The 72,089-nt window shown below is 41.6% G+C and overlaps 1 protein-coding gene across 1 annotated transcript; it reads right to left on the bottom strand.

Moving 5' to 3' along the window:
- Window positions 1-24,853: 24,853 nt before the first annotated feature.
- Window positions 24,854-65,798, bottom strand: ADAMTS5 (ADAM metallopeptidase with thrombospondin type 1 motif 5). The gene is made up of 8 exons (XM_086462732.1): window positions 64,815-65,798; window positions 53,177-53,309; window positions 38,311-38,478; window positions 32,028-32,311; window positions 30,617-30,800; window positions 29,991-30,166; window positions 28,960-29,135; window positions 24,854-25,430 (listed from the first exon to the last, which is right to left on the bottom strand). The coding sequence occupies exons 1-8, from the start codon at window positions 65,796-65,798 to the stop codon at window positions 24,854-24,856; spliced, it is 2,682 nt and encodes an 893-aa protein (XP_086318858.1).
- Window positions 65,799-72,089: the final 6,291 nt, after the last annotated feature.

Below are 72,089 nucleotides of genomic sequence, written 5' to 3'. Positions count from 1 at the left end.
AGCTGCTCCCTCATTCCTTCTCAACAGGACAGGGGGAAGAAAATAAGATAGAAAAGCTCGTGGGTTGAGATAAAGACAGGCAGATCACTTACTTGTCAGTTACTGTCATGGGCAAAACAGACTTGACTTGGGAAAAATTAATTTAATGTATTGGCAAATAAAATAGTTGGATGGTGAGAAAAAAAGACAAAACTTAAACAACCCTCCCCTATTTTTTTCCTAGTCTCTATCTCACTCTTTAATTCCCATCCCTCTGCCTCCCCTGCCAAGTGGCACAGAGGGGATGGGGAATGGGGGGTTGTGGTCAGTCCATAAGAGCTCCTCACTGCTGCTTCTTCCTCCTCGCACTCTTTCACTTCTCCAGTGTGGGTCTTTCCCACGGGCTGCAGTCCTTCAGGGTAAGCCTGCTCCAGCGTGGGTCTTCCATGCCTGCAGTTCCTTCAGGGCTTACGCACCTGCTCCACCACAGTCTTCCATGAGCTGCAGGTGAATCTCTGCTCTGGTGCCTGCATCACCTCCTCCCCCTCCTCCCCTTCTCCCCTCAGGGCTCGCAGGGCTGTGCCTCACCCTTTCCCCTCACCCGCCACTGCCAGGCAGTGCTTTGCCCTCCCTACCCCCGGCACCCCGCCGCCCCTGCCAGCCCCAGACACCCATGCCCCATACAGGTACTCAGATTAAAAATGCTGCAGAAAGGCAATGCAGAATGATATCCTGTAGTTTTCACTTTCCAGCTCGTTGTCTTTTTGCCTGACTTTACTGTCACTGTCACCTGCTGCCCTTCCCCTTTGCCTTTGCCCTCTGAGAAGTCTCCTTCTAACCTGGGGTGCTAGGGAGGGGGCAGCAGGAGCAGGGAGAAAGATCACTACAGTGGTGTCGTGTTTGCAGCTATCACAGAAACTTATTATCCTTAGCTTTCCTCATCTGCCTATTCACAGTGTAAGATTTCCCCAAGCCAGGCAAAAATTTAACACCAGGCTCTCTGTTCAGGAATTAAATGCTTGGCAGAATAGATCAAATAGCTTGGACTGATGATACCCCAGTTTTGGCTGTCCCTTGCTGGCCCTTCCTCTGCTGCTCACCGAGGAGGGCAGATCAGGTGAGGAGGTCTCTCACTGCCCTCTGCTTCCCACTGTGCACATGCTGCCTTCTGCCGCCAAGGGCCTGGGTCAGACTGGCAGCCATCAGCAAGAAGAGTGTGAGCGCGGGGGCCTCCCTTTGCTGCTCCTTCCAGTTTTTGGAAGGTTTTAAATCGCTGTCATAGGTCACTGCAGTGTCACGCTTGCTATCTTCTCGGCCGATCTGGAGCAGCTCATGTGAGCCACTCCTCTGGCATATAACCACGCTTGCACAACTCCATGTCAATACTATTAATACATTTTGCCCACGTGAGCCACCCTCGTTGCAGCAATGTAACACGTAGCTCAATCACATAATGTTAACAAAGAGAACTGGAGCAGACACGTAGGCCCCAATCCTGGAAATATTTATAGTTAGGCTTAACTTCTAGCATCTCAGTAACCCCTTGAGTGTTCATAGGGTTGAGACTTAATAAAATGTTGGCTAAAATATTCTGTTTACAAATGGTATCAAGAGGAAGCATGTGCAATGGCTTATACAAGAAATTAAGTTTTGAAAACAAAACACCCATCCATCCTCTTTGTCGGTTTATACCATAGACACTATAAAAGAGCGCGGCAAGGAATAAAGAGACACCAGTAAACCAGTACCCAGATTTGCATTTTCACTGTTGTTACTGGTCTGGAAAAACATCATTCCTGCTTAAGACCAAATACCGAAAAGCCAGTCAACAAAACTTTCTTTTTTAACTTCTGTTTAGCATTGCTAAATTTCTCCTCGTAGGTTTAATACACAAACCCTTAGGCAAATCCTTCGCTGTCGTGGTGTAAGCAGGCTCTTTGATTTCCAGTGTGTATAAAGCTAAGCATGTGAACACATGTTTGCAAGAGATACCTGGGACCCCTGTTGATGCGCTGCTTTCACTATGCCACAAAGTCTTTTTTCCGTAGCGTAGCACAAAGTACATTACTGTTTTGGGTGGTAAAGAACTAAAACAGGGGAGCATGGGATGTTCATAAAACCTTGCCATTCAGTCTTTTTTCCATACGTGTCATGGGGAAGTCACAGCATATTTGACTGAATGGTTCAGATTGCCAAATGCGTGCTTTAAAGTTAAAAGCTATACTTAAGGCAAAAATACAGGTTTGGGTGTATGACTGAGGTTGATCAAGGAATAAAATCACAGGGTTTGAAATGTTTTGAGTCTTCTAGGAATATGTGGGCCTAAGAAGAGAGGGAAGGGGTAAAGTAGGCATGGGGAAAGCTTCTCCTGATATTATTATATCTACCGATTAATCTCAGTATTTTGACTCATTCTCTGATTGTGGAGTTCCACCTTCTGTTTATTTAGAGGATTATAAATTTTAATTCGAAATATATTTAAATATATGAAATTGAATTTCTGTCTGCAACTGAGATGTTGCAGACAGAAAAATGCATCATAATTCCGCTTGGAATCAGTTTTTTTAGCAGCGCAATAAATTTTCTTGCCTGCACAAATTCAGCCATCATTTCTGATTGTAAGCTGGGCATAACTGGAAGGCAGGCATCGTGTACCCTTACCCACTGGCCATGCCCTCTCCTGTTGTGAAAGAGGCCTCGGTCTGATGCCTGGTTTGGCTGCTGGCTCCTTAGGATCTGCGGAGTGTACAGCTGAGGCAACCCCAAATTCTTTGGTTTGCAGTTGCCTCTGCCTGCCTCAGCTGCACACTGAAGCCTGGGCAGAGGGACATCTGCCTGCCCCTTGTGAAATGTGAGTGGGTGAAGAGGCACGAGACGTCCTCCAGCCGCTCGTGGCCGATCCAGGCTGTTTTGGGCTCGGCAGAGCTGCTGGCTGAAGTCATGTGGCCGCTGATGGGCTGCTTTTCAGTGGCACGTTGACAAGAGCAGGGCGGTGATGGGCTGATCCAGGGGCAGCCCAGGATGATGCCGGGGGAGTTAACGAGGAACATGGAGACTTTCTGGGCTTCTGAGGCTGACATCCCAAGGGGAAGCATGGTCTGATTACATATTATGTGGCTTCAAAGGCACAAACAAAACCAGCTAGGGAAACCCCTTCCCTGACACCTATGACATCCCATAGGAGGGCTCCCTCAGAGCCCAGACTTGTTCTTACACTGACATGGCAGAATAGCGCAATTCCTAATCAGCTGGAAAGAAGAAAATCAGTGTTATTCTGTGGTGCTTCTCTCACCACCATTTTTTTTTCTTATTTAAAAATCTCACAGGTTGTTGCTCAGTAACATTTATGAACTGGGTGTAGTATGAAAAGCCTAGCTACAGTGCAAATATGCACAGCCGTTGCACATAACACACCTTTTAAAACCAAAACATCATCAGGTATTTTAGCAAACAGAGAGGTAAAAAAATTCCACTTTATAAAACCATAGATTTATATATATCTAGTGATGCCAACTAAGCTGTTGTTACTTTATATGGTAAATACACGAGCTAAAATAGGTTGTGCAAAGAAATTGCTAATAAGACAAAAAAAAGTGAAACCAAATTTAACTGAGGAGGCCCTGCCGGCTTTATTAATTTGGATTTCAAAGCTCTCCAAGCAAAATGGTCTCTTTTTACCCTTTCAAAAGAATTCAAACTCAAACATAGTATCGGAAACAAGCTGAAAAATTATAAACACTCAAGCTGTGACATAAGACACTAAAAGCTCAGAAACTGTAAGAAGTGACAGCATTAACTCATGCTGTTTGCTTCAGGGAGGGCAGAAAAGGAAAAGTCAATTAAGGTGAGGACATCCACTGCTAAAACTGCCAGCATTTCTTGCTTTATGTTAATCTCTGTGGCCCAAATCCCACAGTATTTTTCACATATCGGTGGACAGCTGTGCCTGAACAGAAGCCCATTGAGTTCATGTCATTTGAACATCTCTTCTGCATTCAAGGGCTTTGGTCTGTGTGGCTGGAAGTCTCTTCTTAGCTTCTGTCTACAGCAGCGTCCCAGCACACACCCACCACTTTCTTAGCACAGTGCAATTCTTCCTGACTACTGCAACTCTGCAAAGAACTATGGAAATGCGTTGTGCGGTATTTTAACTCCCGTTAGGTCATTTGATTGTACAGTTATGTTGCAAGAAGTACCAAAAGCTCTAGCTGTGAGCAATGTAAGTGGTGGTTGTCCACAAGCCAGACATTTAATTATTAGTGCCAATGAAAAGAGACCAGTTTATTGATGTTGGAGGCTGCTGCATCCATAGCCTATGTGGCCTCTCACGGGTACAGTTTCATGATAAGGCCTGCTGTAGGTGCACATGGGTAGACCTGCTTTCCAGCAGGAGGGATGGAGACAAAAGGCACAATGGCTGTAAAACTGAACTTGATGAATTTCTGACCTTTATTACACATATCTATTTCCTACCGCAGCAGAGGAAGGGATATACTGGTGGAGGAAGTACCTTCCAGGCTCGTGCCCCTAAAATGCTACAAACCATACATGCACAAACTCTGAGCCTGGGCTTATTTCAACATCCAAACAAGCTTGTGAGCAGTGTTTGATTATCCAAGAGTAGGGGAATGCAAACCTTCTGACACCTCCAACAAGCCTCCAACAATCACTTGGCCTAGGAAGCGGTGCCTGGGGAACATTTCCACACAGAGATAAGTTTAATTGCAGACCTCAGCATTTTGCTGGGGAAGCTGCCTTGTCCAAAATTTTGCAGTGTGTGCATATGTCATTTCAAGCGTAACAGCTAACAAAAAAGGATCAGCTGGTGCGCTAGACTTCAAGGCCAAATGTGTAACTATCTACAATAAATGCTGTTCTGCACATGAGTAATTCCTTTGGCTCTGTCTGTGCTGTCTCTGGGACCGTGAGTCAGGGAGCACGGTACAAACCTTGTCCTGCTCTTCGTGGGACTACATTGCTGGCAAGGGGATATTCAAAGCCCAGCTACCTCCAAGCCCTGTACTCTCCCTATTGCATGTGAAATTAGGCTTTGCTATGGGAAGTAGCTTGTTTGTCCTGAGGTAGAATGGGGTAAGCAGTAGAAAGGCCTCTCATCTTAAGGGAAAAGGAATCCCTGCTGAAAGCATTACCTACTTCACTACGTTGAATGTGTCCTTGCCTAAGATGAAACCAGTTGATCACCAACCTTTTCAAAAGGACATTGTCATCTAATCCTGTTTTAGACCATCTGTGGAAAAGGCAGGGGTTTATGTCTAGATTTGGTTATAAGTTACCATGTACCAGGTACCGTGGGTGTAATATTTCATGTATGCTTTTAGTTCTGTGGCATCAGTTTAGGTGTAAGTTGGATTTTTGGATGCTTGTGGTTATTTCTTAATTTTTGACCTATGATCTGTTTTTAGACCTAGCAAGGAATACAGAATAAAGACAGAATATAAAAAAATAATTTCATGAGTTTACTGTTGGTCTTATGTTAGGAGTCAGAAGAAAGAAATTTGGTGACATAGGGTGTGACTGGGATACATATATAATTATCTTATAAAATAGCATGAACATTGACCAAAGTTGGGAAAAAAAACAGTGTTTCTAAACAGGAAAATATTTTGCTGCTAGGGATTTGAGGATTTGTGTGCTAAGAAAGGGCTGGGAGATTTCTTTATGCAGCATGGAAACACTCCCAGTAATTCATCCTCACATTGAGTTTCTTTGTCATCTGACTACTGCCACTCAGCTGTGTATGGTCTTCATGCTACTGTGGCTGTGGGGAGGGCTGGAAGCATTCTGGTGCTGGAAGAAGACTGAAATCTCATAATGAAGGGCACATACTTTTTTAAAAAATCCCCTGAAAAAGAATTTAAGAAAAATGCAGAAGACTTGAGCTGATACCTAGGTGTCTACTGCCCGTCAAGCTAGTTTGCAGTTATCATGAACTGAACAGTGTAAGGAGAAGGTGAAATTTGATTCATTTTATGAGGGTGCACCTACACCCCGCACCAAAGGAGCTTGTAGGAACTGCAGTGTCTGTCCTGTTTCAAAGAGCCACTGCAGGCGAGGCTCCTCTGACCCCTTTTCCCCTCAGTTCTCAAGGTAAGTACGAGATTGCTACAGGCCCTTCCTATCCCCAACACCTCCACAGCAGCCTTGCACCACGCAAGAGCCCTGCATGTCTGTTTTCTCACCCAGCTGCCGAACATCAGCCTGCCTCTACGGTGTCGTTACACCCGCTGTCACCACTCGTACCTCCTTGCCTTCCTTTTGCTGATCCTGCCAGGTTGGCCCCAGGAATAGTGCCCACGCTCCTGCACCCCCCCACTAGCACAGCCTGAAACCAGCGCCGCCCGCTTCATCTCTGCCCTTTCGTTCTTTAGAGAGCTCATACGCACTAGAAAGCACAATCTTACGGAGACCTGTAACCTAGGATAAACCTTGCAAACACTCTAGAAACAAGTATAAGGAACTAGTAACACATGGCTTCCTAGCCACGTGAATGACAACAAATGTGTCTGATTCGGTTAAGCTGTCCTGTAGTATTAGGACCACCCAAAAGATGGCACTAAACAACCTTTAGTCACACACACACACACACACACACACACACACACACACAAAATTTGCTAATAATACTCAAAGAAACACTTCACTAGCTTAATTCTGTAATTTTGTGTGCAAAAGTAGAAGTCATCTTAGATAATTCTACGTTAGCCCAACAGGAAAACTGAGGACAAACACTTTATATAAGCAGATAAACTTTGTACTGTAAATATTACTTTTCTAGACCCACATGAAAGCATTCATATTTTTGTAAACATGACAATGTGACATTTGGTGAGCAGTGCAAATGTGTTAAAATCACTCGGGAGTTAGGCATTACACTTCAAATATTTGTTTCTTTAGAAGCTACTGATGCCATTGCTGTACATTGACCTTTGTAAATCTGTGGTTATTGGGCCAAAAGTATTTATGTGGGTGCAATGTGGAGTCATTCCACCAATGCCCACAGAGCTACAGGCATGACAAGGTTAGCAAGGGGAAGATCCAGCCTTTTGTCACTACCTTTTTTTAATAGGTAGGGCTGATTATTTTTTAAATCAGCTTAGTTTTCTGAGATGGGAAGAACAAGACACATTGCTACTAGTCACCTTCCATTGTATGATGGAATGGTTGAAGGAGGAAAAAATCCCTTTCATATTTATAACCTTTGAAAACTCAGTAATGGGATCTAATTTATAATAAACACTAAAGATCAGAGTGTTTACAAAAAGTGCTGGAGGAGGAACCCTCACATCCTCTAGGAGTAATTTTTTACTATGACTTCAGTTTCATGATTTTAATCAAATACAACCTGTTAATAATAAAAGATACAAATGGAAGAACACCACTTTTGCTTAGAGCAGAAATCATTTGGGTACCAAAAGGAGTTAAGAGATCCAATGCCTTCCACAAATGTTTGATTCCCCTGTATTATGAGGCTTCATTTCTGAATGTGGTTGCCTGTAAACCTACAGCTAAAGTAGAAGGATAAAAAGAAACTTCCCAGGAACCAGGAGAGATACAGTGGGAATCAAGCAGTGTAAAGCCCACCCGGATACAAAAACTTCTTTCACTACTTTCTCCAAAGCTTGTCCCCTCAACGAGCCTAGTATTTTTCTCACTTCTGCCTTTCTTACTGCTACAGCCAGCATGGATGCATATGGAGTGTTGAGCTCTCCATAGCTCTATGCACTCATGAAACCAAAGGCATTTAAATCAACTGTATCAGCTCAGAAAAGGGAGGCAAGGTTTTACATTTACGGACTTTTTTTTTTTTTTCTCCTTTTTTTGGTAGCTCAGGTAAGGCATTTGGCTCATATAATAATCTGGTTATAACACAGTTAAATTATAACCACTATTTAGTAATAATAAAAAAAAGAAACTTGGATGTTGGGTTTTTCTTCAGGGAATGAGCTTGAGCATATTCAAGAGGATTTAGTAGCACCTGCAGAAAAACTGTGCACAGAAATGGTAGCAGCAGCTGGCTTGATTACTTTTATTCACCATGAGGTAAAGAAGCCAAAAAAGAAGAGATAGTGGAAGTATACACACAATGAATGGGCGAGGAGCTGGCTTCTCTTTTGTGCTTGTAGCACAACAACGAAATCAACCCACTGAGAGATTCTGCACTACGCCAGGAGATTTCAAGCCACCATATATTTGGTCCTCATTGTCACAGCCTGTAGAAGCTAAAGGCTTAGAAATATTAGATGTGTAATAGGGATGCTGAGTTGTAACAACCAGTAATAATATATAATTCAACATTTGACTTTAAAAGCTCTGTAGTAACACAAAATTTTAATATCGCGTATCAAGCCCAAGTGAAATAAATAGTTTTGCATCTCTCCAAGGCCTTCTTAATTTGATTTTGAACAACTTCATATTAGTAAAAAAATCTGCAAATAAGTCTTAGGATAAGAATTAGATCATCATACAGGAATATATTTTGGGTGGGTGAAGGGGAGCAAAGCATTTTTTTGACAATCATTGCAATATGGATGACCTTCACATTCTGAGGGGTTTTGAATTCACTGCAGATATTTTCTATACCAAAGAGGAGGTATAGCTTCTTATACAAGCTTAAAGAGAAATTTGCAATGAAGTAAGAGCTGGAGGATGTAAGGGGGCCAGAGTGTGAACTGGAACATTATTAATTCTCACAATAGTAGCTCAGTGAAAAAAAAATGCTGCAGAACAAACCTGCCTTCATCCAGTCAATTTTTGGAAAGAATTATAGCCATTTGGAACCGAGTTTTTACTTGAAAAACTCTTTGGAAACAGGATACAGCTCACAAGCACTTTTGAGCCCTGGAATGAGATTCATCTCGCTCAGCTTCAGACATCTGCACTGTAGCTGTCTACATCTGAACTCTATGTCCCTTTGTCACTGGAAAGAAATACACATTTGTAATGTGCAATTCATCTAACCTATTATGGATGTCTACTGTAGGGTGAAATCAATAGCATGTGTGAAGTACCCATTTTCTCTCTCTTGAATCTAAAAGGCACCTACAAAGACTGTTTCAGATGCAGATTTGGAAGTCCACGAGAGGAAACCCCTCCCCACTGTCAAAATATTTTGTTTTAAATTTTTGAAAGACTATGAAACAGTTGCTACAGTTTTATGTATTTAGACTTAAAAAAAATAGTAAGAGGAACAGTGTAATATGCTTTTGGCAGACAGAGCATGCCACTGGAATAATTTATGACAGCAGTGTTTGTCTTCATAGACCAACTTGCATAGAAGTCAACCGTTGTACCATAAAGCAGTCTGTAGAGCAGTCTGAGGCTGGGGATTTGTCTGGTCAAAGGTGGAAGCTTTCTCCACATCTAATCACCTAGACCAATGGAGAGAAACAACAGCCTGTGGGGCACTGATCCTCTTATCTTAAGGTCAATGGCAAAAGCCACAAGCCCTTTCAAGTGCCTCCTTTTCTCTGTCAATTAGCAAAGGTGCCTGGGTTGACTAATTAAAGGCGCTGCAAGAGTCGTAGGCAGGACCAGTGCTCCTGTTTGCGCTGGGGAACTGCTCCTATGGATGCAGCTGCAAGAGGGGACTTGAATGAAAAAAAGAACTGAGAACATTAACCTGATGCCGAAAGCAGCTGTGAAAAATCCTGGTGAAAGAGGAACAGTTGTTTTATATCGCTGTTTTGGAGCCTAGAAGCCCACAGTATGTTCCTGGCTGTGCTTCTGCTCACCGTGTGACTTAAAACAGGGTAATTATGACTTTTATGTCTTCCAGTTTCTTCAGCTGGGAAACAAGGGTAAGGATATCTTCTGGTGCCTCTTTGTCACCACTTCATTTGACCTGTGTAAGCATAGGCAAATTCTGAAATGTTGCAGCTCAACTTCACCATTAAGGGAAACTGGGGGATCTTTGATTAGGATTATGCTTCAAATGGTGACACTTCGTTTCAGGTAGCTTAGTCCTGGAGCAACCCAGCATAACTTGTTTGGGAGCAAATCCAAGTAATGAATTAATCAGTGAATCTCTGGAGACACAAATTTCATTTTAGTTTGCGGCGTCATATGCATAAGCTTTGCCTTTTACTCTCATTTCTTTTCATCTCCTGTTGCTGCAATGCATGCTGGCTCAAGTTTGGGAACTGGAGACAAAAGCAGGGAGTGTGTTAGTGCACAGCCTTCCTCCTTTTTGGAACTACTGTGCAGAGAGGGCTTGTGTAACTCCACCGTTAGCCACAAAATTCACTTGCACACTAAGAACATGCGTGATGGGGCCACTTGGTGACTCCTGCCATTAAGCTAAGCAGTGGGAAGGGATTTTTAAATACTCTGAAGTCTTATTGCAATAGCTGTTTTTGTTTATTGTATAAAAGAAGATAAAAGGCCTAACATAGCTGTATAATACATCACTTGCATGGAGAGAGTGAAAATCATTTTGAAGGTGAAAATCTGCATAAGGCAAGTACTTCATGGGGACAAAATCAGTGAGAACTGCATTAACACAGAGTCCTAGGCAATGCGGTCCGGTTGCTGAGCTTGGAAGCAAAACCATAGTGATATGAGCCTCACAACTTTGGATCAGAACTGTGTCTCTGCTGTTACTCTTCCTTCCCCTCTATTTTTCATCATTTCAGGCTATGTGCTTTTGGGTGCTTACACTGTCTACACTGTATTTCTGCAATTTGTTTGCAAAATATCTTGTAGGCTGAAGCTACTGTGGTGGAAATTATTAATGGCCACCATGTGTGCAATGCCTAATTAGTACTGGAACTCGAGCCTTATCTTCTCACATGAAGCCAAAAATCTCAAAGTGACTTGTATCATGATGGTTGTGTTGTATTTTAATAACTTCCAAATTCAGTCTATAAGAGAAATCCTGCTTTACAAGTGGCTGTTCATCTCATTGTTATCACGATTCTTAATTAATTCATTTTTTTTTAATATTCTTGTACATTTGTATTTATTTACTATACAGGGGTTTGGAAGAACAGCACATTAAACCATTTGCTCAAGTGGTCTATTACTGTGTTTTCTCACAATAAGAGAGCATGAAATCATCCAACTATCTGCTGGAAAACGTACCAATTATTTTCAGAGTAGGTAAAAGGTCACAGTCGACAGGGCAAGGGAAAGACAAGCAAGCTCCACATAACTGTGCATTGGAATTACGCCTCGGGAGGGAAAATAATATTTAAAAATACAGTCCATAAAAACAATTGTAAACTTTTCTAAAAGCGTTACCATGTTGTCAAGCAGGAAATTTAAGAATTTTTTTGTGCCAAGACCAGAAAGGCCTGTTCATAGAAGCAGAGCTTTGGTACTAGCAGAGAATAAGAACATTTTATTTTCAGATTCATAACTTTGATCATCATGCAGGAAATACACCAGACTTAAGGAACCCTGCCACTGACCTGGATGGCAGAATAAAATGGAGAGAGAAGGGGAAATAACTCACCAATTTTTTAATTACTATTATGCCAAGACTTTTAAGAGAGTTTGAATCCCGAACGTGCATTCTAAGAAAGGAAAACATTTTCTTTCATTGAACAGCCCTGGGGGGTGGTAACTTTTTCTCCCCACCACCACCTGAGAGCTTTTTTTCTTTTTTTCTTGCACGTACGTGTAAAAATACAAAGTCATTTGTAAGAAGTTCACTTAATTCCTCACTCTCAGCTCACATTTGTTACAGATTTTGTTTGGCTTCCAGTTTGCCAGAAGGGAAGGGAAGAGTGTGCTCCAGCCAGGGAATGCTGCTGTCCACTGAAAAATGTGTTTGGATGGAGGAGCTCTTTTTCATGGATGGATTGTGGCTTTTGGCAGCAGAGGTGGCAGGAAGCAGTTGCCATAACTACTATACCATTAAAAAAAAAAAAATGGCTTTAAGTAAAGAGAGACATTTTTGAAATTATGCTTTTATTAACAATCCTGGTAGAATCAAGCAGTTCAATATGGGTGACAGGATACTGAATGTGGTCTCTCAGGTGTATGCTAAGGATATGATTTTAGGGCTATATTCAGGCATTGGCTTGTAAGGTACATAGGGGAGGAAAATATGTAGACAGCCAGAGAACCGAACATAATCTGCCTTGCGTGGGATTTCAGGGCTTGGCTAGAATCACGCTATGGTGTTAAATAGACTAAAAAAATAATAATATATGTTTTTCAAAAAATGTAAGGATGGGATTTACAAATTCACTGAAATGATTTAGAAACATGAGTTACATTTTAAGTCAACATTAAGGACTCTGTCTTAAGTGTAGACACAATTTAATATTTATCTATATTCAAGTGACAGATACTATTCTGACAAAAAGCCCAGATATAGTTGGTTAACACTGAATGTTAGTGGAGTAGACCCAGGGATGGTTTATATTGGGTCAAACCCAGCCGGAGGTTTTTCATCCTCAACATTACACCACGCATTATTGTCACTGGCAAATTGCTTTGGCACTTTTTTTGTGTGCTGCTGGAATCAGAAAACATTTCACACTGCTAAACCTCTGTCTATTGCCATATGGATACCACCGTAGTTTTTGTGGTCCTCTAGCTACTTTCCTGTAGTGTTTTGAGACATCTCAAAAGACAAAGCTATTTATTTACTCATGGGACCTTTACTGAACTAGTCAGGTGAACTGGAGTCATACCCCTGCTCAAATGCTAGCTCCCAGGCAGGCTTTATCCCTTCATTCTCGCAAATCTCTGGGGTCAGTGCCTATGAGACTGCCCCCCAACAAGCCTTTGCAACCCATGGTCATGGTGCATCTTCAGCTGCGACCTTTACTCTGGTCCCACAGAGAGGAAAAGTGCTCCATGATCCAGTTTTGCTCAGCCAGTGGCTTTCTCTTGTGTAACAACTCCAAGACTCCTTGAGGTATTTGTTAATTAAGCTTAAGTCTAAATCCCTTGTCTGTGAGGTGCATTTCCTATGGTACATATTACTGGCTTGAGCGTGTGTATCAAAGTCACTTTCTAGTCTACCTACTAACCCTTTACTTTAAAAGTAAGTGTTACTTTAGGAAGTACATTAGGAATGACTAATTCACTCCCACCCCTTTGTAAGTTGTAATGTATATTACAGCTACAATTGCTTTCATGCAAGATTAGGAACTTCCTGGCATATCTAATTAAATTAATCATCTACGCCTTTATTTCAAGGTTTAAAAAGGCTTAAAATGACAAACCCATCTTGCCTGCAATCTTCAGGTTTTTTAGTAACAGTATCCACATTCTTGTAAATAATTGGTCTATGAAGTCTTCAGCTACTGCTTCTAATGGAAATCCGTATTTATCCTTATGGAATAAAAGTTTTTTGTTTCTTAAATTTATCTGATAAATTTAATCTTGTGTGAAATTATCCTAAACTGTCCGAGCTCCCTTCTTAGTAGCTTATTGCCCCTCACTGTATCTAACTGAAAAGTAAAGCATTTTTTTCCTGTATCGCTACTTCATTCTCTTATTTTAGCTGTTCTGCTTTTTATTTTAAAGTTTATTCCAATATATGGATTTCTGCAAGATCTAAATTAGCTCTCTGAGTTTTCCAAAGTTTTTGGATGCTGCCTGGTTATGGCTTACATCCAGATTCAAGATAGAAGAGATATTGTTCATAGATACTGGTCGTTCTTGGAGCTTTTCCCCCTCTTTTTTCTTTTGTAGTTGTAAATGAGAAGTAACTACATCTCTTAATTTTTTTTGCCAATGTCTTTTTTTTTTTTGCCAATGTCTTTTTTTTTTTTTTTTCCTTAATCTACTAGGTCTTTTACATATTTCTAGAAGCCTGACTAGCTCTGAAACAAACCAGGTGATGATTTAAATAAACATTATGAGTGTGGACAAAGAAAATGGCTCCTGGGGTAGAAGGTGCAGGCTCTGGGGAACAAGACCCTGAGACTGGAGCCACACTGGAAAGGCCTTTGGCAGGCTGAGGCAGGGAGAGACCTTTTGGAGGCAAAGTTGTTCCACAGTAACCTCATAACTTGTCTTAGGTTCTGGCTTTGTCTCTGCCGTGCCTTAAGAAACTATTTTGGGGAAAAAAAACATGGCCAAAAATACACAATGAACTCATCCCAAAATAATAATTATTTTGATGGCAAGGGAAACAAAACATCCTTTGGTTCTTTCTCTTCTCCTCTGAAGGAAAAGTCCTTCATATATACTACTTCACCGTTTCGTTGTAACCCGGTGAAGGGCTAGCCTTTTGGTGGTGATTTCCTGCATACATGAAGAGGCTGAGGTTTACACAGAGAAGTCCTGCAACTTCCCTTCTCCCTTTGAAGTGAAGCTGAAGAGCATTACAGCGCGCCAGTATGGCCAAGAGCCTGACTGTGTATTTTGGCATTTGAATGCCAGACTGGCTGGTAATTTCCCCTTAAATCCTTTCATAGCTCAAATTCCTGTCGAAAGAACCTACATCTCCATGACCGCTGGTTTACCATATGGAGTCTGTCTCCACTGTCCGCAGCCACTCTGCCATTCGGTTTACCCCTCAGATGCAATGCCATTTCACGTGCTTTTACTCAGTTGTGTGCAGCATGTATTTAAAATGAAATATTGGCCGAAACCCCTCTGGATGGCTGTCAGATCTTAGCATGCCACATAAATATCAGTGTGAAAACATTCCTCCCAGCCCACACAGAATGCATTTAGCACTGTTTTTTCTGGACAAAACCAGCCCTAGTATAGTGAGGCCTTCAGCAAAGGACCACTTCCAGTGGGCAGGGCCCTGTCTTAAATTGACCACTTTAAAGTGCTCTAAAAGTTTCCAGTATAATTTTCGTTACCCTTTAGTTAGAGACCACCTTTACTAGGTAACTAAGCTTGTTTGCCAACCCGTTGGGTAGCTGCCATCTGGGCAATTGCCTAGGTGGCCTGCTGCCAGCTTTCAACTATTTCAAGATGTGAGTTACCTGATGCTCTCAGGCACTACGGGACCGTAGCGATGTCCGCTACGCCGGTGCCTTCCTGCTTACCAAGCAGATGTTTCCCTGTGGTACCTTCAGGGCTTTATGGCTGCACGGGGTCAGTTTCCAATGGGCCTCTCTGCTGGATTGCCAGTCAAGGGCAATTTGCACAGTTTTTTTTTTTTGCAAGGATGTGTAATTTATGTGCACTGACAGATGCGTATGGCCCTTCTGTGGTTACTGGCACAGCTTGAGCAGAATTTGCATTGGCAAATCTCACCAGGGCATGTGGCCTTCAATCATTAGAGCAGATAAACAAAATCACCAAACGGGCATGAGAACACCCAGATCCCATCATCAATGTAAAGCTTAAAAGGAGTGCCTCGGTGCCTCCAGAGCAAAAATGTAAAATCCATTTTGACTGTGCTCTCTCAAAATAACACCACAAATGTGTAAGGCAGAAAAAAGGTGACTAGCAGAGCTGGCACTATAAAAAGAATTAATTTCTGATGCACACCTGAGCGAAGTGCTCAGACGAGCTAGAGATGGGCATGTCCTTGCACGTACGCAGGGTCTGAAAGTTCAGCTGGCTTCACCCCGTGAGACAGTCCAACAGTCGATGCCAGCAGGACACTTGCGCGGTGCTGCCGGGGTCACCCCGCGACCCTCCTCTTCTCCTGGCCGCTGCAAGGGCAGGGGACGCTGTCCTTTAGTGCCCATCTGGCAGCAGTCCTGACTTACTGGGAAGCGTTGCTGCTAACGTGAGTCTGGTTCGCAGAACTCAGGCTTATGCAGTCAGAGATGTGCAGGAGGGTTTGGCTTTAATTCTACAGATTCCAGGTCCTGTAGGTAAAGTCTTACTGAGCCAGAGGAATAGATAGAAGAAGTAAAATACAGACACAACAGTGAACCAAATTACAGATAAGCAAAAATACATGCTTACGAGCTTTCTGTGGCAAAATGTATTAAAGCTAATAAAGATTACAGAATGCAACACTTCTTACCCCTTGGTCCTTCTGAGGCACCCCTCTGTCTCCCATACCTAAATGCACATGCATTCTCCAGAATTTCATTGGACTAGCTCGTCTTACTGTATTTGTCAGCAACATTTGGAGCAGTGAGGCTATGGTGGCAATGGCCACAATGGCTGTTTTAATAAGCTCAACCTTAAGTTGCATGACTTCTACGACAAAGCTTTCTTGAGCGCTTTCACTCAGACATACGTTTCCAAGAATAATCAAGGGAAAGCAAAGGGATTGCCGCCCTGCTCCTCCAAGCATGGAAAATAATAATTTTTCCTTGGCTTTTGTTAAGTTATTTTTCCCACGCATTTATTCTTCAACCCTGTCCTTGGGTCAGCTTAGAATGCTGAGTGGTCTAAGTATGATGGATTTATTACTTTAAACTTCACAGATCACAGCATAAGGAGAGTGAGGTAACAGTGTAAGCAACGTGGAAAGACTTGAACATTTTCTAGTTTAATTATTGGATATATTTTGAGGTTTCCAAAACTTACATTTTTTTAAAAGGATCAGCTTGGCTAGAGGACTGAAATTGGATCGAATCCATCTTGCATCCCCACCTAAAAATGAGATTTGGGTCTACAAGATCCGAGTCTTGAGAACAGAAGTCTCCCTCCTCACATGTAATTACGTATAGTTTCTGAAGAGGTGAAAAGTCACATTATGAAGAGATGGAAAATACATTAAGAAAGAATGAGTTCATCTTCCTGATACAGAACAGTCCCTGCACAGTAATGGGATTATGACAGCTTTGGACATTTGAGGAAGCCTGTACTGCTGTCTCTGCTCTGTTTGATTTGTATACAAATGGATTTCCGTTCCCAGTAACGTCTTTCTCTGAGCTACTGCAAACTCTAAAATGGGAAACAAAAATAGAATTCTGGGAAGATGGGACCTGCCATAATCGCTCAATGCCATTGCAGCTTGCTATACAGACAAAAATACAGAGGAGGTACTGACGTACCTCTGAGGTGGTAACGCTTGTGGAATTCTCTAAGAAACAAAAAATATCTAAAAGTAGAGGACAAAGTTGTGGCATAGTTTGCGTGTCTGCAATTTCTACCTGCAGGAGGAGACAAGGAGTTGGTGGAGGTTTCCAGCATCCTGGCTGAGGAAAGATGCAGGGAAGGATGAAAACCCGTTAGTCATTTTTACTGGAGTGCAGCAGGTGACTCATCTCCCTAAACCCTTTAGGCAGGGTAAATGGTAAAACTGCCTCCTAGCACAGGTATTTCACTGCACCCTTCACTGATGTTGACCACTGTATCCTTTCTGATGGGCAGGCATCATCTTATAACCACCTAGTGTAAATGTGCAAGCAAGATTTTCTGAAACATCTTTATATACACATAAACTATGTAATAGCAATATTACAAATATGTAATACTGTGCACATATATAGACATATACTATAATATAGTACATATATATATATATACACCAAGCACTAGCAGGACAGCTGTCCTGTAGTGTGGTTCAAGCAGATTTGTAAGTAGTGTAATGGATTATTAGACAAATTTTTCTGAAGACCTTGGGCCTCTCTATAGGTACTGGCAGCTCTGTAAAACTTCACTGCCAGTTTGACCCACCTAGGAAGAAAAGTTATTCCTAGGCATGTAGAAATTGTTTCTGTAAATAAGAATCAATTTCATTTACAATTTGTAAAACAAAATAAAGCAAAACCTCCACATTAAAAAAAGGCAAAATCTGAAATTCATAAAAATTCCAGCAATCAATAGATTAGACATGCACATGGGGTAAGATTTAGACAGGATGAGTTTGCTTTCACTTTTGGAAAGAAAGCATTGTTTTGGGCAACAAGCAAAACTCCAGCTTAGTGTTGTGGAATGAGAAAAGATAAGCAAGAAATCATCATGAAATATGAATTGTAATGCATAATAATATGGTTCTACGAGACAAGTAAATCTTGGTAATAATAGATCTTAAGACCCACACTTCAACTGGAGTGTGTATACAACTCTGCCTCACCAGCCCAGTCCCCCAGTTACTGCTCTTTCCTGTGACACATACGCTGTGCCACCACTTCTGCACATGTCGTACACTGCCATTGCCCGTTCTGGCAGGTTTTTACTACTCTTACGATTGGTTTGTGCAGCTAATTGTGAATCTCATTCTGATTATCTAATCCACTAATTCTGCAGGATGTTGCTTTTGGACAGATCCCATGGATTTCCTGGGGCTCTGGGGAGCTCAGGAGATCACCGGCATATACCGTCTTTATGAACTGCAGCAAATAGGAACTTTGCCTAAGGCTCTGAAGGGCACCGAATGCCACTTTCTGCTCTTCCCTGTTACATTTCATGACTCACCAAAACACTTTGACAGAACTCGACCCCACCACAACTAAAGTGACGTGTGTGTACGTATAGAAATAATATTGATGCCTTAATGTAGGGATCAGTTCAATCTCTTTTCGCTCACCTGCCTCTAGTAGGGCACAAATGGCAAACAGTAGCCCACAAATATACCATATAGAGCAAATATTTTGGACCTATGATAGAGTTTATATTTATTACTTTTACTGAAATCACAGAATCAAATGTTTTAAGATTACAACTGGTAAATTATACATATGTAATAGTTTACAAAACAAATTATTGGCCTTCAATGTGTCATAGTACAGTGTAGACCTTGTACAATTCAGCTCAAATTAATTTGTGTTTTGCATAACATATTATTTATGAAGTCAACTGGCTGACATAGTAGTGCTCTAAAAATGTTAACTCTTCAATTAGACACATACTAGGATGAAGAAAAGTTTTGTGACACATCTTGGGTTTTCAAAGGGTACTGGTATTTCAGCCAAGTTATCTGTAATGCACAAAGTGACACTTCCCAGAATACACTGACACCAACAGAGTGTATAAAGAGGCACATGAAACAAACTAAGCAAAACCAAACGTTGTGCTTTCCTGTTAGTCTTCCCTACAATACCTCTCTTGTTTTATCTTATCTGATGCTAGGCAGATGACCTGGCAATAGAAAGTAAATGGATATATTGCTATACAGGAGTATTACGCTGCTCCAACTTACTTGAATTCAGTGTATTATTTCCTGTATCTGACGGGATTTTAAGAATGCATATATACTTGACTCTCAATGAGTAAGTTTCATATGCTAAACTATCTGAAAATTTCACAGTTCATATGATAAATTGTGTAAACCAGTTCCTATAAATTAAAAGACAAATTATGCTGTCACTTAAAGTGGTATAAGTGTGAAGCAGCTCCTGCAAAGTCAAATGATATGTAATGAAGTTACTCTGAATTTATACAGGTATAACTTAAAACCGGGGTAATTATTTTGCCATGTAAGTGGGAGTAATGGAGACCCAAATACTCATTTGTGTATATATGTACATGTATGTGTTTAGATATACACAAGTATACACATGCACACACAAAATTACGCATTTGCATTTAGCCACAGCTAAGTTCTACGTGTACCCATGTATGGGTTTCAACATGAACTGTGCAAGGCTGATGCACATGGAAATGATTTTAGAGTCCTTACAGTGACCGTGAGCCTCCACAGCCAACTTTCAGGGCAAACGACATTGTGAGTTTTGTTTTTGACCTGCAACGCTGCAGTGTGCAGAGCAGCGGGACAGTATCGAGACGTTTGGTACAGTGTGGCTGGAGAGAAGCTCTTACACCACTCACATGGAAGACTGATAATACGTTTGGGGCATTTCAAATTTTATACGCTATCACTGAAACCTTGCACATGTAATAAAATCTTCTAAACGCCAAAGGTACATTTTGTAGTGCCAGCTGAGGACCTGACAATTTCTTTTATGTTAAGAGTCATTACTGGTAAAATGGGGTAACCCAGAAATATCTACATTTGCAACCTTACTCGAAAGAAGAACTAGCTTTACTATACAAGCTAGTATCAGCATACCCATGCTAAAAAACCCTTTTAGAAATCTTACCAATGACAAGTATGAATGCAGTGATGCACTCTGGCAACAATATAATCACTTAATTAAAAAAAAGGAACAAACGCCTCCAAACCAGCAACTTTTTCCTGAAAATGGCAGCCCATGCTCAGAGAATCTAATTTTGGCTCTTGGCATAGGCTCCATCTTCCTCAGTGACAAAGGACAGCACAGCATTCATTAGCACAAGGAGAGACACCCACCTGAACATATTGCTGAATTGCTCACAATTATTAACACTTCATCCTTACAAATCCTGTTTAAAGCCACCCCTAAAGATTGTCAAAGTCAAGGCTTATAGTAATTTCCTGGCATTTTGGAGTGGGTCTTAACTGAGGAGGCACCACCCACTGGCCATCGCAATTTCACCTAAAGCCGTGTGGCTGGCTCTGGGTCCTCGGGAGTGCCTGGATGGCAGCAGGCACTGGGCAGAGAGGCTGAGCTGGAATTCAGCTTGTGTGAATGTGGGCACTGATAAGCAAGGTAACTTCCAACAGTCCGAAGTAGATTATTTGCAGTGTGTAGTACTGCTCTTATGGTGAAGTGGCTACAGAAGTAATTTGTATTGTGAAATAAGTGACTGTGGAAAAGCTGTAGGTTTGTCTGTATTGCATTTTTTTCCTTCGCTGGGCCAATAAAAATTCCCTTGAGTTCAACAGCAGTTGGACTGGATGAAAAGTGGAAGCAAACAGATACTGTTATTTTCAAGGGAACACTGGGAACGCATGCTTTGCTGGCTTTTTTGTGTCTAACTCTGCCTGATGTGGTGCAAAGAGCTAGAATACAATGAAGTAAAACATTGCAAAGTCTTCCAAATTGGGCTTTTGACTTTTTATAGCCATATATACATATTTATATATGCATATAAAAGGTGGAAAGATTGAAAAAGTAGCTTTTTTTAATGGCTCAGTCTTCATAAACCAAATCATACATTGTTTCAGCTGTATTTTGAAAGAGGCATGGAAGAGTTTCTCTGTAGAAACTTAAACATAAGAAGCTGCATGAGAGAAGGCTCATTTGCCACCCTGACAACTCAGAGAAACTTCATTCACACATAGAGGACTCCCATCTACCACAAGCCAGCACTTGCTCCCACTGAAGCAAAGGTTAAGTCTCCTACCAGCTTCGGTGGTAACTCACTGAGGCTTGCAGCAGGAACCGCACGTGCCTGTGCAAAGCCACTCCTTCAGGAGCTGGTCTGGGGTGGTTTTTTTTGGTCCACAGACCTTTACGACTTGTTAGGTGAGAGGTTTTCAAAGTGAAGTGTAACAAGGAGCTTTGAGCATGAGGTGTCACAAAATTAAAAATCTACAACTTCTCTAAGAAAAAGATGGCAGCAGAAAAAGAATATACATCTATACAGTGTGCACACATGTATACACATATACTCCTGTTTCATGCAGAAAGCTTCCTAAATAAAAACATACAAAAAATAACCAGTGCCATACATTATGTAAACCCACAAGGCATACTTTCAACATAAATTTGAAGCATAAATTAAAAGAAAGCGAAAAGGAGAGAAACAGATACGATAGCAAAACATTTTAAATATAGAATTTGCACAATTGGTATTTTTGTTAAATAAGAATAAATAAATTCATTACATCCGTTCACATACCAGTTGTAAAAACAATAAATTATTTTATTTTTTTCAGTGCTGTGTTGCTTTTTTTTTTTTTTTTTTTTTTTTTACAATTGTGATTAATCCACAAGATTATTCCCTCTCCCCCTTGTGATAAAACTGTTTCCACAGGAGGGCAGCTACATTTTATTTCTTGCATACAGCCAAACCAAAGATGATAGGCTTTTTCCTAGCGAGAATGTCTTATTTGAGAAGCAGATGCTCTAAAAATCACTGATGCTTAGGGGTCCAGCTCCACCCAAGGGCACTGGAGATGTGTCCCAAAAAGTCAGCAGTGAATTTAACACTGAAGATTGCCGATTTCGATGCAAAGAGCAATACTCCAGTTTCTATCCCCTAGGTGCGTTTTATGAACCCTGTTTGGCAATGCTCAGTAATAATGTAAACAATGACATAACAGTGTGAGAGACAAGGAATTTCGTTGAGAACAGAAGCTGAAATGACACAGTCCCATACCTTGCACCAACTTTTCATTCATCAGCTGCATGAACTAGCTATGGCTGACAAAAGCAAGGTTTGGAATCGGAGTCTGATTACACAGAAAAGCTAAAAAGCAAGCGTCAACTAGAGCAGGCTGACCTAGTTTGTCTGACACTTTCAGGGTTGCTTCCTTGGTCTGTCTCCTTTGCCCTCTCACCATATCAAGGCAACTGCTTTTTTTTGTACGTTAATCTGCTTCATTACTACACCAGCGAAAAGGGAAAAATCACTATAGTGGTTTGTTCTCGTACTTATTTATTTTTTATAAATAAACTCTACGAAAAAGATACTCTTGATCTAAGGAAGCTTTAAATTTATACCCGCGTATGGTATTACTCTTCTGGAGCCTGAACAGCATCCAAAAACTTTACTCATCCTGTTGAATATATAATAAATTATTACTGTGATGCAAACACAAATACTTGCACATTCTGTCTCTATTATGATAAAACACAGGAAAAACAAATGTCACTTAATACAGCAGCTGTATGCAGAGACAAATGTTAAGTCTATGCTGAGACACATTAAGTCTCTTTATTTTTCCTCTCATGATGGTTTCTATTTGTTATGAACTTTTTTGAGAGGTTCCAGAACATGTGTAATACATATATAAGTATAAAAAATAGATACTTGAAAGGAAAATAAGACACTTCAAAGTGATCTTATGTTAATAGGTAGAGAAGGCATAAATCTTCACTTTCCAGAACACTGCAAATATTCAGAGCCTTGATCTCAGTTCTTAGGGTGGGATCAGAGATTAAGTGGGGAATTTTCCTCAAGATCCAAAGTTTTGCATAGGACTACTCCTAAAAAGCAGGCCACACCATTTCTGAAAGCTGAAGATGACTAGTAACATTCGTTGGTAATTCCTTTTGACAGAGGAGGCAGCCCTGCCCCTACTACTGTTTATTTAGAACAGGGTACAAAAACAGATACTTCTCCAGGTTTCACACTTGCAGATGTAGCAATTCTATGCTGTTTCGAAATCATCACATGCTTTCTAAGAGTTCATACAAACATGCCACAGTTGCAAAAACATGTTTGTGTCAGCCTGGAGTGAGACCTGCCCTTCTTGCTATGCACGCCAACAAGTTCTCTCTACTGATTTCATGACTGGGATTTTCAGAAAGGCCTGGGGTATTTCAGTGCTCGAGTACCACTGACTTACAGCTGTGAGGCTTGTCTGAAAATCCTCCTGCAGTCTCATACTCTCCTGTGTGGATGAGCGAAGGAATAAAAGACAGATGGGATTCTATTTGCATCAGCATATTATAACCATTTCTTTTGGTACCTGTCATCCTAGGGCTTAATTCAAAGCCAGCTGATATAAAAGGAAGCAATTTTAACAGGGCTGCTGTCAGGCCACCACCTGCGTAAGGTGAAATGCCCGTCCTCGGTCAACAGAACTTCTACCAGACAATAATGGGATTCAGAAGTTGCTGCCAATGACAACTATTACCAGCTACTGCCTGTACTGTGGAAACAGTCTTATTGATATTGGGCAAGTCCTCCACATCCTGATGTGGTTAGACTTCCTGGTGACCCCTCTTCCTCCCAAATGTGGTAGATATACAAAACACGAATGCCTTCTATAGCTTTAAAAAACCCCAAAACACACACAAAACAATCAAAAAAGACAAATAGTTACAAACTTTTGCTGGTAAGATGAATACCAGAGTTAGACACGATGGACAAAACAGTGATAAAATACTAACTGCTTGCTGTGTTTTTTGACCTTTATAGCCTCTTCAGAAGATGTAGGTACATTACACATTGTTAGATTCAAGGTGGAAGCCATAGAGAAAATAACAGAGAAAGCAGTTGAACACAGCCTCAGAATATCTGAGTTAGAAGACACTTGATTATCTTACCTGTAATTTTTGGTTCTCTAACTACTTTCTACAAAATACAGTATGCCTCTGTTTTATGGAAAGAAGCTAGCAGCTATCGTTCATCAATAACAAGGACCCCGAGCTGGAACTAGTGGAAGGTTTACAAGCAAAGTGTGCACAAATTCCTTCTAGCAGCCAAATCCTCCTTCTGTGTGTGTCTGATACACACGTGGTGAGGAGTCGCTGATGGTGCTGGTATTTGAGCAACACACACGTGGGGATCCCTGGTCTGCAAGCTGCTGCAATGCTCCTTCTGAGATTCTTCATGGAAACACAGTATTTGTCATAGAATAATGATCTGCTGTCAGGAAATTCCTAGCACGAAAATGATTCCTTTTGTCAAAACCAAAAGGTACTACTTTTTAAAACCAGCAGCAAGCTCCTCATTTTCCAGTAAAACATCTGCAGCCCTTTCTGAAGAATGGACCAAGTCCATGAGGGCTGCAGATATACTTTGGTCAATCACTTTGCTTATGTAGTTTGTCTTTTGATATTTTAATAGAACCAAGTGATATAAAGTGACATACCAAATGAAAGATATTTACAAAACAGCATAAAATAAGCTACTGTGGTATCATGGGTACATGTGACGTTTTCTAAGGACATACTGTATTAGAGGTAGGTCAAAAAGGGGAGATGATTCTGCAACCTTCAAATATCCCAGGATCCTCCATTCACTAGTTTTTCTTCTTTTTGCATTATTTTATTTTATAAATTTTTGCAGACACAGAGGGCTTAAAACAACTTTAATGCTTAGGTTTTTTTGACATATTAAGATCACCCTACTATTATTTAAAGCAGTGCACATCTTCATTTGGTCCAAATAGGCAGATTCTGCCCATAATTTGAGACTGTATGTAAGTACATTGAAGCCTTTGCTTCTCTCTGTCTGGGCAGACCTAATACCAGTATGTCAACAATGGCTTATTCAAACCTCTTTTAAAGAAGATCAGAACCACAGGTTAACACTTTTTCAACAAGCACTGTTTAAATGCTGATGGTCTCTGAGAGAGAAGACATCCCTTAGCTAATTTTCCATGCCCGTCTTTGCACTGGACAGTCCTGGTGTGCCATCCTGTGTTGCACGTTCGAGAACAAGAAAGCCACGGCCCCGTAACCCAGCGGGGTTGCGTGAGCTGTGGAGTAACTTTGCTGCTGCTGCTGCTGCCGCTGCTGGTGACAGAGTTAGTCATTTGCCCTTGCTTCTTTGGCACGAAGAAACTATAGCGGACATCCACTGGTTGAGTTGGATCAGTCGCAAGTATCTGCACAATAAGAACCTCTTTTGTGGCAGAGTGTCCCATTGCGTGCAAGAAATCATCTTTGTGACTCCAGCCGCTGTAGTTCATGACAGTCCCGTTGATGTCAATGATTGTTTCTGAAGTGGAGATCATGTATTTTCCATTGACAAGGTACTCACCGTTTTTCTTTTTCAGGGCCAGGTAGGCAGTGAACCTGCTCTGGTCCTTAGTCTTGAACTGCCGAACTTTGATGTGGGTCGCCCCTTCTGGGATTTTCACTACATCTGTGTAGCCCTTGCTGAATGAAGGGGAAAAAAAAAAAAAAAAAAAAAAGAGTATTTAGTAGCTAGTGTGAAATAAGCCTCAGGTCTTACTGCAATGCCTAATGAAGTCACTGGCATGACACACCTTGCTTCATTTTAGTTCAGGCCCTGAACTCATCTGGCTTGAGGCTCATCCAAGATTAACTTCACCAGGTTCCACTGTTTGTCTACTGTATCGTTCTTCATGTTCTGAAGAAATTTCTACTGCACTTATTTCAAATTGCTTAATCTTTAGCTTTAGTAATGATCTTACGTGAGTCAGATACAAGAGGAATGAAAAATAATAGATAGCGTATATACTTCGGCAAAGGGTGGGAGATATGAAACACGATGCATGCTTTGCCTGCCAAGGAAAAGATAATGAGATATGCATTGGTTACAGCTGTTTCTTGCTGTCATTGCTATAATGATGATTAAGTAAAGCATGAGCAGAGTAACAGCTGGGCAGAGGTACCTTGGGAACATGTAAAAATAATCTTGATCACTGAGAAAAAATTTGTTTACTTTGAAATTCATAAAGCCAAAGATTAATTGTCAAGTGCCTGATATGAAGTGCACCCGAACGTTTAATTTGTACCATCACAGAGTCCCCTTTTTTGCTACTTATGTAGTATCTTAATTCACGATTAGAAAAAGATGTTTAACTCTTCTACTGAAAGTGACAAGCATTCAGAACCTGCAAGTGTGCTGGAACTTATCGCTATCTCAAGTATGACATTTATTTTAACTTTACTGATACATAGAAAAAATCTAAAGACTACAGCTACCAGCTGGACTTTGAAGACATGTATTTTCATTTCTAAATCTGTGACAAAACCATTCTGCAAGTATCTCATATCTGAGAAGTTTAGTGCTCAAACTTCTAGGAAAAAAGCAATGAGAAAATATACTTAAAATATATAAAAGTGAAGGGGTCTTCTTTGGGATTTTTTAAAGAACAAACTGCTAATTTTTAGAATTTTTGGCTGCACAAGTAGAGACTGCACAGACTACAGATTAAACGCTTGTGCTATTCCCCTGCTATTTCCAGCAGTTCTGGGACAATGACTAAAACTCTATTGATTTAGCACCTCCATAAAGCCGAAGGAATATGGTGCGAAAAACATGCCAGGGGGGAGGGGTGTGGACTCTGCTTTACAGCCCTGCACAAATATTTTTACGTAGCAGTTGCCAAAATAATTCTGTTAAAACATGTAATTAAAGTTACAAAATCACTTGTCCAAAAACTTAAAGCAATGTTGGAGAATTCAAGTTGTCTGCACAAAGAACTGTAACACTCCATGTGCACAAAGCAGCACGTGCAGCCTTAATCCTTCTCTTTCCCAACTTCTGACAATCTGGCTTTACTTTTAAAAAAGTTCTTAGGAAGCAAGTTTTCCAGAAGATCAGGTTTTGACTACTTTAAAAGAAAAAAGTACAAACAAATGTTGTTATGGCAATTGTCTGCAATGGGAAATACTAGTTTCCCTTTGTACATTGTAATAGTTTCCCTGTACATTTAATGTAGAGATTGCTACAGTTTGGATTATAATGGACAGCAGCGCAGGAGCTGCTTTTTGTCAGTGGAGGAAAGATAATTTTACTACAGCCACTGCCCTTTCATATGTAAAAACAGTTTACAGACAATTAAGATTTCACTATTTTAATGAGGGGTTTATTGTAAAGTCAATACTTACATAAGGGAATAGCCTCAAACAGTATTTCCAGTAAAAAAATAAACCCTCGTCACTCCAAAATTCAATCAAAATCAAGTTAGGACAGACTTGTTATTTACAGGTTGACTGTTACTTTCTAAATGGGGCAACTTTTTGAATGCATTGAGGTTGAATTAATATTTTACTCTCTGACCAGTCTCATTTCAGTTAAAGGCATGATTTGAGGAGTAAGATGGTAACTTCACAAGAATAATTATAACAGAATCTCTCCATTTCCAAATGTGTCTATGCTACAAAATTGGCCTCACTGAAATTCATGGAGTCCCTTTAACATTTTTGCTGGAGCCTGCATTCCAGCACAAGGGTCATTACTGAAACACATTAAGTATATCTCACACTGTCTTCTTCATTTAGACATCCCAGACATTTCAATATTTACAAATTGGAAAAGATGTGGTTTATACGATTACTAAATTGGATGGAAAGTCATACTTTTTGGCAGAGGTGTTTTGGCATCCCTAGGTGAGTAATCATTGGCTTACCAGGAAGAAGATCAGTTATGTTTATTTTTAGAATAAATTCACTCTCAAAGCCATTTTTGACTGCTATTAATCAGACGAAATGTATAGAAAATAAAAGGTCATTTCAGGAGTCAGATTTCAACTTCTGTTAGCTTTCAATATGCTACGTAAGAATTTGGAAGATATAAAACAAAATCAAGTTTATGTATATTTTAAAAGATGGTACGCTAATGCAGTCACAGATACTGAGTAGAAATTGTCAACTGAAAGTTGCTAAGCACAGATTGTTACAGCAGTCCTTTGAGACCTTGGAATCTATACAAATGAAAATTAAAAATCCTTATTTTGCTATGAATCTTAACACTTCAAGAGGGAGGGAAATGAGTTCAGACAGAAAGCAGACTTACTTGTCATTGGTATCTCAGTACAAAGCTTACTGCTGCCCTCAATGTGGTCAGGGAAAACCATGCGGGTGGTTCCTTTTATTTTACTTCTTATAAGTTTCATTACAGTTAAAAGCTGAACTCTGATGGAAAAATGTCTTACGGAGAACTGCTATAAATATTTTGACTTAAAAAAAAATCCATCTGGTGATCGATATTATGCCAATGGACATGAAGTGATATAGCAAATGCCATGCTTAAGCCGATGTTTACTTCTGACATCTCATCCAGTCATCTAAGTTCCACATATACTCAGCAGTGTGAAAAGGTATTTTTAGGGTATAATCCCTCCCAGCTATTAAGGAAAACTTTTACAGCTATGCTCTAATGCTGTCTGCTTCTCTCCGCTAACTACACAAGGCATCTGTGTCACTAACTCAGGTGGGATGTCCTCATTGTCTTTCAAAGTTAGATGAGATGAAACACATTGCTAACACAGCATCATCTGGGAAACGCAGCGTTTCAGAGATAGCCAGATTATTCTGAACCCAACAACTTTCAGATTCACTCCTCTCTTCCCCTTTCCTCTCTCCTCTAGAAACCACAAGCCATCTGACACAGCAAGATTAGCAAGTAGCACAAGGTGCTGGTGCCTTATTCTTGGCAGGCTTCATATTAATGGGGTGCTCACCTGTATTGCTGGCATTTTGTGTCAGAAATGAACTGGCTACAGGGTTTTGGCAGTTGATTATTTGCCAGTTTCGGGGTAATGTTAAGAGGCCAGCTGTAAATATCTGGAAAGTGCAGTAACGTACAGGCAATGTACTTTTTTGCTCAATCTTCGTATGAAAGTAAATTGTATTTAGAGACAGAAAAAAAAGCAAGCATATATCAGAGTTATTATTTGCACAACAGGATACATTTACTATTAGTCAAGATCAATACCTCTTTTTGGTAAAGGTTCCCATGACTTTTGTGCAGCTGGAATTGTCTCCTCCACACACCCCGCATTTGTCATACTGGAGCTTGGAACCGATGATGCCATCGCAACCAGTTCGGATGCATTTTCCCCGGACACAGACTGAATTACTGTATGGTCGACATTCAGTACCATCAGTTACCTAGGCAATCAAATGACCCCGTTAGTTATAACTCCCTTGCAAAAGATTTGCTTTTCTAAATCTGACTGGAAAAACCTGGTTACTTACTTATGTCACCTACTCAGAATGGAGTGCCTACTCTGACAGACCAGACTGAGTTTCTCTTAACGTTCCCAGCACAAAAGCAGATGAAATTTAGCAAAGGGCTGAAAGCAATGACAGATAACTCCACTCTAAGACACTAAAATGACCCTGGCTTTACTGATGATCTCACAGCTTATTAATAAAACAATAACTGTACCTGTAGATAGCCTTGCATTCGAGCTATCTACATCTAAATGTTACCTTCGTAACATTTAGAGGCAGAAAATTGCAAGTATAAGCATGGGAGACATTTCAGTTTGAAGTGCATCTGATACAACAAGCTGACTGCAAGTCACATCTATACTAATTGGCTAATTATTCTATATTAATTGACTCTGTAAGAGTCACTCTGGACTCCCTTAACATAATTCAGGGTAAAACTTGCTCTTTTACTGATAGTACTCTTTCTCCTCCACAAAACCCCACAATGACAGGTGATTCTTCAGGCAGAGACCTCTTTATCCACTACTGAAAACAAACTAGTGCGGAGTGCACTACGAGGCCCATATTTTTCATGAATCCACATATTGAGATGTGGAAAAACTTACCTCATTTTAGAGGCCAGTTCTGGTCCTAATGTATAACCAGTGGATCAAACCATTAAATCTAAATCACACAGTTAAATCTTTGAATCACATGATTAACTTATTTTCCCTTGTTGTAGGGAAAGATTTCTAAGATACCCTACACTTCTAAACTGGAGCATGAAATCATGATTGGAGATGCCATTACCTTCTGAGAAAATACCACATAATAGCCAGTTCCTTTGGCGCGGCAGGTGAGCTTGCAAACATCTCCGGGAAGCACTCCAGCGTACTTGGGGACCCATTCAACAAATGTCTTGACACCCTTTGCGTCAGACTGATAGCCATTCCTTGCTTCACACTGCTCTTGTCGAAAAGATTTAGCTGTAGAATTATTCACATCATTAGTGACTATTTCAGACCACACTGCAAAAATCATTATGCACATCTATTATTCCGATTTCTTTTTTACATAATTTTAAAGTTATGTCACTTCACCTCTTTACTTAGAACTGGCTTAAAATCCTTCAACTGTTTTAGCTTGGAAATCTTCCCATGACATAATAAGCATTAAAGGACTAAAGCTTGCATTACGGTTCATTTTCCAGGACTGAAATTTCTTTTCATTTAAGTGTCCTTTCTGTATGGCGTCAGGGTGGGGATGGGGGAAGAATTACGTTATTGTATTAATGATGAATGTCTTGCCTTTGTAAATACATTTTGGAGAAACTACAACGGACCTTTGTGGTTTCCTTTCACAGCTGACGTTAAATTTTTACTATCTATGAACATAGAGGCTGGAGCATGAAGGCACTTTGCAATGAAAGCACTTACCGTTTGCTGGGCAGGGTGTGACGTTGCAGGAGCGGTAGATGGCCCTCTTGCCAGTGCAGTACCGGCCGTTGTTTCTAGGAGCTGGGTTATTGCAGTGACGATAAGCAAACTGAACTCCTCCACCACAGGTACGGGAGCACTGTCCCCAAGGTCCCCAGGACCCCCAGTTACCATGGCTTGAAGCCTGAAATACATGGAACAGTGGGAGGTAAGGACATCATCCAAGTGCGAATAAAGGTGCTACATCTCAAAGACACTGCTAATGTTTTCCTTCATCGAAGGTGATTCCTTGGTCATTTTAATCAGGGGTAACAGGTCATAGGAACCTTCCTTCTCCCAGCAGAGTTAATTTCTGTCTTTTATCTGCAAACTGATGACATCTCATTTGGCACTGTGTATGCAGAGGCAGTATCAGGCCTTGCTCTGCACAGCTGCCTTCAGCCTGTTTCATGGGGAGACACCCATGCACCAGAAATAGCACCCATAGTCTCATGTGCTGCTCTCTTATTTTTTGTTATTCCTATGAACACGGCTCCTTAAACTAGCTTCAAGGGATTCAGCTCCCAGAATATGTTCATAAGTCTAATCTATGATTAATTAAATGCAATTATTATGCTGTGTAGGTATGTGGCAAGAGATGGAGTTGTCAGATATAGTTTGCAACTCTGCTAAATTTGCTATCTAGAAAGAGTATGGCAACAGCATGTAGAAGTATATAATGGGTGTTACAAGGGCTGTAGCTTGATATGAATGACTCTCATAATTGGCAAGTATCTTCACAAAGCTCTGCAAGTCCATACCTCTTCTGTGGGTATAACAGAAGGGGCAGTGCTATTGTTTACCCAGTAAATTTAGAAGTATCTGAACTGTGAAGTTGACAGTTCTCATGAGCTTGGGGACTCTTCAGATGTATAAAACGACAGAGGGGACAGTGTCACTGGAGGTACAAACTTTTCTGCTCCACAAACTATATTCTGGATGAACTTCATCCACCTTTCTCTTCACCAGAGTTAGGGCCTTGGGGTCTTTCAGAAGAGGGCTGTAAATTGAATGTACAGATTTAATTTACCTCACAGTCCATTGCCAAGAAGTCAGAAAGCTAAGAATAGATCCTTGACAATCTTTCCATATGTCCTGAGACCTGACCTACGGAATGGGCAAATCCTCTGCTCTGAAGGGATGCTCCCCATTTTCCAGGAATGAAGGTTTTCATACTTCAAGAAGAAAACATGCTTCCTGAAACTCAGCAGAGTTTTTCCTATAGCCCTCACCAATAACACTCCAATTACATGCTAAAAAATAAGGCAGCTTTCAATCTGACTTCCATAAAGTCCCTTTCACTCCCACAAAAATCATCAACTTGGAGAATCATGCCTTCTAAAATTCCCTAGGGTCACAGCTGGTAACTTACTGAGTAGTATTTCTTCTTGGTTTTGTCAACACATTTTCCCTGGAGGCAGATCCTCCCTTTTCCACATGGTGTTCCCTCCACAGCAGGCAGCTTCTTAGTCAGACAAACCATCTGACCTTGGCGCACAACTGCACACCAGAGGCGAGAGCAAACATCCATACCGGGACACACTGTGTATTCCGGTCCAAAAGCCAGTTTGCACTGACGAATGGCATCATAGGTTTGTCCCGGAAGCTCCTCGGGGCCCAGGATCTGCTTTCTCGGTTGGTCCAGCAAACAGTTACCTAAAAGAGCAAACCAACCTGCTATTACTCATTTCCTAGTTTTCTCTGCAGTGCTGCAAATCTGTCATTCACGTTAGGCAGACCGATAATGACAGTGAACCCCATTCAAAGGATGCTGATGTGAACAGAAAGACTCTGAGGTGTCATCAGGTTTTGGACAAGGTCATACTATTGCAACTGTGTTCTCACCCAGCAGCGTACCAGGTGTCAAGCTGCCTGTTTCGAATGTGAGTGTGTAAATGAGTTTGACTTGGGTCCGCTTGCCCTTTCCTCCTGGTTTCCTTTATTTGAATTGACTCTGAACACATTCCACTCTATCAGCTTGTGATTTAAGGAATTATCAAGACTCACAGCAAAGTAAGCAAAGTTGTCATTTACAGCAAAGTAAGTAAAGTTGTCATTTGAATTTTGAGACAGAACATCATAAATGGTGATGCTTCTAAAGAAATGCCAGAAAAAACATAAAACCCAGACATGTAGCCAATGAGACACTTGAAATAAAAAGAAAAAAAAAAAAAAAAAAGGAAAAATCCCAACAGACCAAAGGAAAAATACGAGCTGCACATCAAACCTCATGTTGGTGGTAAATCTAGGCTGGGCTTTCCTTGTAAGGAATGATACTCGGCTGGAATTAGTTTGAAGAGGGCTATCTGTTTTATACAAAAATACATAGATAACAGAAAGAAAAGAAAAAAGTAGCATAAACATAAAGAATTGTATATGTGTTTTGAGATACATTACAGAGGTCAAGACTTGTCTGGCACACTCTAAAAACAAATATTCACATTTAGGTTCTAGAGGATATATCGATATATTTTTTTTACTATCGAAAACCTCACTTGTTGACACGCAGAACTATTTATTCAGTGTAACCTCTTTTACACTTCATGAAAGGGATACGTCGTCTGGGCAAGCTTCACTTATCCTTGGCCAAAACAACTGACCACAATTTACCTCACTTTGGAACTTACACCACTATTCTTCAGTTGGATCACGGGCGAAAAAAGGCTATCTATAAAAACTTCACTATTTAGACAAAATGGAATAGAATTTCAAGCTATGGCAGTGAATTTAAACAAACCAAATACTCCATCTCTCAATGTCTTGGGTTTTCCCTCCCAAACACACACTTTACTGCAACTGATCTTTTTTTCCTCTAAAGACTAAGCCGAATCAGCCAAAAATTCTTTCTGCATCACCACTTTCTACCAAAAAACTCTCTGTCTTGTTAAACCTGATCCATTTTCCCTTTACTGACCCTGATTTACCCTAGCCTTATCTTTAATCTGGAATAGGCTGACTTTTTTAATGCAGACAAGGTGTGCCAATGCTAACTGATGAGCTGAGTGCCATGAGATAAAGTTAATTAAAAGCACCCTAGTGTTCAAAGCCTGTTGTAGTGTAAAATATTAGAGACATGGTGAGGAGTGAGGAAGCACAGATTTTTTTTCTGGAGTTTCTGAAAAGGACATAATTGGCAAAAATTGCTGTCGAAAATATACCTTATAAAGCAAATAACAGCTGAAGTCCTACTTCATATACCTTGTGATGAGGCAGTAAGCCACTACAGTGTTAGGGCAGTGGTGGGAAGGCACTAGCATGTCAACGTTCAGTAGTATACACTACTATGGTATATATACTGCAGTTTATTGAATTCCCAAGTGGAACTGTTATTCAGTATTTTAAAACATCATAATAACACTTAATTTCACCAGGACAAACACTGCTGCCCATTACGGAGATCTACCATGACTGACATGACTGCAAATAAAAATTTAGAGAAAAAAAGAAAAAAAAGTCACATCCCTGTATCTGTCAATCATTTTAGTTAACACCTATTTGAATACCTTTCACGTGTGAATAACAGGTTTCACAAACTTACATAGCAAATATAGCACTTTTTCCCCTCCAGAACACAGGGGTATGAGATCCAAACTCCTCCTTAACCAATACTGCTCTGAGAAAACACATATAATTTCTATAAAGTGAGGTATTCCAGCTGATCTAACATGATAAATTCAAAACTGAAGATAGCAAAGGCCCCTAAAGACTCCAGACAGGGGGAAAAAAAAGTCTTCACATTTATAGATAGTAGCAGTGTCCACGTTTAGACAGGTTGCAATGAAGTGCAGGTGTTTTTACCACCAGTTGGTCCAACCTCCTACTTGTAATGATCAGAGAAGACAGAGTTAAGAAGTTAGAGAATGGTTTGCCCTGGGACCTCTGGTTGAGAAGTCAGAGAGGGCTTCAATTCACTACATTACATTGCAACATACAGAGCATGTATATACCGCTACTCCTACTTTTTGTCCCGAGTACCAAAGAACATCTGCGTGCTCTGAAACAGAGCAACATTGTTGGCTGATGACAGTGTTAATTAAGCCATCTCATTATGTCTCCTCAATGTTATGTGTAATACATCTTGGAAAAAAAAGGCAGAATAAGATCTGTGCAGGAAGCAGATAACCAGGATATAAATTAATTAAAATAGAAATGGTCCTTGTTTCAGGTTGCACAGAGCACTGAGCACTCTGACTAAACACAATAAATCGCAAGCAATCATTCCGCAGCCTAGTGGCTGGCATGACAATAAAGGCAATTAGTATCTTAGGGGAGGGTTGGCTAAAACCAGATAGAAATAAATGTCCTTGTTTTCTGGACACTAACTGAGCCTTTTCTTCCTAAATGTCAAACTGCTGTCTGGGGTCATCTCATCTCATGAGTGTAAACCAAATGGTGGTATCACAACAATGATGTTTATAGTTCTCAGAGTGGGCCTCAGGAGACAGGGAATCAGCACCTTGATCCTCTCCAGACCACCTGGTTGACCTTGGACGAGACATTTATGTTGGGATTTATTTAGCTGACTTTAACTGTATGTAATGCTGGTGTCTGCAACTCAGTCAGCTGTCAGGTGTTTCACTACTCAGGCAAACGAGTTTGTGGTGTAATTCAGCACCACTAATGCAACCGATGAGATCAGTTAAACCACTGATGCCATTGATTAGACTCCTCTGCACTACGATGGGAACTTAAATACCCAGTTTAGGAGTAGTTACCTACATAGTAAATACCTACATTTTATAAGAGTCTGCTCCCCAACCTCACTTTCCAAATTTAGAAAAACAGGAACATCAGTACTTGACGAAGTGACGTTAAGGAATTAGAGTCAAGACTGATGTTTTCTGTTACAGCAGTAAGGGGTGAATATCTAAATCTATGTGGTAAACTTAAAAGCTTAGATAAGACATTGTTCTTTTGTAATAGAATACTGCTCACAGATTCAAACTTCTGGACTTCATTCACATTTCATAATGCTTACCCATAAGGAGAAGCAGATGAAGCACTTTATTTCCTCACACCAATGCTGCCACGCCCTTTGTCACAATGCATAAGCTCATGCCTATTCAGACCAAACGCCCAGTGCAAACTGCTTATGCTGCCTATCAGAGGATGCAAAAGTCTTCTCTTGTTCAGTGTTTCCCACATAAGCTTCCTGTGACTGTACAAAATCCATCAAAAACAGCCTAAAAGAAAGCCTGGTATGTGAATATCTGTATTCTTTTGCTGCAACTGCTACTCTGTGCCTTCCTTATCTACATTATGCCTTCAGCACTGCTCAAAATTACACCTGAATGGTTAAGGGTTTTTTTCCTCTGCCCAGCAGCACGTGAGAGAGAGGATTGTCTTCTTTCTATGGGAAGATTGCAGGGGAGCTCCTTCTTGAAAACAAAAAGGGAGGGAAAACATTGCAACTATATGGCAGTACATCTGCCTCAGCTAAGGGGAAAAAAAAAAAAACACAACCAGAAAAGCAGACACATATTCTACGAGGACTCTGTGGCTTCTGGTATACTCAGCATACATTACAAATGGGAATTATGGAGCTATGGATTCATTCACTGGCTGGAAGAAGAAAATAAAACCAGAAGTTCCCTTCCTAAAATAACGCATGCCCTTTCAGCACAATAATATGAAGAAACTGCAATTTAAATAATTGACTTCCATTTTTACTTCATAGATAGTGTTTGTGTTCTGTTAAGACAAATCTTTGATTTAAAATAAATAACTGAAAAATTACAAACTTCAACAGAAAAAGTCTCTGAAGGCCTGATCACCAAGAAAAGAGATACCCTAAACATTCTATATTTGAGATCACACCAACAGCATCAGTAATAAAATTAACTCCCAGAGGACTATGGACCTCTATGATGAGAGGTTCAAATTTTCTATTAATTATTTCACAATACTGATAACTCTTTGAGACTACATGCCTGATTGATAACCACTCATCAGTATTAGAAAGGGCAACGTATCCCAACCCACCCATTAACAGACTGACAGATCCTAAGTCCTTTACATGCAGCAAAGAATACATGACTTTGTGAAAACTGTCAACAGTTGAGGACTGCCAAACTTCTTGTACAGAAAGTCAGCACTCATGAAGAACAAGGAGACCATAATGCAGCTCTGAAGGGTGTAAAGCTCCCACCTACTTTTACTGAAAAAAAACCCTGGCAGAGTTATATTCTTAGGCCTGTAGGACTCACTGTTACAGCCCCCCTTAACTTCCACATTGAAACTGTGTCCAGCTCATGAATAAAGGTCCAAATTTCAAGCATCCCTCCAGCTGCAAATAAGCCAACGGTGAGGTGCGTGGGATAAATGCTCTCTTTGTTTTCTTTACTGTTGCAGAAAGTAGATAGCTGGATGCATAGTAATGAGAAGAAGTCAGGTCACGAAAAAAGGGAAAAAATGAGAACAACCTTTCTACTCGCCTGCAGCAGGAGAGGAAATAGAAAATGCAACATAGTTCAGAGTGCCTTGTGCTCCCTAAGAGGTCATTCACAGATGGCAAGAGAGGTCCCTTTTGTTCACCCCAGTGAACTGCACTGTACCTCAGTAACTAAACTCAAAGAGGAAAGTTCTCTTCACATGTGGAAATTAACTTGGTAATATTAAGTCAATGCCAGAGCAATATGGACCATAAACCAGGACAGTACAGATTAATGGATTTAATAAAATTGAGAGAAAAAATGAAGTCATTCTCTAATAGAGGAAATCAGGAGAAAATATTTCAGAGCACATCAAAATTAGCCAACAAAATATTTAAAAGCAAAAAACCCTTTACATTCAGCAGGCATACCATACTTTTTATCCATAAGTATTTCAGTTACCATAACAACTTGATCCATTCACTCAATTATGTCATTTTTATCTCAACATTTTGGAATTTGAATGGTTTGTTTAAGAACTGCAGTTGCTTTGGGAGCACAATGAAGACTTTAAAATTCATTAAAGACTAAAGACTATGCTTTTTTATTACTACTTTTGGAAAATGAAAGTTTTGCAGTTATTCTCCAAAGGCTAAATGACATATTTAACAAATATTAATTACATGATTTGGAAGGTAAGCTCCTGGGGCAGAAATAATATTTTATCGTATACAGAACAGAGGAGTCTTAATTCTTGCTTACAGACCCTCTACATAAACATAATAAATACAATGACATTACAAACTCAATAAATATAATGGCATTATAAACATAATAAATGCAATTAATGGTAACAGGAACGCATACATTCTGCTCACATCTGTAGTCTAACACTAAGTAGGCTATATCACCCATTTTAATTTCTGTGAGAAAAAAGCCATTTTGTTGTGTCCTCTGTTTAAAGTACTCTCTGAGCTTGTATCAGTGGCATTAGGGAAGACAAGACTAATTTCATGCTTTTAAAAAAAAACCTCTCCACATTTCAAAGCAAATTATTGCCAACACACGCTCCATCAACTTTTTCTTTTCTCTTGCAGTTGAACCATGCAAAAGGAGGCTAAGACTCTGCCAGCCTTTTAGACCTTTGCCTTGTTTTGCAAGCACTTCCAAGATAGTCCTGAAGATGAGCACGGAACGAACAAGCTGGTATAAAATGTTCTTATTTAAAAACCAGATCATAGTAAAAACTAACAAGTAGCTGACACAAGGTGTGATAACACATACCATGACCATCATCGAAAAATTCCGTTATAGTTGCTGATGTGCATTTGGACCAGGGTTTTGAAGCATCAATGCTAGTCAGAATGGAGGACATCAGGCGCTTATCTTCCATGGAACCAAAGTTCTCCTCACAAAATTTAGAGTCATCATGGGAAAGCCCAAGCAAGTGCCCTATAGAAATGAAACAAATAAATAAAATTATATGACTATCTGCAACAGAATTTACCAGCTAGAGCTCACAGTCAAGGGTAAAATGGATAGTATAATTCATTCTCAAATTTTAAACAGCAGCCCAAAGCAGGCCACTTGAAATGTGGATCTCTTCTTGAACACAAAAAAGCTGTGACAGTTTACACCATTACATATAGCAAGGAAGTAATGCCATCAGCTGACCTGTCATCGAACTGTGTTAACTGAAACCTGATGAAGACTAAAGTGTACTGTACCCATCTATATTAGTCAACAATTTAGCTCTCACTGTTTTTCAAATCATCTTCCGCAAGAAAGACTAATACTTTACTCTGTAAAGATGTTCTGCAACAGTCTAGAAAGGTGCTACAATATCACAGAATCACAGGATGGTAGGGGTTGGAAGGGACCTCTGGAGATCATCTCATCCAACCCCCCTGCTAAAGCAGGTTCACCTACAGCAGGTTGCACAGGACTGCATCCAGGCGAGTTTTGAGTATCTCCAGGGAAGGAGACTCCACAGCCTCCCTGGGCAGCCTGTCCCAGTGCTCTGTCACCCTCAGAGTAAAGAAGTTTTTCCTCATGTTCAGGTGGAACTTCCTGTGCTCCAGTTTGTGCCCGTTGCCTCTTGTCCTATCACTGAAAAGAGCCTGGCCCCATCCTTTTGACACCTGCCCTTTAAGACATTTATAAGCATTGATAAGGTCCCCTCTCAGCCTACTCTTCTCTAGGCGAAACAGCCCCAGGTCTCTCAGCCTTCCCTCACAGGACAGTTGCTCTGGTCCCCTAATCATGTTCATAGCCCTCCACAGGACTCTCTCCAGTAGCTCCTTGTCTCTCTTGAACTGAGGGGCCCAGAACTCGACACAGAACTCCAGATGTGGCCTCACCAAGGCAGAGTAGAGGAGGAGGAGAACCTCCCTCGACCTGCTGGCCACACTCTTCTTCATGCATCCCAGGACACCATTGGCCTTCTTGGCCACAAGGGCACGTTGCTGGCTTGTGGTCAAGTCGCTGTCTACCACAACTCCCAGGTCCTTCCCCACAGAGCTCCTCTCCAACACGTCAACCCCCACCCTGTACTGGTGCGTGGGGTTATTCCTCCTCATGTGCAGGACCCTACACTTACCCTTGTTGAACCTCATTAGGTTCCTCTGCCCCAGCTCTCCAGCCTGTCCAGGTCTCGCTGAATGGCAGCACAGCCCTCTGGTGTGTCAGCCACTCCTCCCAGTTTTGTGTCACCAGCAAACTTGGTGAGGGTGCACTCTGTCCTCCAAACACAAAACAATGTGCACGCAAAGCAGCACATGACAGAACTTGCAAAAATCCTTAATGTCCAGGGGAGTTCAGCCCAGTGCTAGATGAGCTCTTGTAAATGCAATAGCAACCCTTTCTGTAGACCACTGATCCCCATTATCTCTAGTCTCTGGGCAACAATAATAGATTGCAGGCAACACACTTTGTTCCCTCTGTAAACATCAGGTCTGACTTTAATTTACATGCCCACACTGGATGATTTCACAGCCAACTTACTATCCGAGAAGTAGAAGACTGAATGGGAAGCAAAGTTGCAGGGAGCTCAAGCCTGAACCCTCACAGTCTTCAACCTAGGCCAGTAGATGATTAATCAGACATCCAGGGCTCCACCAAGAGTGCTTTAATGATAAGGACAAAGACCACCCAACAAAGCCACTGCAGAGAAATAAACCTGATGTCTCAAATAGCAGCTGAAGAGACACACTGTATTATTCTGCAATAACTAAAAGCCGCCTATGTATCATCAGCTTCATGTTTTGCTATAACTGCTGCAGAGTAGCTGCAAGGTGACACAAGTAGGGACACTGATGGCAGGATATCGTAGTCTGATATCCAGAAGACAGTAATGGGCATGACAATAGTAGTATCAATAATCATACCTGCAGTACAGGCTGGAAAAGAAGAAAATCATCAAATTTTATCTATTCGCCTTATATAAACTTGCTGTTACATTGTTTTCATCTGCTTTGGAGGAGAAGCCAAGAGGAAAGAGGAGGCAGCACTCACTGCTGAGCTGTATCTGAGATAAGGAAAGTAGCTATCTGACCAGAAGTCTGTTAAGGCTGCAGGAGATCAGAAATCAGGGTTTCTGTCCTGTGAAAGAAGCAAAGGTATCATCTGGCAGCCTTACCCACATGCTGACCTAAGGATGGAGCTACAGGAAAAGTGACAAGAGGACCTTGATCTATCACTTCTAGTTGTACCAGTGATGACTGAGAACAGCCAGTCTGTCTCCTGCAGCTACTGAATCCCCACTGGAGTGGAGGTGGGAAGGAGAATGAAGAGGGCATTTCTCTTTTTTTCTCTTTTCCCCTGATGTGCACACATTTATCAACTTCATTCAAATTCAGCTACTATTTGAATAAAAGTCCCTGTAGTATTATAAATGCTGGTAGGAATTTATTCAAGGAACCTAGGTTAACACTGATGAGAGTTAATACTCCTTTCCCTGTTATTTCTGTTGCTAATTGCTATTCCAATGCTGTATCACAAGCACATCGCTGCAAAAACATAATGAATCAAACTTTCATACTGAAGGCATGTCCAATTACTGGGGCATTTTATATGCAAGATTTGGGCTCGGGTTTTTCTGATAGGTAAAACCACTTTCCTTTGGCAATACTTACTATATATGGGCCAGATAATTCTATTTGTATTCTGCACTGAGACATGGCTTAGTATCAGTAGGTAGATGTCAAGTTTCAACCTGATATAGCACTATATAAATACTTGCTCTGAAGAGATGACAGCATCTTTGTTCTATTTAAGCCAAATGCTGGTGTTGAGCAAAATAATTCACTAGTAAAATTATTATTTCAAACAGGCTTATTTCTCTGACAGAGTAACCAAATAATCAGTGCATCACTTCTAACCTATAGAGCAAATTCTGTGGAAGCGTCACAGGCTAAGCGTTTAGTGAGTCAGCAGCTACTGTGCCAACGAGGACTATCTCTGACTTTGCCAAAGTCTTAGACGCCAACAACGAGTGTCTTCAGGAAACGCAAAGATGATGTTATTTTTGGCTGCCATTCTATACAGTGCTATCGCTAAGCTTGTATTCATGTTAACGCACTGAATGGCACCAGGTCACACCTCGTGTCTGAGAACTATGAGCAGAGTTGACAGGTTAATGAGCCTCAATACATGCCTAGTAGTAATATAACTAGAACCATTTTCTGCTGACATTAAGTAACGCCTTGTAGCATATTTCACCAGTGTTCTGCTACCTTAAGCAAACATTTACCAGAGAGGGCTTTAGGCCTATCCTCTGTCTTTCGTTGACAGACCCCTCAATATGTGGTGCACCTTCCCACTTAAATCAGGACTGTACACACTCTGCTTTGCAGAGCTGCTCCGGAGTTTCAGCCAGTTTCTTATATCTTACTTGAATCATAGAATCACAGAATTGTAAGGTTGGAAGAGACCTCTAAGATCATCAAGTCCAACCGTCTACCCAACACCACCATGCCCACTAAACCATGTCCTGAAATCTGTGCACTTGAATATGCATCTACTACCAATCAATTGAACAGAAATATTTGCAAAAAATTAGCCCAGCAAGCAAGAAAACACCATGCTGGTTAGACCTAAGCCTCACCATAGCAATCTCCTCTGAGACAACTTGTATGCTTAAAGGTTGCAGAAAGAACGCTTTTATATTTAATATCCCAAGACTGCTCATAGTTGTAACACTGCAAGAAATTAGTTCGCTGCAGCATGCTTGTGAAGTAAGATAATGAGGTTCTGCCAATGGAAAACGAGGTTTCATTTCTAAATCATTGGACTTGGTACTACGCTGCTCTTGGTGAATAAAAAAAGCTGGAGAATGGTTCTAAAAATTTTGTCTGAATAACCTCAAACGGCACACAACTCATCTTCAGTGTAGGATACGAGTAACAGTTGGGTGCAAACCAGCAATTTGAGAACTTAATTTTCCAGTGCTCAACATTTTATAGCACCATTCAGAACTACCCAAAACTCTGTGATATGAAGGATTCAGTCTTGTAGGGCAGAATTCAAGTTTCTTAACCTTAACACCCTCTGATACTGCTCTGCAATACTCCACCCATGTAAGATACAACTTAGCTCTCTATACGAATCCTTTTCTCGCATAACTGTATGTCACCTTTCAAAACTTTGTTCATCCTATGTGACAGACATCCCACATGAGCACATAATAAAAGACTTAATACAGTGCAGATATGCACAAGCCGCATTAAGGCTGATGCTTCTGAATGTGCAACTTGGACACCTCTGAGTTTCTCTGCTACCTATGACATTCTTTTAACACAGTTTTTGTGTGTGTATGTTCCTCCTTGCACCAACTTCATCAGCCCTGGCTTTGGAAAGACCTCTTTGTCTTCACCACGTGCATTTTTCATCCCCGGCTACTCCTGTAGTGCAATTTCTAAGCAACTTCATCTTAGACTACCTACAGAACATTTCATGCCAAAATCCTTTGGCAAAAGCACAGGAAACTGAAACAGGGTCATCTTCTGGAAACTGTCAAGCTACTGGCTACACTTTTAATTAGAGTGCACCATAACTTCTATACTTTCCAGTGACAAATGGGGTGAAATGAGGACATACCTCATTAACAGTGTCTACTTTGTCATATTAAATCAGGCCATTGTTCTAAAGCATGATGAGAACGAAGTCACTTACTTGGCAGACTTCAGCTTTTTGAGGAGAAGCTTCCCAAAGTATTTGTGAATCTCTCTTGTTATTTTTAATTTTTTCAAAAATAATTTTAAAAGAATCATGACAAGGAAAGAAGTAGTAAGTAGTGAATAATTTCCAAAATGTATAATTCTGATTGTCAGTATTTGAGCTTCTAAATTAGCCACCAGTGATGCTAGTGAGGATAATAGCTGTTTATAGCACTAAGTATAGGGACTCTAGCTCTCCACACTGATTTGCCAGTTATACCAATTTGCCAGTTTGTATGCATGCTTGCCAAACACTGCAAATGCAACTTTCAAAGAATTTTATGGAACTAAAATTCCTAATTCTTATCACAACCTAAATCTCTCTCTGTCCTAACTTTGCCTTGTAAGGCATTCTGACCAGATTTAAAACAGATTAAAGCATTTGACAAACTTCCAATGACTCTTAAAACTTTTTCCGCATTTTATTAAAAACAATCAAAATTAAAAATATCACAGTGATCTGTAATCTCTAAATACTACCTAGCCGACGTATACTCTTTTTAGCAAAGAAGTGAGAACAACAAAAAGTACTTCTACACCTGCGCCCTTTGTCATTTTGCATCCAAGAATTAAAGAAGGGAAATTTCCCTTCCTACTTGAAAAGTATCTCTCTCCCCCTACCTTGCATGCATGAACATGCTGCATTATCACATATTACTCAGGACATTAGGGTCGTCCTTGGCATTTACTAGTGGGGCGTTTCCTTTCATAAGAACCAAAGTGAAAAGGTTACAGCTGATCTTTCAAGTGATTCTGTATGTAAGTATAATTCCAGAGAAGGCTTTGGGCAAAAGCAAAGACTTAAGGAACATGAATCTTAAAAACAATGCCAATTTTAGCACCACACCATTTTTTACTACTATGAACGTCAAACGAGGCTATTGGAAAAATTAAAAAAAAAAAAAAGCTCCCAGCAGCTGTGTAAAAAGATGACTGATTGAGAATGGGTTAGTAGATCATCTGATGTTTTCTACTTAATGAAGCATCTTACTGGTGTTGACAGTTCCCACTGAGTGAAAATGACACAATATAATTTTACCAGCAGGATGGTGTTTACTTAAGTTATGCTGTAGGAATGCACAAAATGGTAAAAGAAACAGATGGCGAGGAGGCAGGGTTTACCCTCATGCAAGTGAAGAGGAGCTAGCCGTCTCGTGAATTGGTTCCTTCCCAAACAGCAAAAAGACTAACCACCTAAATGGACTGACAGCCTTTCCTCACAGCCTTCCTTCTCCCCTCGAACTGAGACAAAGTGTGACTACATCAGTAAACTGTGGAAAGCAGTATGAAAGCAACCTGCAGACTTCGGACCCTAGGATATTTTGTAACATCATCTGCTAGGGGCTCTTGCCACAGCTCTCAGTCTGTTTAGATCCTGAAGCAAGAAATGAAGGAGTCAACAGCAGTCATCAGCCCCTGGATCCCAGTTCACCTGTAATGTCTGCATTCCTGATAGCGGACCTCGCACTGTGCAAGCTTCCCTACCTCAACAACTTGTTACAGCCTGACAAAAATAATACCCTCAATGGACTGAAAAAGAATTCCTATAGCTTGTAGGAATGGAGCGTATATTCCTAATATAAGGTGGGAACACTTGAAAGCAATGATGACAAGCCAGCTAGAACCTACATCCTCTCTAAATATCAGGACACAAAGAGCTCTGCAGGTAAATCAGGAGCACATCAGAGCTATGTTGGATGTGTGGTGAAGCACATCGCACTACAGCTATTTTCTTCCCAGGAGCGCTGGGAAGCAAAATAGAAGTTTGGCTATTTCTGCATTTTCTTAAAATATGTTGCCACACTATCTGCAGAGGTTCTCCGAGTGAATAGCATGCAAAAATTACTCTAATCTCATTTTTTTCCCGCTGGTATCTCAAGCATAGGAATAAAGAAAACAAAAAGAGTCTCCAAGGTACAGCAAGTAAAACACAGCTCTTGCTAAAACACAAATCGTAGTGGCTCTTCTGGAAAAAACCCCAACTTTGTTTATGGACATACACAGATCTCTAGTGCTTGAACTGAACAGCATATCAAAGTACAGCTCTTGCACCGAATTTGACCACAGGACACATGCAAAGTGACACAGCACGCTAAAAAATGCTGCAGGCATTGTAATTTGTTTTCTTAGAAAAGCTCAGCTCTGATGAAGCATGTGTTTTTCAGTGAGGTCATGCCTTTCACCTAATTTTCAGTGAGGATGTCTGGGGTACAAAAGAAGGCCAAGTGATTTGCCCAAGGTTACCCAGTGAGTCACTGGCTCTCACGGGATCAGGATTCCTTGGTCTAATCACCAGCCCATACCTTCCGCATGAGCCTCTCGCTCTCTCCTTTGCTAAACAAAGATTGCATGTGGTAACTCTTTTAAAATAAAACCATTTCTTTCTGCATGTTCTGTTTTTCTAACTTGTGCAAATACTTGACTCCTTGTTAAGAACTGCATACTTGATATCACTCAGAAATCCTCTTGAAGTCATGGGAATTTTGCATAAAAAATTATGGACCTAAGCGATAACGATTAATAAAGTTTTATAAGAAAACAGAAGTGTTCTGAATTACACAAGCTTACAAAAACCATGCATAGACTACAAAAGTGGCCATTCCTCTTTCTTCATACTTGAACTTTCCTTCCAGTTTTCTTTTCTTTGACTGCTACCCATCTCTTATGAAAGAAAAAAAAAATCCCTCTCTCTTTTAAATCTCCATCTCAGAGGCAGTTTTTAATATTTCTGTTCAGACTGAATGAAACAATAGTCTGAAGTGCAGCTTCTTTTCAAGAGCAGACATAAAAAAAAAAAAAAAGCCACAATCAGACATTCATACACCAGTCCTGCAGACTTTACACAAAACAAACTTCTGCTGAAACGGCTTGTAACAGACTTCTGTGGCAGATCACAGATACATCACCCCTGTCAGACAGACAATTTGCAGGCAAGATTCTGTGCAGGCAATGCAGACTAGGCAATCAGAAACTACTGTATTCACATAGACTCAAGTAATCTTTAAAAAGATGTGGTCTTGGAGGCCCGTGCTAGATCTTCTATGCTAATTAATGAGGCAAGTAGAAGATAAATATTAATTTTAATGAAAAAGTGGGAGATGGTGACACCCATTTCACATCTGTCCAACTCGGAGTAACTCACGAAGAATATAATTCATGCCAGCTCACGGTAAATGAATGAACCCTGGGAGAGTAGATAGTGCAAGAATGTAAAAATTGCATTGCCTGCTGCCAGTTTATTGGGTAATTCTGCCTTCCCCTCTGCAGTGGAACTACTTTCCGCACAAAAACTACACAATCATATCGGCAGTATTTACCTGCCAAGGAGGAATGTAATCCCTTCTTTCCCCTGCAATCTGAAAGACTGGGGCTTCAGGCACACATAGCTGAAGTGGACTTCTTTTTGAATCATTTATGTTGGAAAAGACCCTTAAGATCATCAACTCCAGCTGTAAACCTAACATTGCCAAGTACACCACTAAACCGTGTCCCTAAAATAATTTTTGATAATGATTGTTCTGAAACATTAGGCAAAACAGTTTAATTCTCAATTCCCTTACTGTTGTAGAGATAACTGATATTTCACCCTCTATAGATTTGGTTTTAAGTTATGATGTTTCAGGATCCATAGCAGCTTTTACAAAGCATAGTGCTTGTTCAGTCTAATTCTTCATGAGGCTACATGTACACAAAGATCAGCACAAATCCACAAAACCTCTGAAAACTTGGGCAATGTTAGTGCTGTGTCTGCCACTCCCTGAAATCTCCGGTTGAGAACTTGGCCCTCCATCTCCTCACTGCTCTGTCAGAATCGCTTCACAGATGTTAAGAAGGCAAAGATCCCAAATCTACTCAAACTTAAACGTATGTGGTAGATAAAGGAAAGCTCAAGCATATTCAGAACCTAAGGATACAATTTTTCTACATTATATCAATTTCCCCCTTCCATCTCTTCACTTTTCCATGCAAATTGTCTCAGTTTCACTAAAAAAGGTTTTAAGCACCATGTGTGATGCAGGTGGAATAATTATATATTACCTATAACATTATAAGTTAATACAAATATTGTTGGGATAGCCAAGAATTTTTACCCAAAATTTTATCCACTGACCTTTTGTACAGCTAGTCTGTTTTTTGAAGCATCAGTTAAATTTTCTGTCCCACTCTTCACCTCTGGTGAAGGCTTAGCTTTGGCTGCCCATCTTTTCTCTTAACAAAAGGGGATACGTTCATGAGGGCTTAATTCAAGAACTTTCGCATGCAGAAGTTTAGATAGAACTTTGAAAAAAGTTCAAAGAGAAGGAATCAAGCAATTTTCCTGATGTATGTCATCAGAGAAGATTTGGATGAGTGTACTCTCTCTCTCTCTTTTGTTGTTCTAAGAAAGCATATATGCCTAATTATGATTACCTGGCTATTTGCCTAAACTTCATCTTTCATGAAGGAAACGTAATATGAAAGTCAGACAACCTTCACCATTTTTTCATGTGCCTATGAGATTCTGTGCCCTTGGCAATGTATCCCCCTTGAATGAAAGACTACAAAAGATTTGTACCTGTCAAGTCTGAAGCTTGTGTTTATCTGCTTTATCTTGACAGTCTCGAAATCAAAGGGCTACATGTTCAGCAGTGGAAAATAAAAGATGACTATGTTTAGTCACTTTTGAGTGCATACAAAATGAGCACATGCGGTAAACTATGGAATGAGAGTATTTTTTGACTCTTTTATGGACATCAAAAGCAAGACAACCATTTATATATCATACATATTGTTACTGGTTTCAGTTTTTTTCTGAAGATGGGTTAGAATCATCCAGTTTTCAATAAAAGTTACCTAGGTTAGACATGGTAGACATGGCCCTCTTTCTACAGAGGCCTACAAATCAAATACTTTCAATCCACTCAGAATTCAGCAAAATGATACTTTGAGTATTTCAGTGAACCACCTGAGTAGTGATCCCAAGAGCGACACCTCACTTCTAAAACAGCTTCTTTACACAAAATTATGCTCTCTAACACAGCACTACACTTTGCTGACAGTGCTCAGTGGTGGCAGATGCCACAGAATGATGGCACACCGAAAAAGATTTGGTATTAACCACATTATTTTCTAGTTTTAATTTCTGCACAGTTCCTTGATTTTACATGTTACACAGCGTAGCTGTGGAGGAAGCTGTGATAACTTCACATAACCACAGAAAATGAGCCTGAGAGGAGCCCTTGAAAAGCCATCTTGTGAATCCCTCTGCCCTAGGGTAGGATGAGCATCCCCAAAGCCACAGATGTTTTAGCCAGCCAGTTCCTGCGAACCTCCAGTAACGGAGATTTCATAGCCTCCCAAAGCAATTCATAATTGCCCTTAACTGTCCTTCTGGTTAGATGATTTTGGCTAATGCTTAAAGTAAATCTCCCTTGCTGCAATTTAAGGCCATTACCCCTTGTGCTGTCCCAGGTGGACATGGAGAATGATTTATTACGTAAATTTTCGCAGCGATTTTTTAAATGTATTTGAAGACTGCTTTTATGTCCCCCTTTGGCCTTCCCTTCTCTAAAGTCACGTGTAAAAGATAAAAGAAAACTAATGAACAGAGGTTTAATGAGTTCCATGTAGCAATTTTAAAGCTATATTCTAAAAATAAAATACTTGGAAAGAACATCAGTAAACCGTATTACTCAGGAGGATAGCAGGAGTAATAGCATGCCAGCATAGTTGTGTAACAGAGAAATAGGAACTTTGCAAAAGGTCAAATGAACATTACCACTAAGCAAAAAGGCAGCACTTTCTCTGTAGCTCCTCTTGAAAAAAAAAAAGAAAAAAAGATGCATATAATTTAAGTTATTAGACCCATGTAACTCTCACTGGACTAAACTGGAGCTTTGCCTGCTTAACAACTGCAGGAAGGATGCTTTTGTATTTGAGGACTAGATCAAAACTCAAGAGACGAGTTTAATCCTTGTATTTCCTTAAGACTTCCTTTGCGATTTTAGGAAATTATTTATTGATAAAACAAGCAGTAGCTCCACTTATTTTCTCTTGAACTCTTCTCATTTTGTTTTTGTAGACGATAAACGCTTTAGGGTGATGGGCTGTCTGTACCAAAGCATGCAGACTCCAGCATACGAGGAGCCAAAGTCAGCAGAAACTTTGGACTGTGACTGCATCACAAAATACAACACCAGGCGACTACACACGGAATTGTCGCAGGTTGGATATCCCGTTGCAAGAGACGTTAAACGTAATTTCAAATTGATTGACTGTGTCTGTCAGTGACGTTGGATCATACTTATCTTCATGGGATGCACAAGTTGGCTTACACTTCAACACTGTATAAGCAACAAATCTCCGACCCAAAAGTCCAGAATATGAGTGAGAATCTAGTTATTTTTGTTTCCTACTGGTTATTTTAATAAGGGATACACAGAAAAGCAATACGCTAGTGCTGACCTATGAAAAACATTAAATAATTCTTGAGATTATGAGCAATCATAGGTTCTTTAATGTTTTTCTCCAGACATCTCTGTGAAGCAGGGAAGTACATGAAATAAGTACATGAAATAATTTCTTTACAGAAAACAGGCTGATGATAACAAAGACTTGGAGAATGTCTACATACTGTGCCTAAGCTAGCTCACATATCCCTGCCGAGCTATGGAGGCACAGCTGAAGAAGTTGCTTAAAGTCAAAGAAGATCCACATGACACAACATGGAGCTGAACTGACAATTTCAGGCAAGAATCCACAAGACTATTTTTGTGACAGCAAAGCTACTGCTGTCCAAACTGATAGCAGCAAGTCCCCTGCTGGAAAACAACCATATATGGATCTGCCGTTAGTGACTGGATGTCTTGACAGGCTATGATTTAAAAATAAAATTTATGGTATTAGCACTGCTTCCCTTTATTCTGAGGAGAAACTGGATTATCACGTTCAAAGTTACAAGGTTTCCTCCTGTTTTTGTGTTGCATTATCCTCATTTTCTGCATGTGACATCGGAGACAAATTCTTCCTGATTTTCCTACATACAAGTAGGACAAGATTCAGGTCCTACCTCATCAATCTTTATATATGGATCTCCACCTCTTACTGTCAGCTGATCAGTTGTACTAAGAATTTGGTTGCATCTATTTCTTTCTGTGCTCTCATTTACAGCTCTTTGGAGATTTTGCTTGTTATTGCTGCTCAGCCACTCTCTCCCTCTCAAAAACCACTGGTCAAAATCCATCTATTTTATCTGAAATAAATAAAATAAACATCTAACACATAATGTAGTAGAAACCCTGGCAACAGAAGCAGCAGGCTTTATTCTGTATCAGGCTGCTTTTTAGCTTCCTATGCACACATCCAACCTGAGGCCCTGGGCTGTGCATCATCCCGTCTGGTTCAGCGGCAGTTCCATTTACTTTGGTTGCCTTCCAGAGAAAGAATCTGATCCTCAAAAATGCTCTTGGATCCTTCAGAGAGGAAACAAGAGCATTCAGATCCCCTTGGAAGTCAAAGTGAGGACACACAGCCATTCTCCAGATCAAGTCCACATTAATGTTGCTGCACACGCAGCACAGTTATTTAAAAAAACCTGCAGACGGTGACTCTGATTCACTTGGTGGCTCACCTTGTTCTTCCTGCTAACAGAAATGAGCATCTTAGGCTCAGAGCCCTTAGCATCCCCTCTGCTTTGCAGGGCATCTCTTACACTGCCAGGTGAATTCCACCGAATAACTATGCCGCTCTAAAATTACAGCTGCACCCTACCCACAGGATAGGGGGAACTTTAACACTTCTGAATTGTAGGAAGAAATATGGTCTCCAAATAAAATAAAGCAGGGTTTCCCCCAAAGTGCTTAACTAAAGGGTATCCATGCCACATTTTTATTTTTCAACCTTTTTTGACCTTTAATTTAATGTAAGTACTCAAGCAATTTTAGCTGTTTTCTTCTCAACTTCTCCCACTTCAGGCCACACACACAAAGATCATTCTGTGACTTGACACCCGTCCTTTCTTAAAATCTCATGGTGAGGAGAAAAAAAAGGATGTTATTTTAAACAACCTCAAACTAGAGTTTTTTTGTCTATTAGGGTACTTATTTATTAATTTCAATCCATGCCTTTTTTATGTTGAAAATTATAGCTTTTACAGATTCCTGTAAATGTCTAGGTATGAAAATGGCTCTTTTTCAAAAAACGTGCTTCTAGATCACTAAAAATAATTCACTTTTGTTTATATTTCCTTTGTGTGGAATTCAGGGTAATAATATGTATACTTACTGCTCATCCCTATCTTTATTGATCTATGTTCTTTCATTTTTAATGTCCCTAAACATGTATTTATTGCTTATGAAATGGTAGTTGAGACACATTACTCACCTCTTCACACACCAGATATATCCACACTGGCATCACAAGAAGTTCCCTCATGTAGCTTCACCAATGCCTGCTAACCTTCAGCAGTAAGCATCACTTCTGGATGCAAGAAGATACAAGCAGTCCCTCTAGCAGACTGGCCTTTGAGTGATAGGCCAAGTCTGCCAATCTATCTCCTTGTCCCAGTTCTAGACCAGGTTTGTGACGGGTCATTAGCTTCACAGCATCCAGGTTTGATGCCACTAAACTCATTTGATGTGAAGTTGTATTTGATGTATTGCTGTACCTAATTCCAAATGCTCTGAGCTAAGTGATTTCAGGCGGCTTTTTCTTTTATACGTATACTCTTGTTTATTAAAATAAGATGTCTGGTTTGAGGACCCATTCTGCCACAACATTTTATGTTTTCATGCAACACATGATCCCACTCCAGCCGCTACTGATTTCATTTCTTTGTAGCACCGTAAGAGCAGTAGGGTTAGGTTCACTAATCGTTGAAGGGTCAGGTCACTGACATGCCAGCTGCTTTTTCATACTTGGTGACCTCCGGTTGCTGAGCCAGATGAATATATAAGGCACACAGCTCTTGGGCTCTACCTGCTAGCTACTTGAAAATCGAACTACTGCAATGATACTCCCAAAGCAAACTTTACTTTGGTTTGGCATGAAGTACAAGGCAATTCAGCAATTGGCTCTCTCTGAAAGTTCTTTCCTTGTTATTTCCTTCCAAGAATGTTAAAAAAACCCCAATGTTCTCCACTTTTAAATTTCTGTTCACTCACCAAAACGAATAGCCTTCATTCCGAATGTATTTTCAGTGAACACAGCTCACAAAACATTAGTAAATTAAAAATAACCAAGATGGCAGCAGTCTCTCTGAAAGAATATACCATGACAGAGGGAATATCCCAGAATATGATCTTTCTTCTGTCACCAATTCTATCTCAAATTCTTCTGAAGGGTACATATAAGGCTCCTACATTAAATTGCTGTTCACTGAGGTGGAAACTGAAGCAAAGTTAAACATTTTTTTGACCAAACATTTATCACCTAAATACTATTTCACCTATTTCAGGATTCACATTAGTACCATATTTTACCATAAAGATGGAATATCCATACACTCAGAAAAATATTAGAATTCTGTTTCTTTCCACAAAAGCCTTCCTCTGCAGATAATACCTTGTCCCAAGAAAAAGTTTTGTAACAGTAGCGCATGCAAGCGAGCTATTTTCCACTGTGTATGCGCTAAATGCATGCGAACTACAATAGATGGGACAAATGCTTCTCAGGAGGGACATGTATTGACATCTTTGGACAGTAGCAGCAGCCTTTGAATTTTCACTTCAACTACTGCTTAGAAACGACACTGTCAGAAAGGAAACACCTACTGTGCGCCTTCACTTGCCTTCTGATCCCTTATTAGTTAACCCTGAAGTGCATATGTATACAGCCTTAATCCCCATGTGAGTATCTGGACCAGAGGAAATCTGGAATTAATTGCGAAGTATTTTGGTTACTAATGCAGCTGTTACAAGTGTTTGATTTGGCAAGCGAACAGAAAAGGCACTGCATACCAATTTCGTGAGCCACTGTAAAAGCTGCATGGAGGCCGTCATCTTCAATCACTGCACAGCTGCGCTCAGGAGAGCATATGGTCCCAACGTCTGCCATTCCCAGAGTATCACATGAATGATGCCCACATAAATCCTGCCCAGGAAGGAAAAAAAAAAAAAAATCATTAAAATAAATTTTTACACCCACAGGTAACAGCAGGTTAAAGTCACCAGCGCTTTGCAAACAGCAGAACCTGGATAAAACCCATCAATATAAGCTTCCATCTAAAGATGCCAATGCAGCTTAAAAGCACAGTGACCCAATCCCACCCCTGGTAAAATCAGTGGGAGTATTTTCATTGACTTTAACAGGATTTGGATACGTTCTGCAATTAATTATTGTTAGTAAATTTGTATTTCTGCAATGCATACAGAGGCTCAAACTTCATTGAGTTAGGTACTCAAAATACACACTGTAGAAGGATTTCTTCACAGACAATAAAAATAGAATATTGTCTTTGTTTACAGAAGGTGAACCAAGGCATAAAGAGAAAGCTTCAGATTCCTGATCAGTCCTTCAACCAGAGATCACCTTTCTTTTCTAAAGGCAAGTCTTTTACTTGCACTTAACGAAATTAGGTTGTTATTTATTAAACCTCATGTCACATCTGTCAAGTAGTACAATGATTAATAATGTACTACCCAATATACCAAGTATTTAAGCAATTCTCAGAGGTTGTTAAAGAGTCAGTGATATGACAGAGTGTAAAATCCCTTGATTCCCAGTCTTACTAGTGCAACAACTCGATCATGTTTCCTACTTGTAGATATCGGGTGTCTCCAAAAACCATGCAGGTATTATTAGGTCTTTTTCCATTACAGAATGATAATGACAATAATGAAAATGAAAATGATAATGACGAAGGCAGCTTTGGTCAGACATAGTATTCTAATAATCAGAAGTAACTTTTCAGTGCTTCTGCCGAAGCAGATGGAAAAATATTAGTCTGAATGTACATATACACGCTTTTTTGGTTGAGAAGGGCAGTACGTACCATGCTATTTGTAACACTTCAACATTTCACTGTAGTTGAATGAAATAGTCATTTTCAAGGCATGACAGTATTACCAAATGTTATCATCAAAATGATCAAAAAGTACCTTTTTTCCCTTCATTTTTAAGATTCTCTTCTCCCCTTCAGATCTCCTTTTATAATGATGTTCTTTTATGGAGCTGTTCATAACTAATCCATCTGAGTAACAGATATACTGTATGAAGCTTCAGGTCAACAATGTTCACTGACTATGATAGTTTCAAATTTAGGCAAACTTGAAAATACACAGGATTCAAATCCCACTGAAGTCAAAGAAAAACACACTGAGTTCACAGATACTGTGAAACTGTAAAGCATCTCTTAAAAAAAAAAAAAAAAAAAAAAGTAGTTGATTTTTCCCCAAGAGGAAATAAAGAAATTTTCATGCTAAAATTACATAGCAATATTACATACATGGAACAAGAATGCCAGGATCAGTTCTGGCTTCCAGGTGTCTGGGAACACTTTTCAGTAAGTGCACTTTTGGTGCTACTTCATGTCAAAAGATTTAAATGCCACAGTACCAATGAACAAAGCAGTCTCATAGTAACAGAAGGAATAAAGTTCAAAAGTATTTCAATTCCCAGATTTTCACAGCTATATCCCATGGTTTAAGAAAACCTTCCATTCTGTAGCAATGCAGATAACATGTAGACAATTTTCTCTCTAACCCCACTGGCTCCCACACTGACATCCAAATAGCTGCCCAGACTTTGCTTCTGGCTCTGCATGGGTCCAGGGAAGGTACAAAGTAAGGATGCCCCTTTTCAAGTACTTTCAAGTACTTCAAGTCTTTCTGTTCAAAAGAAATGCATTTTTTTCCCCCAGTTCCGTTTAGGTAAATAAACTTCATAGCATTTTCAGCATCTCTGGACCAGTGTTGGAAGAGGAGCTAAGTGAGGCCATGTTATTACAGTGTCAAACATCTGGGGCATATTCAACAAGGAAGATACAATCCTTAAACTCCTATTACTTTTGCTTGGGTTCAGAACCATTTAGCCCTTTATGTATCACTTCTGAATCTGGCCCTTTCAGTCTGAGAATACATTCTACATAGAGTAAATTCTATGTAAATGTAAGTGTTTTACCTACAGCGGCATGAGTAACGAAACTCAGAAAAAATGCATGTGCGCAGTACCAATAAAAATACCTTTTCACAGTGACATAATCAGTCCAAATAAATGAGTGTAAGCTGTACAGGAAGTAAAATACCCTTATACTAGTGCAACTGGAACTGAATCCACACAAGCAGTTGAACTGAAATTCTTACACAAGTACCGTACCAAAAAGCACATAAATCAGATAGAAAGCAGCTTACCAGAAGAGGTCTAAATTACTCTCAGGTTGACAGTGCCAATAATAGTATAAAATGCATTAATTCAGGCCTTGCCTCTGCATGCAGATTTTATGTCATTTGGTCTCTTCTTGTATTTGGGTGTCATTATTACGTAGATACTCACATCAGTACTGCTCCCAGCGTGGGCACAATTATATCAGCACAGAGATGTCTTATGCCAGTGCAGGACTTATTTCCATTTGCATACAAGAAGAAGCTATGCCAGTGATATGGCTATGAAGCTACACCAGCAGATGCAACCAGACCTCACCATGATTCTCCAGATTTGATGACACAAGTATAATTAAAAGGATACAATCTTTCTAAGCAGGCATTCTCACAAACTTCCTTAGTTACTTCTGATGGGATGTGTGGAGTATGGAAGATTACGACAGGGATGTTCACCATAAGCAGCCCTTCTGCCTCTTGGCCAGTTAGTAATCGCACCCTCAAAATTTCAAAAGCTATGCACAGGATTGCATTACACCACCGTCATTAGACTCAAAAAAATAGCTATCTACATACGCAAGCATTAATGGACATAGCAATGTTTGGTTACTTTTCATATGGTACATGTTACTGACATTGCACCACACTGCACGCCTGGTCACTTCATCAAACCTCTGTTTCCATCATTTCCCAGAGAGTGACACATACCCACACACCTCAGCATCCTACTTGTAACTTTCAAGGCAGTGCTTACTTCCGTAACAGTTGTCCAGACAAAACAAAGCGGGCTTTATGCTTTCTCTACGAAATACCTTAACTTCAGGTCAGATAAAATTACTTTCTTCAAGGGCTGTACTAGTCAAAGGTTGCTCCTAGGAAATCCCACAGCAGAAAATAAGTGATTCTGAAAATTGCTTATCTGTAGAATTACCTAGCTCCTCCAACACCCCACGGACAGCTGGAAAACAGCTGTCCTCAGATGGTGCTGGACCAGTGATCCCTGTAAAGCAGAAGAGAGGAGAGTGACCGCACTGCGGTCAGAAAGTGGCCGGCAGTGACGCAGCAAAGCCCCACTCCCTTTGGCAGCTCCATGCCCACATCTGCGCTGCCCCCGCAGCAGCCTGAGCAAGGCGGCGTGGGGAGCCCTGCAGACGCCTACCGAATCCCAGCTGGGCAGCGGTGGAGGAGGCTTGTAAAGGATCTTGGAAACAAGGACAGGAAACATTTTCTGGCGTTAGCTTCTTTGTATGAAGCTGTTATTGGGGAAGGCCGTCTACAGGTTGCCCATCCGCAGCTAGAGCAGGCCACGCGTTGGGTACGCTTTGAACAGAAAGCACGTGCTGAGCCTGCTGGTTTTCGTTGCAGACTTCAGCCCTCAGTGACCGCACGAGGATGCTTTTTTTAAGCTAATGCTGACATTGTCACTAATCACTTAGGCAGATTACTGAAGGCTCAGCTCCATTATGTTCTCAACTCATAGTCTCATTTATTCTTTATTTCCCTTGCCTCTGCATGATTTGAACTTTATTTCTATCCATACCATCACACAGTATATGCTATATACATAATTGAAGCCTATCAAGCGGCACCTCTTGAGACAAATATTCTGAAATGTTTGCTGTCGGGTTGACTCACCGTTCCCTAGCTACATGGTACTTCCCAACAGTGTGACTTTGAGTGACGTTATTGAAAATCATGCCTGTTTATACTTCCACCAATTTAAATCTTTATGGCAAAATTTCTTTTGACTTAAACCTCCTGTAGCTGTACTGGCCATAGATTATTTGTTACTAGCATCAACAGCCATATTTTTAGTTTTCCTGGGCAGTCTTAGAAAGCAGTCTCAGACTTTTATGAAGTAAAGTTTCTGGGAGTGCATCAGAAGTTTTTATTTCTGTTGAAATTTTTGTTGTTGTTAAAAACAGGACCTGATGTAATGACGCAATCTAAAAAGTCTGCGTGGGTCTTCAACTTTTCATACTCCAGCTAAAGCACTAAGAAAGCGGGGACTCACATGGTACTTAAAATGAGTTTCCAATCATTATTTCTCTCTGGTGTGTGGCTTCTATTTAAAATGTTGATCGTTTACTCAGATCTGTATACTTATATAATTGCCTCCAAAGAGTGGCAGAAGCTTCAAAGAGTAAGTGTTTCTTGATATTTCTAAAGAAGGAATGCAGATTCTGGACCTTGTTCAGCATTACAGTAGCTTCAAAATAGAAGAGTAACTAGGAAATGCATTTGCTACACAGGAGGCAATAGATATTAAGCCTTAAGCTTTGGCAAAGGAATGACTTAGGAAAACTGAGCTGTACATCATAAGACTAGTAGTTAATTAGACAGCTTATTAAAGGCCAAGTTTTCTTGGCATTTCTAAGTACATCAAGAGCAGCTGGCTGTTTGCCATGTATACGTGGCATTGTTGTGAATGAAGATAACTCCCTGCTGGAGCAGTTAATCTATTTTACCTGAAATTCTTTGATTTGTGCAGTAGGCTTAAAACCAAGAATAAACTGTTTAGTGAAACCTGGTATTTGGCCAGAGCCCATGGAGCGGATCCAAAACGCGATTTAAGCACCAACGTGGACAGTTTGGCGGAACGTAAAGGCAGAAGAACAAAATAGGCTCACATGTCCTGTGGGGGCTTGCAGTTTGTGACCTTGTGGGCCCCAAAGTGCCACAGTTTTACAGTCTTGAGCAGCCCAGCATTTAGCTTACACTAAAGCTTGATCTGGGTTGAGATGCTTAATGTTTCTCTATCTTTGCCCCGGAGGGAAGCTAAGCCTACAGACGTTCTCAGATCAGATGTACGAGAAACCAACAGGATTAGGCTTTCTATCAGGCACAGCTGCACATTACCGTCCTTTAAAGCACAGCTCACAGCTTTTACTTCTCCGTGTGTTTTTTCGCTTGCTTTTCTGGTTTCTTTACACTGGATCATCAGTTAAGGCTTTTGCCCAATAAGAAGGTGATGGAGCTTCAAATTCCTTTCAGGGATGAGGATACTTAGAAGCATGTTACTTAGGAGAGTGCCCTATGGTCTACAACAGACTATGGTGTACAATGAGGGTCTGCACGTGTCCGCACGTGCGGGGAGCTGTGGCTTCTCCTGTTGCAGCCCATGTGCCAAACGTTTCCTTAGCCCAGGCTGAAGTTTGTGATTATGGTGCTTGGTGAAGGGACCTAAATTTTGGTCCTTATTCCTCAGCCTGCTTCTGTATTTTACACTGAACAGTCCTTTGGTAAATTACAGAAACAGTCTTCTCTCTGTGCTTTGGGAACCCAGACCGCCTTGCTCTAAGCAGTGCGCTCCCGTCAGCGGCTCCAGGTCACGATTTCTCTCCTTCTCACCATATGAATCTTAAATTACTTGCTAAACAGTGACATAGCTTTGGTCAGAGGGGTGGAAAGTTTCCTTAACACCTGGAACAGCTTACAACCTACCGGTTAAGGACCTCTCCTGGGAGGTGGGCGATACAAACCTAAAATCCCTCAAGCAGAGGAAGGAATTAAATATGACTTTCCAACTTCCTGCAGCAGCGTTCCCACCGCAGCCCTGTGAAGGGAAGGTGGGGTCAGGTGGTATTTGGGACCCACGCATCTACCCTCCTGCATGCCGCTCTGCAAAGTGGGTGAAAGCTTATTAATGTCACAGCAACATGGACAGGAAAGTAAGGTTCAGGCAAACAGAGAGTATTCTGGGTATCACCCAAGGGTTGCATGATGTCTGGAAGTCAAAAGGAGCACAAGACCCAAGACAAAAGACCACAAAAGGTATTGAAAATAAGGGCTAACTGGTGAACAAAGCAACTAGGGAGCTGTCTGGTTTACCCCTCAACCGATACTATGACACTTAAAGAGAGACTTTACAAGCCAAAATGGTGGAAGGCTGCCCTGGAGGAAGACTGTTGTGAAAAGTCCTCTTCCTGAGACACTGGTGGGTCTTGCTCAGGGGACGCCCAGGTTAGGGCCAGGTTAGGGCACCAGGGAGAGGGCTCGGCCATCACTCTGAAGTGAGGAAGGACTTCCATCAGACTCACTGGGTTACTGTTTTGTCCTACCATGGCCATATTTTGACAGAAAAGACTGAAGCCTGGTTACCTTTCTGGGAAAACTGTACTGCCATACTGACCAAAACAAAGTCATGTATTTTCCTCCGGTAGTTTAACTTAAAAATTGAGGTCATCTTCCTTTCAGGTTAATATGCTAAATTCAGGACTGGGGTTTGGGCATTTAAATCTCAAATGTATAGAGCTGTCTTTCTGAATTCTAGGTAAGGTGAAATTTAAGAAATCCTGATGTATGGGTGATGTCCTGTTGGGCTAACTTTAATACATACGTGCTATGTTTGCTGGCTTCTGAAACTACCAGACCAGACATTTAGGCAAGTTTTTACTCTCCCCTTATATGGTACGGTGACCCTAGGCACTCGTCATCCCAGGACAGTCTGCAACAAAGTATTAGAAATAAAGCCTAAACTGGACTAAGCTTTTATGCTCTGAATGTACATATTAACACAACTTCTTTTTTTCCTAAAGCACATAAAGAAAATGCAGCACTATGCAAACCACAGATTATTTAAAAATATTGACACATAAAGCTTTTGGACTCTGCCAGGGGAGGGGAAGGGCAGTCAAAGTTTCAGTCATGAAACTGGTGATTGGTGAACATGGAAAAATGTGCGACTGAACTTCCCTAACCCATAGTTCCTCTGCAGGGGAACCCCATGCCATCTCTGTAGATTAGCGTGAATCATCCTACCTCTCCTGCACAAATTATGTCCCACTTTATTTTCCCCAGGGACATTATCTAAATGTATTAGACTTGCAACAAAACTGGTGAAAACACTACAAAACTGGTAGACCCATCACATTATAATTTCTTCAGAGTAATAATAATAATAAACATCAGTGAAATATATTCTGTTGACCACTGGTACAGTGACCTGTTTTACTAATATGGGATAGCAATTGTGTAAAGATGATAATATAGAAAAGAAAAAAAAGAAGGAACTAGAGCCAGAGAAAGCATGTGCTCCACGCAATGAAATTATCATCTATAGAGCTGAGATAATCCAAAGCTTGCTGTTAAATTTCAACAGCACTGTCAGGTTGACAGTTAAAATAAATCACACACACAAGATTCACATAATTGCTGTGTGGAAAAAGGCAGGACAGCGGCCTTTGGCTCTAATAGGAACTTTCTGTTAGAGCCAGGCATGATGATACTATCATGGATGATGCTAACAAGCACTTAGGAAAGTATTTTTTTCTTTCTCTTGTTGCCTGTATCTACTGTGAGAAATATTTATTTTAATTTTCACATGATTCAGAATTGGGGGGGAAAGGAAAGGAAGAGAACTGGATTTTGTCCAAATGCATTCAATAGTTCACTAGAAATTTAACTAAGGGTCACTAATGAAATAGATTGGATAAATACTAGAGGGTAATTGCAGAGCAGGCCAGACCCAGGAAAAGAACAGCCTGAGTTCACGTGCAGTTTGCAAGTCATGTCTCATATGCTTTTGTACTGTGATAAATAATCTGGCAAGTATTTTCTTGCACCCAGAAAAACCTGAACACTGAAGATAACCTGTTTCCAGCTTCTGAGAACAGTCCACAACGAAAAAGCCTGAAATGGACTAAATTCTAAATTTGCTGCTGACTTCACTGCCATTGAGAACAAAGCAAGCTAACCTCCAGGGGAAGAGGGCTTTACAAGCTCTTCCTCCTTCCCACCACACAGCCGCTTCTCTACCACTGCAGGGGGTGGAGGACTCACCTGGCCACCAGATGATCAAACCTTTGCATCACCATATTCCACGGAGGATGCTCTGAGGATGCATGCGGCCCAAAAATTTGCAGCTGCTGTCAAGGATTCAACCACATAGTAGTCAAACAGCAGGGGACCCATGTATTCGCTAGGGTTGCTGAGTCCAAGCTGCTTGAATGACAAGTCTCACAGGATTTCTTAGAAAATAATCACTTTTTGGTACTGATAAGTCAGACCTCTGTCAGGCTTGATAATGGCCATCATGGCTCAAAGTGAGAGATTGAGACCACTGGGAAAATACACTTCTCCTTATTAAGATTTTGGGAATTTAAATAATCACTGTGGAATCCAACTAAGTTTCTGTAATATTTAGTGATGGATAATTTCCGTGTCCACTGAAGGTTTTCACAATCTCCTACACAGGTGATATAAAGCCAGACACGTTACTGCAGTTACAGAGCAAACGCAGGATTGGCTGCAGCTAATGGACAGTTGCCTGGTCCTTGCCACCACCGATAAGCAACATAGAGCCTTAAAATAGCTTTGTATCACCCAAAGCTGAACTCATGTTCATACTTATTTACTACGTTCTGCAGCATGATTGCTTTAAAGCCCTTATCAAATTAAATGCAGGTTATGACCAAAAGTGAGTAGTTGTTTTAATCCAGAATCAGTAAATCTCCTTCTAAAAATCTTTTTGCATGGGAAGTCCTTCCTAGTATGAACGATGACGATGATTTGAACTGCCAGTACTAACTTTATAATAAGGGAGAGCTGCCAGCACACTAATAACCAGTCTATCGATGGTTATTAATTTATCTTTAAACAAGTAATGACAACAGAAGAGGAGGAAGTGATGAAGCTGAATTCTGAAGTGATTCTTTTTTTTATAAGACACTCAAGCAAAGCTACTATCTTTTCAGAGAGCCTCTGTTGGTGTCAAAAATAACATCCAAGTAAATGTCACTCCAGAACGAAGATAATTATTACATTTGAGACTTGTATGGCAACAGGCGTGCATAATTTAGATTCCAGCTACACATAAACAGTTACATACAGCTGAGGACATGCGTTCAGCTGACAAACGATTTGCAAATATTATTCTGTTGACGCAGAGACACAAAGTTCAAGGTGGCCTCAGTTAGTAAACAAAGACGGAAAATGTACCTCACACATTTACCCCATGCCTAAAAAACAAGCCATTTAGAAGAAGACATCTGGATGTTCAAAAATTAGCATGACGGTATTCAGAGCCCATCAAAACATGCGGCCATGGCTTGGCGTCTAGTAGCTAAGCAACGTACTTCATACATTCAAAACATAGTTGTAAAAGTTGGATCCTCCTGCCAATTGCTGCCACTCTCATTGAAAAGCTAAACTGGAAAAAATCTCTCTTTAGTTCAAAGTGGGGCTGTTTTCTCCAGGAAACATCTCTACTGCTTTTTCATCCTTTAACCCTTTTTGTGTTTACATTCCAAAAGCAGCAAATAGATTCATGTTGACATCTCGAGTGTAAGCATATAAAAATCATGTGGACTCACACATACCCCCTGCAAAGAACATCATGAACACATGTAGCAAGAAACTACAGTCTTGTTCTTATTGAGAGAAACACTGAAATGTAACGCCAAACAAAGTGCATGTGCACACAGCAAGCCATTAGAGCAGATTAAGTTATACTGAATTGCACGGAGGAGCTAATCCTGTAGTTAAATGTGTTAAAATGTAAACCAACAAAACAGAAGCCTGCGCTTTTTTTCTCGCAAAGGATTTACATCCCTAAGTAACAGTGCAAGCAGTATTTGCATCTTAAGAGTGGAAGGAGACCACAGGAACTGTGACATTTTGTTTAGTTTAGGTACTACTTACATCCAAAAGAAGTAACTCCACACATGGATGATGCATTGATCAGGACTCTTTGAAAGCGGATTACTGATTAGCAGCACACTTATGCTGGCAGGAGGGCACCCATGCAAAGAATTACAGATAAGCATCTGTCAAGCAAGTGCACTTTAAATTCACATCCTATCTCAATCCAAATTAACTTAATAATTGATATTAAGATTCACAGTCTGTCATCCTTAGAGTTTCTGAATTGTAATAATTCCCTAGGAAATAAATAGGAACACTGGCAGAGAAAAACACTCTTTAGTGAAAAGTGATCGATTCTGGCCCAGGCTTAATTAATAAGCCATTAGAAAGGATGTTTATAGAAAAAAGCAAGAGCATTCTGACCCAGCCTAGGTAGCCTGCTTTCATTCAGATTATAATGATAAAAAAATAAAAGCTTGCAAATTTGACCAATGGGCTTTAAACTGCTAAAAAAAGGCTCCTGTTGTACAAGTGATGCCTGACTGACACAGAACCTAATGTTTCAACTATTTACAGCTATAAAAGCAAGCCAGGCGCTTTTTTTCCCCCTTCTGGAGCAACTCCTTCCACAAACCATCCAAAGCATCCTTTTTGGCAGGCTCCTATGATGTAGAAAAGCAGGAGAACTCAAGCGAACGGAAAGTCATGCAGTTATTTTTTTCATACTTGGGGAAGGGAAAAAAAGAAAACACCAAACCCAAACCGCTGAAGGGATATTCTTACAGAAGAACTTCATTGCATAAACTCGGCCACATGTCTACTAGAGCAATGTCCCTTAACGACCTCTGGCAATGCAATTAATTAACAACCGGGCAGGGAGCAAGGCACGGCTTTGCATGGGTAATACCGGCCGAGTCCGGCCCACAGTTGATCACGACACCCATTTCTCACTTGGGGAATGAGAAAAAGACTGCATCCCCTTACCACCAGCCCAACTCACTCAACTTCTGCAGCTCTGTTTACCTGCGGTTTGCATTTACGTCCTACCCTTGAACCACAAGCGCTGCCAGCTTCCAGTGCGGTGAAGCTATTCTCGCTGGAAATAGCATCTCAACGCACACAACAAGGAAGTCGCATGTACTTTTAAGGTGTTCTCCACCATTTTCACCAGCAGGTTTGTTTGGGGACTAATGTAGGCTAGGGAGCGCTATCAGCCCTTTTTGCCTCGATTAGCTCTCTGGAGAGAGAGGGGCTGTGTGTGAAACATCTCACTGGGAAAGATGGACAAGGTCGTCTCTCAAGCAGAGACAAGTTAGGGGGCCTCAGCTGAGTCCCCTGGTCAGGCAAATGACCACCTTTCCACACTGGCAGGAGTCCCAGCACCGCGCTGGCACCAATGACTGTGTACCTGCAGTGGGGATGACCTCACAGAGCAGGGGGTACACACAAATGCATACACAATTTGTTGGGTTTTCAACCCCTCTTCCATCCCCAGCAGCTGTCCGCGTGGGTGCTTGTCCCCGAGACGCAGTATGACCCAACGGGAGTGGCCGAAGGTGTGAGCGGGGAGGCAACCACTGGGCAAAGCAGGGCATTGTGGCCGGAAAGCCACCAGGCTGGCCTCGTCGCAGCCCAACCACCCCACAACACATCGTTCGAGGGACACCAAGTCGCTGTCGGCCGGGGTGATGCCTACCTCGCGGGTGAAGAGGATGGCAGCGTCGTAGTGCTCGTCGTGGTCGTCGTCGAGGCGGTTGTGCTGGTGCTGCCACTTGCAGAAGTTCTTGAGGGTGGTGGCGGCATTCCTGTTGACCTCCAGCCCCTTCTCTTTCTCCCCCAGGGCCACCACCTTCACCACGGCCAGCCGGACGTGGTTCTCCAGGCTGGCGTGGGCGTACAGCCGGGAGGCGATGGAGGCCAAGGTGAGCAGGTAGTGCTGCAGCCCCTTCCCGTACTTGCGGACCATGGAGGCGTCGGCCACCAGCAGCAGCTCCACCTGCCGGGCCCGGGAGACGGAGCGACGCCGCCGACGCCGCCGGCCGTCCCCCACCACCGCCGCCGCCGCCCCGGCCGGGTCGCGGGTCTCGCAGCTGGTGCGGGCCGGCACCGTCTCGAAGCTGAAGCGGTCCCTGCGGAAGAGGTGCGGGGCGCGGGCCGGGCCCTCCCCGTAGATCCGCGGGGCGGCCGCCTCCCCGCCGCGCCGCGCCGGCCTGACGGTGTAGCGGGAGCGGCCCACGGCGAAGAAGCCGTCGAGGCCGCCGCAGAGGTTGAAGACAGCCAGGGAGCGCGGGCTGCCGTCCACCGTGCCGCGGTAGTAGCAGCGCGGCGGCCCGCCGGCCCGCGGCGCCCGCGCCCCCACCGCCTCGTCGCGCTCCAGGTCGAGGAGGAAGCGCTGGCCCCCGGCGTAGAGGACGTAGCCCGCCTTGCCGCCCCCCGCGTAGGTCGGGTCGAGGCGCCGCACGACGCCGCTGGCCCCGTGGGGCGGCGAGGGGCGGTGGGGCGGCCCGGGGGGAGGGCCGGGCCGGGGCCGGGGCCGGGGCGGCGGCGGGGCGGCGGCGGCGGCGGCGGCGGCGGTGGCGGCGGGCGGCGGCGGCGCTCCGTCGTCGGCAGGTGCCGGCGGCTGAGCCAGAGCGAGGTGGAGCTGGGCGGCCAGCAGCAGGGAGGCCAGCTTCAGGAGCATGCTTGCCTCGCCGTCAGGAGCGGCCACAGTGGTGGTGATAATTAATAGTAGTAATAATAATCACAGGAGTTGGGGAGGGGGGTGGGAAGAGCCGGCCGGCGGAGTGCAGCAACGTAGTTAGGGGAAGGAGAGACGGGGGAAGGAGGGACGGGGAAAAGAAAAAAAAAAAGGGGGGGGGGGGGAGGAAAGAAAGTTCTCCCTCCCAAACTCGAGTCAAGTGTGAGTGGGAGAGAAAAAAATGTCAACAAAAGCCGCTCGCGTGTGAACTTTGTGTTTCTCTGCAGGGATGAGCCGGGAGCACATGGAAAGAGAGGCAAAAAAAATCCCAAATCACTGCTGCTGGGCAGGCAAAGGGGGCGAGAGAGAAAAAGGAGGAGAGGAGGCTCTCGGACCCGGCAAGTAGAGAAGTTTGAACACTTCCCACTCCTCTTCCACTTCTCTGCTGCAGTCACCGGATCATCACCATCATCATCATCAGCAGCAGCAGCAGGGGCAGGGGGCAGGTCTGCTGCGACTCGGCACTTTCTCGGGCTCCGGTGGGCTCCCTTTCCTTCTTTTGCCCCCTTTTGTTTTGAAGAGAAGGAGGAGAACGGGAGAGAAGAAATTCAGGCACCAAAAACCGCCTCGATCGTCTCCGGTGAGATGGTTAAAAAAAAAAAAAAAAAAGAAAAAGAAAAAAGAAAAAAAAAAAAGCCCAAGAAGCGGAAAACGTCCCGGATTTTTGTAAAAGCCCCCTCCCTGTATCTTTTCTGTTGTTGTTGTTGTTATCCCCAGTCTGTCGATGTGAACAAGAGGAGAAGAGAGAGAAATGTGAAGATGAGAGGAGGTGGAACAATGAATTTATAGCGGAATGCCATCCTGCAATGGCAATTTCAACAATTCGTCACTGCAGGCTGCCTCTTAAAGGGAGAGCTTCAAAACCACCACTCCCACACTTCCTTCTCATTTAATCAGACAGAGGGAGAAACTTGAGGGGAGGGGGAAAGAGCGGGGCGGATGGGGGGGGGGGGGAGGTTGCGGGGGGAGGAGAAAAGGAGGGAGAGGGAGCGAGAGAGAGGGAGTCAGGAGAGGGGAAGAGCGGGAGGAAGCCGGGGAGGGGAGAGAGACCGGGAGAAAAAAATGTTTGTGTGTGAAAAACGCAAGATTTCCCTCGAATTGCTTAAAGCCACAGAGTGACCCCGGGTTTGGGATGTCACCGCTGGCCGGGGAGGGTGAAGCTGCGCTTACCTCACGTCCTGCCCGCTCCCCCCTCTCTCCTGCCACTTCATTTTGCAATGTTCGGCGGAGGAGGCAGGTTTACGCCTGGCTCTCGGAGAGGAGGGAAGCGGTCGGGGCTTTTCCGAGAGCGCCGGTGATGCGGTGCGCACGGGGGACGGCCGGGGGGAGCGAAGCGGCTGCGCCGGGCAGGAGGGCCGGGGGGCGCCCCCCCCCCCCGCCGTGTCCCGGTTCGTCCCTTGCCCCTGCACCTTTCTCGGGTCGGCGGCAGCACCAAACTTCCTCCCTTTGTCTGGGCGGCCGCGGCTGGTCTGCACCCAGCCTGTCATTAAGTCCCGGCAAGCTGTCATCTAGTTTGGGCGGTCTGTGATTTCCTCCGAGCCCCCGAGGAGGAGAGAGGGCGGGGAAGAGTTGATGCTTGCTTTGACCTTTTGGATGACTTCAGATACTTAGATCATCCCCCCGCTGACTGACACATGCATCCACTCACCCCATCCCCTCGCCTGCCTTCCCCCGCTTCGTCCTCCGCCAGGAACACCACAAAGGGCAGATGTCTGCATTTGCGTTTTCGTCTGCCCTTTCCACCTTACCACTGCCCGAGGAGTGAGAGGAGATTGGCAAACAGCTCACTCTCTGCCGAGAGCAAGGGCTGGAAGGCAGCCTGGGCTCCGGGAAGGCGAGAGGAGCGGGACGCTGGAGGAGTCCGACTCCTCTGGCTTCCCTCCTGCTGAGGTACGTGACCCAGCATCACCGGGTGCCTTGACTTGCAGCGAGGCAAACGCGGAGGCATGGGAAACAAAAGTGCTTATGGTCTGGTGTTCCCTCTCCATATCCCAAGACGGATGCCAGGAACAGGTGCTCTCTGGATGCGGGACTCCAAAGGGGATGCAGCCCTCCCATCTCATCCCAGCCTGCAAACAGCATCTCAGCCCAACCGCCCTGTCCGCAAGGCAGTGATGCGCACAGCTCTAATGCTTCACAGAATCAGGACCGTGGCGCTGGGATGTGCGGAGAATGGCAGACCAGCATCTGTGACTGTAGCTTCCAGAGACTGCTTGGACAGTCTAGTGCTTCTGTAAAGAACAGGATAACTAATTCCACAAACATTTCAAAAATTAATATTCCCATGTAAATCATTACATTAACATAACCCTGAGGGTATGCTTATGAAATACTTCAGGCACCAAAGTTTTGCAGGTGTTCTTTCTTCTTTTTCTGTTTTTCCGGAAATGGTGATACCTGCGAACAAACGTTCATTTCTCAACTTCCTGGTGTTTCTTTTTCTACATTTCAGTATTTTATCATCACCTGAAATCCTTGACCGGAGTCAGTAAGTTCCAAAATTAAAGAGTTATGTGTCAGGAAGATCACATGACATTTTTGGGGCATTGGTCCAGGATTATTCAATGTTTAAAAGTTAAACATTTTATCAGTTACTTTAAACTAATTATAAAGTTAACACAGTCAAAAAAAAAAAAATGAAAGGGAGGGAGAGAGGAGAAGAAGGCATATTTTGATTAAAAGAAGAACCTGTAATTTGCCTCCCACTTTTTCTTGGATGGCTTTTACTTTTCATTTGAGTCTAGTAGATATCTGGTTAGCACCAACAATGTTTTTATTGACTTCAGTGGGACCTGGTCAAGCCCAGGATTTGCATATAAGTCTGGGTCCAAACTCCAAGATATCTCTGGGAGAAGTGCTGAAGATGAGATCCGGGGTAAGGAATGTATGGATAACAACCTCAGAAACACTCATTAAAAAAGTGTTAGTTTGTCAGTGAAAAGGCATACGGTGCACAAGAGACCAGTGTGATGTTCTGCCGTGCTACAGCATGATTCCAACTGTCCGGCCATATATATCCTAGGAAAAATGGGAATGCTTAGAAGGGTTAACGGTAATTAAATGGTGCGCCTCACTCCTGTCTCTTGTGTTGTCTTTGATTTCCCAAATGACAGGAAAGGTTGGCTGAGCTTCCTGAGCAATGCCCTGTTTCACGGAGCAATGATCTAGGCTTTCCAGGAAGGTACAAATTAGCCTGTGCAGATTACCCCATAGATTATGAAGCCTTTCCTATTTACATTTCAAAACTGTAATAACTCAGCAGTGCAATTATGGAAAGATAGGTCAGTCACGCCTCGTGCTATAAGAGGAACCCTCTTCTAGTCTGAGAGTCTTGAAGTTTAAGGATAAATCATTTAAACGAATCATCTTCTTTTTCCTCCCAGTTTTGCCCTCTTAGCCTGTTTTTAGTTGCAGCATTGCCTTTAAGCAAGAAAGCCTGTTAACTTGTCCCAAGTTGTGCATGACACTAAATCCATGTCAAACAGTTCTGACCTGGAAATCTCAAATCTGACCTTTCCCAGCTGAGAGATAGAGAGCCACAAATCCTCAGTTAGCTTTGAGGCACAATGCAAGTTTTGTACACTTTGGACCAAATGCAACACTGATTTAAAAAGACGCAGTCCTCTTGAGTCTCTGGGAGCTGCAAGTTGCTTTCCTTAAGGTTGTGTTTTACCCCCTGGGTTTGTCCATGAAACACTTTAGGATCCTTCAAGTAACAGCCTCAGTAGCTGGGGGTTCCTGGTTACATAGTATTTTAGCCACGTAAGAAATACTGCTCTAAGCATTATAAACACTCGTATGAAGGAAGAGCTTGAGAGACAGGGGGATACTAAGAAAGATGCTAATCATTTTATCCACAAGTCCTTCAAACTGTTTTATAGAAGGGTCCTGTTTTACATCACCTCTTTTTCATTTCTCGGTCACATTACTAAGGGTAGAACACCATGACTTCAGTGTGTCAACAAATTAGTCTTGTATCTGCCTACAGCCCCTTGATAGTTGTCAAGGCCTAGCAGAAATGTCCTACCCAGCACTGCCTGTATTTCACCATTAGCTTAACTCTTCCTCCTTGAAAATTAAAAAAATCTGTGGGGCTTTTTTTTTGTTCTGGTTTTGGGAGTGTCTGACATTTCTATGTAATGGTACAGGGGAGATAGCAATTACTATGTGAGATACTATTTTTTTCTATAAAATTATAGGAAGATCTGATCGAATCCAAGAAAATTGCCTGCTCAACATGTTCTAAAGTAGCATCAATGAAACAGCATTTGAAGACTTGTGATCAGCGTATAACTGGGAACTGGACCAAGGTTTGGGTAAGTTCCTATCCAAGAATCTACCCGTAGCAACACGCTTCTTAACATGGGAGAGCTTTGTCACTCTGAGAATTGAAAGCCTCTGTTAACTTTAAGAGACAGTTTTAATATGCATATCAGCAAGATCAAGCTTGCCTGCAACAGGAGGCTGTTTGAATCTTTATCCCCCAGAAATCTATCAGTGATACTTTGCTGCCTCTCAGATCCACTGTGGTTTATTGGTCTTGTCAGCAGTTTTAACAATACAAACATTATGATTATAATGTTCAAGTCTATCCCTTTTAAAGCTTTCCTATGGTGATGCATTAAAACCACTGAAGGCATTTATTTCTAAAATGCTTATTATTAAATAAAATACTCATTATAAGTAATTTTGCAAGAAGTCTTAAAGGTTAATATTTTTGGTTAGCATTCTGGAAAGGACTAGGTATACCAGCATTTGGAATAAGTTACACAGCCTTTGACACCCACCCCAGGACAGTGGCATAGTCGACATAGTCCCTTATTTGGACTATGTTTCTTTACGTGGCTATGAAAACCCATTCAGACGGAGACCCCCTTGCGGTTGTTTTGACTGACTCTAACTTGCTTGTTGATATTGAAATGGGTTTGTGGTTGATAAGTAAGCCAACATCACCATTACTGGTGTATCCTTCCTGTCTGACTTAACCAGCTGCGTTGGGAAATGAGCACTTCTGGAGGCTGAGCTAACTTCATCCTTCTCATATGGCATGTGGCAAAGGCAGTAGCGGGAAGCGTGCTGTGGGTTGCACGTTCTCTCATTTCCGTGGCTGGCATTTCTTCCCCACACAGCTGGCATTTCTAAGGAGTCTGGTCCAAAGTTTTTGTAGGCCCTAAATTATTTATTTAGAGGTCAAGTACCATCTACCTCAGAAAAACAATTACAAAGTATTTTCACAATGAAGCCACAGGCTGGTGTTCTTCATTGCGCAAGTTCCTGGATGGCATTAGTTGGATTGTACCTTTGTGCCCCTCACAAGCCACCTCTGCATATGACCACCACCCGTAGTTTTTGTAATTGGCCAGGTTTAGAATAAAAATATCTTCAGTTACAGTAAAATAATGAACATAAAGCAGTCATATTTGGTAAGAAATGTAAGTTTTTTTGGTGTGAAGAACTGTAGCTTTGAGGCAAAATGTTTTACTTGCTTCTTTATGGTCAATGACATCTTCTTCAACTACAGCCATGTGGGAGCAAAGGAGACGCCTTTGGCTCGGGGTTTGTGTTTTTGTAAGTGGCATGTGTAAGTAATGTATCAAGTACGTAAGAGTTCCAGCAGGCTGGAAATTTTACATTTGACATCAGCTTCATTTTTCTATAAGAGCTAAGGAGGCAGCCATAAGGGGTATAGTGTTAAAGCTAGGCTGGGCACTGTTTAAATAGCTGTATTGTTTTAGTGTAACAACACAAGAATATTGTGAATTTGTGGGTACTGTATCAAATTAAAATAGGAAACTGTCTGAGGCCTGGCTAGAAATCAAATTGTTAGGGTATCCACTTAGGGAGGAGGAAAAGAGATTTCTGCAAGATTAATCATATATAAAAATACATCACATAATAAAAGTATAATACTTGCCTGCATAGCAGGATCCAGAGGAGAGGTGAGTTTACTGATCGAAAGAAGCTATGATGCTGTCCAGTCAAGAGGAAAAGGAGGTGCAAATGACAAATAATATTTCCTAGCTATTGACCTAGAGAATAGACCAGAATGTGGTCCTCACCTTCCTACAATTGATACAAGAAATGAACTCACGTAAACCATAACGTAAGTGAATAATTGTGACCATTGAACCTACTATGAATTTTTTTTAAAAACACATGTAGGGTGGAGGCAGTGCTCTGCAGGAAGTATCAGATGTTAGTATAGTAAGTATCAGACCCTTATTCTTTTTTTTT

This window comes from Leptosomus discolor, chromosome 1 (assembly GCF_034619465.1).
Source record: "Leptosomus discolor isolate bLepDis1 chromosome 1, bLepDis1.hap2, whole genome shotgun sequence".
Lineage (NCBI taxonomy): Eukaryota > Metazoa > Chordata > Aves > Leptosomiformes > Leptosomidae > Leptosomus > Leptosomus discolor.
Note: the sequence above shows the minus strand (reverse complement) of the source record. Positions and strands in the feature narration are given on the sequence as shown.

Coding starts and splice junctions, on each gene's coding strand:
- ADAMTS5 (XM_086462732.1), bottom strand. CDS start 65,798: ATGCTCCTGAAGCTGGCCTCCCTGCTGCTGGCCGCCCAGCTCCACCTC. Junction 30,167..30,616: donor CACACCCTGCCCAGCAAACG/GTAAGTGCTTTC, acceptor ATAATTCTACAG/CTAAATCTTTTCGACAAGAG. Junction 25,431..28,959: donor GGAACCTTTACCAAAAAGAG/GTATTGATCTTG, acceptor CCCTTCATTCAG/CAAGGGCTACACAGATGTAG.